Here is a 71784-nt window from a genome sequence, read left to right on the forward strand (position 1 = left end):
AAGTGGTCTCCAAACACTAGCAGACTTAACAAGGGAAGGCAAACTTAGCCCAGTTAGCGACCTGGTTAATAAGGTAGGAATCCCATACAGAGAAATCTTCAACGCCCTGAAGATTCGTAACTTCTTTGCTCATCATGACCCACGTAAGGTGACCATAAATAAACCAATCCTAACTTTCTTGAATAACACACATCAGAAAAAGAGAGGGATTACACTATTTTACAACTTACTTAACAACAAAAAGGAGATGGTTAAACTTCCATATATGATCAAGTGGGAGGAAGATCTCAATATCTCTCTGTCCTTAGCTCAATGGAAAAAAGCGCTAGAGGCAACGCACTCCTCGTTTAGATGCGTGGCACACCAAGAGGCTATAGTAAAATCTCAAATGAGATGGTATTTTACCCCCTCACGATTACATAGAATATTCCCCTCCTCCCCTCCAGGATGCTGGAGACTATGTGGACAAAGAGGCACGCTAGTACACACTTTGTGGCTCTGCCCTAAAATCAGATCTCTGTGGAAGGAATCATTAGCTATAATCTCTAAACTTGGAGTCTCAGAAAATCTAGATTCCCCGGAAAAAACCCTGCTACTTGTAGATATAAACAAACTCCCCTTTAATGTGCGAACTATAGTGGCTCATGTGCTAATGGCCACCAAATTAGTTCTGACCAGACACTGGAAGGAATCCCCCTGCCCGCCCATCAGAGAAGTCATTGAACAGGTAAACACGAATTATGCCTACGAGAAAGCTCTCTCCCTTCAATATAACTCCTATGCAACTTTTACCAAACAGTGGGGTGTCTGGGCAACCTCAAAATTTTTCCATGAATAGGAGATGGAGTATGTACTTATACTTTTTGAATCCATGGGCAAAGTTACTTCAACTGTTTTAATTTGTGAAGTTTTATTGTTTACTCCCTTTAATACGGGTTTGGTTCCCTGAGAAGCCCAGGATAACAGGTATTTATAGAATGATAACAGATAAACAAGATGATCAGGACAATCCGCAACAGTAAGCAAATCTTACTTGTGTCAGTTGGATCAATATCTACTCTCTCATTAACATCAATGAATGAATTGGGACTTACCATCTCTTTGCAAGGATAATTGTCGATCTAGCCCAAGCTGACAAATAAACATGCTGAAGACTCAACGGGCATCATGAAGGTTAGCTATCTGGAGAACTGATTATTAATCTGTGAAACTATTATATACTATGTGAACTTTCTCTATAACCTGATTGTTGTATGCTTCTCATTGTTAAATAAAAAATTTTAAATAAAAAAAAAAAAAAAAAAAAAAAATGTGTCATAAACCATATAATAAAAATGTATTATATATCCACAAAAATACAAATAAAATGAATATAATGGTAAACTAAAGAGAAAGCTCAAAAATATAAGTGTATATACAGTATAAAAATATTTTCAACATGAAAAATATTAAATAAAAACTAATTTAAGAATACCTATGAAGGAACAAGCAAAAAGAAATTTAATGCATAAGAATAAAAATGTAAAAAAAACCATAAAATTAAAATATGTATATAGAATAAAAAGTATAAATATAACAAACATAATATAAAGTCTACATACAGGCGGTCCCCCACTTAAGAACACCTGACGTACATACGACCCCTAGTTACAAACGGACCTCTGGATGTAACTTACAGTACTTTAGCCCCAGGCTACAATAAACAGCTGTAACAGTTATCACTGGTGTTTACAATGAAGCTTTATTGATAATCCTGGTTCTTCTGACAATCCAAAATTTTTAAATTCAATTGTCAAAGAGACCAAAAAATTTTTGCCTGGGGTTACAATTATAAAATATACAGTTCCGACTTACATACGAATTCGACTTAAGAACAAACCAACAAAACCAATCTTGTACGTAACCCGGGGACTGCCCGTATATCTCTGTTGCAAATCATTTTGACAATGAAAACCTCAGCAATAGCAGCAATGAAGCAAGAACGAGAACAGGAAGCTGAATTTGAGATGAAGCCGGTGATAAGTCAGTGCGTTCCTTATTATGTGACCGGTGGGTGACATCATTTTCTATCTGCAAGAAGAGCAGCTCATCAGAAAATGAGAACTTCAGACTCTACAGACCTCAGAGTGTTCAGCAGCGGGAACCTGTGAGGACCACACTTCTTCTCGCAGGACCACCTCTCATCCTTACCAAATATTCAGAGGAATAATGAAACATCCCAGAGCTGCTGACTACTATTTCATAAGATACGACTAACCATGGGATCTATGGCCCCAGCTTCTCTCAGCAGACAAGTCCTGTCTGTGGTGGTCACGGTATCGCTTGTGATGAGCTTGGTGGACGGTGAGTACATGACGATTCCATCAAACCATCGAGACCTTCCATAATGACCGTCATGCAGATGTTGATGTTGAGTTAGTGTCATGTAGCTGGGCTGAAGTTCCAATTCGATATCATGTCCTGGGGTATCAATGTGTTATCAAGGGCTATTTAATGTTAAAAGAGGTAAATCTACAAGACGAGAAGCGTTGCCCATCAATGTCCTCGAAAGTTGTGTATGAGACTCTGAAGTTTTAATGGTGTTTGTAATGCCGGATAACTATTCACACTGCCGTTGCCCTCCCGTACTGTACCATAGCGGGCAACGGCAGTGCACGGGGAGAGGAGGAGGAGGTGAGCGCAGCTCACCCCCGCCCCTCCCCATAGCAACCTATGGCGCACGGCGCCATATTACGGGAAATGATAGGACAGATCCTATCTTTTTCCCAGGTACGGAACGGTAAGGTGCCGCACACTGCTCCCGTAGGGTGCCGTGCGCCCATTGCTGCCTATGGGGGACGTATATTGGCCGTATATATGTTGGCCGTATATATACGTCCCCCATACATTAGTGTGAATGTAGCCTTTGGCTAGAAAAGGTTGGACCTATGGATGGGTCAGAGTTCCTGGATGTGGAGAGGTCATTGGGACCTACTAGCAATGGTTTATGTCTTGAGGGACTTCACATAACCCTCCAAAGATCAGGAACTGCTCAGATTCCTGGCTGGGTCAGAGTTCCTGGATGTGGAGAGGTCACTGGGACCTACTAGCAGTGGTTTTTATCTTTGGATGGGCTTCACAGAAGATCAGGAACTGCTCATATTCCTGGCTGGGTCACAGTCCTAGCACCCTGGTTGTAGTTATTAGGAGCTAGTGTCGCTGGCTTTGGTTGGTGATCTTTAAGTGGTATTGTTGCTGTTTTCTGACTCTCTGTAGACCATGAACATTGAGGGTTCCTGGGTGAAATGTTCTAGGACCATAGCTTTGAGGACTGGCATCTAGCTGTGCTGCCTGTGGATGGTGACCTTGGATGGTGGGGGAATCTCAGGACCATGCTAACCCATTGACCAGGCAAAGCCACACGTTATGATCAGATTAACATGACAAGACTCTGAGTATGACTCGGCCATCACGGAGCAAGGCGTTGGTCAATCTCTTACGACTTAGACTTCACATTGTCCATAATGTAAGAGCAAATGTACGAGGAATAGTTTATTCTTCACCTGTTATTTTGGACACTCCCAGAAAGCAGAAACGCAAAATATTAAAGGATTATTTCATCTGTAGAAAAGTAGGACATCCCCACCACTGAGATCCCCAGGAGATGGTGGCTTTACTGATGACTTTACTGATACCTCAACGTCTACTGGAGTCTCCCTTAAAGTCTACTGGGTGGATAGTGAGAATTGTTCGTTCTGTGGCCCATACACTTTCACTGGACAACGTAGAAGAGAGACCCCAATCTATTTCTGCCCCTTTGACCATTCCAGGTGGTCAGGACCACATCGGGCTCCTCCAGCTCCGCACGGCACATTGGGGCTCATTTTCTAAGGGTCCGAATCGCTCACTTTCAAAGGGTTTCTGGACGATTTCCGGTTTGCGCTGAATTGCCCCCCCCCCTGGGATTTTGGCGCATGTGATCGGATTTTGGCGCATCGGCACTGGCTTTCACACGACAGAAATGGGGGGGGGGGTCCGTCGGACAACACGACGGATTTGGAAGAAAACGCGGAATTTGTGTCGCAATATCAAGCACTTACTTGCACCGGGACGCAAAAGGCGAACTCCGGCGGACCTCGGTGCAGCAGCGACACATGCAGGATATCGGGCGCACGGACCTGAGCGAATCCCGGCAGACCCGAATCCCTGACAACGCGCCGCGGGATCGCGACTGGACCGGGTAAGTAAATGAGCCCCATTGTGATACAGAAGTCTGAATGTATTTATGTTAATAATCCAACCACAGACAAAACACGTCAGCCACAGCCTCATGTGGTCACCGGGACAATATACAGCACAATGGACAGAATTTTTAATATACTTTTTAAAAATATTTTGGTAGAACATCCTTTTATACAATGAGCTTTAAAGCAGAGACACATTGGACCACATATATTAATAGTGAGACAAACTGCACCACACAAACACAAGCAGTTTGTACATGGATTTATGTGCCACGTACGGCCACTTTAATAAATGTGGCCCATTGTTATTATTTGGGTATCATGCTTGATATCTGGTAGAAAGTATCTCCAGCTTCTGAATAAATTATTATTTCTCTATTTTCCCTCCAATGGAGAATTGTTCTGAGGTTAATGTTGCTCCTGCTGCTCTAAAACCAGGGGCGGTATTCTACTTCAAACAACAGGTTCTCTTATTAGTTGTGAAAACATACACTTAGTAAACATACAACACCAGAATCACTGTAGCCAATAGTCCCGGTGCCAGCCCCACTGTAGCCAATAGTCCCGGTGCCAGCCCCACTATAGCCAACAATCCCAGCTCCTGCCCCATGGTAAAAAAACAGCACCGGTCCTATTGCTGCCTGCAGAGGCATTCTACCTGCTTAGCATCTCCTGCTCTGTAACATGCTGCCTGCAGAGGGGATACTGCCTGCTAAGCATCTCCTGCTCTGTAACATGCTGCCTTCAGAGGGGATACTGCCTGCTTAGCATGTCCTGCTCTGTAACATGCTGCCTTCAGAGGGATAGTGCCTGCTAAGCATCTCCTGCTCTGTAACATGCTGCCTTCAGAGGGATACTGTCTGCTAAGCATCTCCTGCTCTGTAACATGCTGCCTGCAGAGGGGATTCTGCCTGCTAAGCATCTCCTGCTCTGTAACATGCTGCCTTCAGAGGGATACTGCCTGCTAAGCATCTCCTGCTCTGTAACATGCTGCCTTCAGAGGGATACTGCCTGCTAAGCATCTCCTGCTCTGTAACATGCTGCCTGCAGAGGGGATACTGCCTGCTAAGCATCTCCTGCTCTGTAACATGCTGCCTGCAGAGGGGATACTGCCTGCTAAGCATCTCCTGCTCTGTAACATGCTGCCTTCAGAGAGATACTGCCTGCTAAGCATCTCCTGCTCTGTAACATGCTGCCTGCAGAGGGGATTCTGCCTGCTAAGCATCTCCTGCTCTGTAACATGCTGCCTTCAGAGGGATACTGCCTGCTAAGCATCTCCTGCTCTGTAACATGCTGCCTTCAGAGGGATACTGCCTGCTAAGCATCTCCTGCTCTGTAACATGCTGCCTGCAGAGGGGATACTGCCTGCTAAGCATCTCCTGCTCCGTAACATGCTGCCTGCAGAGGGGATACTGCCTGCTAAGCATCTCCTGCTCTGTAACATGCTGCCTGCAGAGGGGATACTGCCTGCTAAGCATCTCCTTCTCTGTAACATGCTGCCTGTAGAGGGGATACTGCCTGCTAAGCATCTCCTGCTCTGTAACATGCTGCCTTCAGAGAGATACTGCCTGCTAAGCATCTCCTGCTCTGTAACATGCTGCCTGTAGAGGGGATACTGCCTGCTAAGCATCTCCTGCTCTGTAACATGCTGCATGCAGAGGGGATACTGCCTGCTAAGCATCTCCTGCTCTGTAACATGCTGCCTGCAGAGGGGATACTGCCTGCTAAGCATCTCCTGCTCTGTAACATGCTGCCTTCAGAGGGATACTGCCTGCTAAGCATCTCCTGCTCTGTAACATGCTGCCTGCAGAGGGGATACTACCTGCTAAGCATCTCCTGCTCTGTAACATGCTGCCTGCAGAGGGGATACTACCTGCTAAGCATCTCCTGCTCTGTAACATGCTGCCTGCAGAGGGGATACTGCCTGTTAAGCATCTCCTGCTCTGTAACATGCTGCCTGCAGAGGGGATACTGCCTGCTAAGCATCTCCTGCTCTGTAACATGCTGCATGCAGAGGGGATACTGCCTGCTAAGCATCTCCTGCTCTGTAACATGCTGCCTGCAGAGGGGATACTACCTGCTAAACATCTCCTGCTCTGTAACATGCTGCCTTCAGAGAGATACTGCCTGCTAAGCATCTCCTGCTCTGTAACATGCTGCCTGCAGAGGGATACTATCTGCTAAACATCTCCTGCTCTGTAACATGCTGCCTGCAGAGGGGATACTACCTGCTAAACATCTCCTGCTCTGTAACATGCTGCCTGCAGAGAGGATACTGCCTGCTAAGCATCTCCTGCTCTGTAACATGCTGCCTTCAGAGAGATACTGCCTGCTAAGCATCTCCTGCTCTGTAACATGCTGCCTGTAGAGGGGATACTGCCTGCTAAGCATCTCCTGCTCTGTAACATGCTGCATGCAGAGGGGATACTGCCTGCTAAGCATCTCCTGCTCTGTAACATGCTGCATGCAGAGGGGATACTGCCTGCTAAGCATCTCCTGCTCTGTAACATGCTGCCTGCAGAGGGGATACTGCCTGCTAAGCATCTCCTGCTCTGTAACATGCTGCCTTCAGAGGGATACTGCCTGCTAAGCATCTCCTGCTCTGTAACATGCTGCCTGCAGAGGGGATACTACCTGCTAAGCATCTCCTGCTCTGTAACATGCTGCCTGCAGAGGGGATACTATCTGCTAAGCATCTCCTGCTCTGTAACATGCTGCATGCAGAGGGGATACTGCCTGCTAAGCATCTCCTGCTCTGTAACATGCTGCCTGCAGAGGGGATACTGCCTGCTAAGCATCTCCTGCTCTATAACATGCTGCCTGCAGAGGGGATACTGCCTGCTAAGCATCTCCTGCTCTGTAACATGCTGCCTGCAGAGGGGATACTACCTGCTAAACATCTCCTGCTCTGTAACATGCTGCCTTCAGAGAGATACTGCCTGCTAAGCATCTCCTGCTCTGTAACATGCTGCCTGCAGAGGGATACTATCTGCTAAACATCTCCTGCTCTGTAACATGCTGCCTGCAGAGGGAATAATGCCTGCTAAACATCTCCTGCTCTGTAACATGCTGCCTGCAGAGGGGATACTGCCTGCTAAGCATCTCCTGCTCCGTAACATGCTGCCTTCAGAGGGATACTGCCTGCTAAGCATCTCCTGCTCTGTAACATGCTGCCTGCAGAGGGGATACTGCCTGCTAAGCATCTCCTGCTCTGTAACATGCTGCCTTCAGAGGGATACTGCCTGCTAAGCATCTCCTGCTCTGTAACATGCTGCCTGCAGAGGGGATACTACCTGCTAAGCATCTCCTGCTCTGTAACATGCTGCCTTCAGAGGGATACTGCCTGCTAAGCATCTCCTGCTCTGTAACATGCTGCCTGCAGAGGGGATACTGCCTGCTAAGCATCTCCTGCTCTGTAACATGCTGCCTGCAGAGGGGATACTGCCTGCTAAGCATCTCCTGCTCTGTAACATGCTGCCTGCAGAGGGGATACTGCCTGCTAAGCATCTCCTGCTCTGTAACATGCTGCCTGCAGAGGGGATACTGCCTGCTAAGCATCTCCTGCTCTGTAACATGCTGCCTGCAGAGGGGATACTGCCTGCTAAGCATCTCCTGCTCTGTAACATGCTGCCTTCAGAGGGATACTGCCTGCTAAGCATCTCCTGCTCTGTAACATGCTGCCTGCAGAGGAGATACTGCCTGCTAAGCATCTCCTGCTCTGTAACATGCTGCCTTCAGAGGGGATACTACCTGCTAAGCATCTCCTGCTCCGTAACATGCTGCCTGCAGAGGGGATACTGCCTGCTAAGCATCTCCTGCTCTGTAACATGCTGCCTTCAGAGGGATAGTGCCTGCTAAGCATCTCCTGCTCTGTAACATGCTGCCTTCAGAGGGATACTGCCTGCTAAGCATCTCCTGCTCTGTAACATGCTGCCTGCAGAGAGGATACTGCCTGCTAAGCATCTCCTGCTCTGTAACATGCTGCCTGCAGAGGGGATACTGCCTGCTAAGCATCTCCTGCTCTGTAACATGCTGCCTGCAGAGGGGATACTGCCTGCTAAGCATCTCCTGCTCTGTAACATGCTGCCTTCAGAGGGATACTGCCTGCTAAGCATCTCCTGCTCTGTAACATGCTGCCTGCAGAGGGGATACTGCCTGCTAAGCATCTCCTGCTCTGTAACATGCTGCCTTCAGAGGGGATACTGCCTGCTAAGCATCTCCTGCTCTGTAACATGCTGCCTGCAGAGGGGATACTGCCTGCTAAGCATCTCCTGCTCTGTAACATGCTGCCTGCAGAGGGGATACTGCCTGCTAAGCATCTCCTGCTCTGTAACATGCTGCCTGCAGAGGGGATACTGCCTGCTAAGCATCTCCTGCTCTGTAACATGCTGCCTGCAGAGGGGATACTGCCTGCTAAGCATCTCCTGCTCTGTAACATGCTGCCTGCAGAGGGGATACTGCCTGCTAAGCATCTCCTGCTCTGTAACATGCTGCCTGCAGAGGGGATACTGCCTGCTAAGCATCTCCTGCTCTGTAACATGCTGCCTGCAGAGGGGATACTGCCTGCTAAGCATCTCCTGCTCTGTAACATGCTGCCTGCAGAGGGGATACTGCCTGCTAAGCATCTCCTGCTCTGTAACATGCTGCCTTCAGAGGGATACTGCCTGCTAAGCATCTCCTGCTCTGTAACATGCTGCCTGCAGAGGAGATACTGCCTGCTAAGCATCTCCTGCTCTGTAACATGCTGCCTTCAGAGGGGATACTACCTGCTAAGCATCTCCTGCTCCGTAACATGCTGCCTGCAGAGGGGATACTGCCTGCTAAGCATCTCCTGCTCTGTAACATGCTGCCTTCAGAGGGATAGTGCCTGCTAAGCATCTCCTGCTCTGTAACATGCTGCCTTCAGAGGGATACTGCCTGCTAAGCATCTCCTGCTCTGTAACATGCTGCCTGCAGAGAGGATACTGCCTGCTAAGCATCTCCTGCTCTGTAACATGCTGCCTGCAGAGGGGATACTGCCTGCTAAGCATCTCCTGCTCTGTAACATGCTGCCTGCAGAGGGGATACTGCCTGCTAAGCATCTCCTGCTCTGTAACATGCTGCCTTCAGAGGGATACTGCCTGCTAAGCATCTCCTGCTCTGTAACATGCTGCCTGCAGAGGGGATACTGCCTGCTAAGCATCTCCTGCTCTGTAACATGCTGCCTTCAGAGGGGATACTGCCTGCTAAGCATCTCCTGCTCTGTAACATGCTGCCTGCAGAGGGGATACTGCCTGCTAAGCATCTCCTGCTCTGTAACATGCTGCCTGCAGAGGGGATACTGCCTGCTAAGCATCTCCTGCTCTGTAACATGCTGCCTGCAGAGGGGATACTGCCTGCTAAGCATCTCCTGCTCTGTAACATGCTGCCTTGAAAAAGGACTCTATGTACAATATGCTTTATTTATTAATGCCGCTCTGGCGCAGAGGTTCAGTTCTCTTGATGTATCCGGCGGATGGCGGCGCAGTGTTTTATTTCTATGCCAGGTTGCGTAGCCAATGGCTTTTCATGTGCCCCCACCCCCGGCCACCGGCCCCTTTTCCTGCCCCTCCATGCCCCGCTTGTTGTAGAAGCGTCAGAAAAGTTTCAGGTAAAAGTGAGAGTTCCCATGAAATAAAGACAGAGAGCTAAAAGTCGTTATATCAGACTTCAGGATCGTTGTATACATCAGAACGGCATTTTGAGACATATCTAAATAAATGACGGTAAATTTGTATTAAAGGGGTCGTCCACTTTCAGCAAATAATTGATATGGTTTGTGTACGGAAAAGTTATAAAATTTTCCAATATACTTTCTGTATCAATTCCTCACAGTTTTCAAGATCTCTGCTAGCTGTCCTGCTAAAGAAAGATTCTGGGGGTCATTTACTAAGGGCCCGATTCGCGTTTTCCCGATGTGTTACCCGCATATTTCCAATTTGCGCCAATTTTCCCTGAATTGCCCCGGGATTTTGGCGCACGCGATCGGATTGTGGCGCATCGGCGCCGGCATGCGCGCGACGGAAATCGGGTGGCGTGGCCGAACGAAAACCCGACGGATTCGGAAAAACCGAAGGTGGAGCTTGCACTTACCTTCACTCAGCCCGGCTCGGTGTATTCCAGAGCATTCCAGGGAACTTTAGCGCAGCAGCGCCACCTGGTGGACGTTGGAGGAACTACCTTATTAAATCCCGTCCGGACCCGAATCCAGCGCAGAGAACGCGCCGCTGGATCGCGAATGGATCGGGTAAGTAAATCTGCCCCATTGTGTTTGCTCCAAGTGGATAGAAATCTGTGATGTGATGTGATGGACACGCCGGTGCACAATCCGTTATTATCACAAAGAGTAATCAGAGCCGTGTGATACTAACAGCTCATGTACCTGCGTGACCATGGAGAGATTTCTATCCACTGGAAGTAAACAATGAAGCTTTCTATAGCAGGACAGCAAGCAGAGATCTTGAAAACGGTGAAGAATTGATACAGAAAGTATATTGGAACATTGTATAACTTTTCCATACACAAACCATATATAAAATATCCACATAACATGGCCACAACCTGCAATGGGCTTCTTCAAGTCTTTGCTTTTCAAAGGCGGCTCACGAGCTACAAAAGTCTGGCCACATCTCACACCCTCTTTGAAGACAAGTGGGCTAAGAAATTTAAGTGAGAGGTGTCTGGAAAGGGTTGCGGGTGGGCAAGGAGCTCCTCCAATGAAGTTTTGTGCAGTCATCAAACCTTCATTTATAGTTGACCAATCCTTAGAACACAAAAAACTGTCTAAATATTGATAAAAAAATAAAATAAATGTAAATTAACTTATGGCTTCACGTGTAGACATTGAGCACTGGTGGAATTACACATGAGGAGCATTTGCAGCTCTACCAGTGATGAGAGCAATGGAGGACGCTGTGGTTGGAAAGTTTCCCACCTAAAACACCCAAGAATAACAAATGTGGGTCAAATGTGATGTTCTCAGCGTAAGGGAAGCTACAATAGAGTCCTACATATAACCAATTTACACCTCTTCGTTTATTTTACTCTTATTTACTGACCATCATAGGTGCAGCTCATTGCCGAGCTTTGCTGTGTAGACTGGAGTGGGGGGAGCAGAGTCATCTCATTATCAAATGTGGTTACTGATGAGAAGGATAGCTCCATCCATACGGCTGGTGGCCTACATAAGGCAGGATAGGGAATATACCTTTGCATAACCCCATTGTTGGGTCAGTTACCCACTAATTATCACTAATTATCAGATAAGGTACTATAGGTGACTTCACTGTGCATGACTGTGCGTGCATGCGGGCAGAAAACAAAGAGCTGTGTGTCGTTATTTGTAGTCCTCCTGACATCGGTGATGCTCTACCCACCTGTGTCAACTGAAAGAGACTGGCCCTGGCATTACCGTGCCGTGAATGTGCCCAATCGAAGACTATGGGGTCGTGAGCTAAACCCGCAGTTTGTGAGATAACTATCTGCCTCTGCACACGTTCATGAGCGAGAGGCCCTTCTCCTCAGTCTCTTGGGAAGTACTCAATTACTTACTTGTGGTCTGTCTCATTTTCCAGGGATGTTTGAAAAAATGAAAATCCAATAAATGGGACCAAGATTTATTTATTTTTTTAACATGACACACTTTCACGGGTGTTCATGTGATCCACGTCTTGGATCGCAGACACACCCATGCCCCTCTCTGCTGCAGCGCCCTTCCCGCTCCTCACTTACCACTCCATGCTCCTGCTTCCGGGTCTGCTGGTCCGTGCGCACGTCGGCTCTCGAAGATTTAAAGGGCTAGCTCACCGCTGATTGGCGCTGGTCACTTTTGGGTTTTCCATTAAGACCGGCGGCTCCCATCAACCCCTGCCGGATCTTTGAGCTACCGGCCTTAGAGAAAGCTTCCTTTGCGTCTTCTCTGTGTTCCTTATTCTCCTGCGTTTATCTCCTGTTGTGACCCCTGATCTGACCCTGACGTTGCTCCAGCCGTGATCTTCTGCTCCGTTCCTTACTCTGTACCTCTGCCGTCTGCACTGAACTTCTGCCTGCTCCTTAACCACGAGATTGCCTGCTGTTCCTGTGCCTTGACCTTGGCTGCCACCGCGGGCTAGTCGCGCCTGTGGAACGACCTGGTGGTACCACGCCGTAGCAAGACCATCCTGCTTTGCGGCAGGCTCTGGTGAAGACCGGGTGCCACTTAGATTCCGGTCCCAGGTGACCCCCGACACCCCGAGCCCGGACACACACAAATACTAAAACATGGCTGACTTCATAACGTCAATGTGGTCCATAAGAATATAGTTGGATTTGCTCAATTAATGTAAGAACAGCCTTAGACAATGCGTTCTGTTACCAGGAGTATTGAGAGAATTAGAGGGCAGTAAGCCAATGGGTGTCTAAGCACTTGGCAGGTAAGGGGCACCACATACAATAAAATGGTGTCTCCCCCTTTCCCAAACTTGATTGGGAGAAAACACGTTGATGGGTTGTATCCCAATTGTTTACACATTTGATGCATAAGCTAAAGCTCTCAATGGGGGTCATTTACTAAAGGCCCGATTCACGTTTTCCCGACGTGTTACCTGAATATTTCCGATTTGCGCCGATTTTCCCTGAATTGCTCTGGGATTTTGGCGCACGTGATCGGTTTGTGGCGCATTGGCGCTGGCATGCACGCAACGGAAATTGGGGGGCGTGGTCGAACGATAACCCGACGGATTCGGAAAAACCGACGCATTTTTAAAAAAAATTGGTCGCACGGGCCATACTCACATGCACCACGATGAAGACGATGAACTAAGGGGCACCTCGTGGACATCGGGCGCAGCAGCGCCACCTGGTGGACATCGGGCACAGGACCTTCATGAATCGCCGGAAGACCCGAACGCTCGTCGAAGAAGCCGCAGCTGGAACGCGAATGGACCGGGTAAGTAAATGTGCCCCAGTGTGTCTATTAAAAATTTTAACCAGGGTTACACAGACTGCAGACTCTAGAGACAGCGGAGCCAACATCTATACATTAGGAGAAGCCTCACAGACCAAAAATGTATTATTTTATTATAATGCTATATTTGACTACATAATATTTACTCAAGATTAAAAATTACATCTCTTACATCATCTGTTTCTATGATTTTTCTGTTGCATACTGGTTATGGCGCCCCCTGCTGTTCTTTTAATTCTACTCAGAATGTCCATCTAACACATCCAAAGCTGGCGGTCACACATGCTCAGTAGCTCAGACTTGGATCATCTTCTATGTGGGGAGCAGCTGGAATAATTGGCATCTCTTATCAACTCTGTTACTTATAATGTTTTTGGTTTGTCCCCAGGAGTTGATTCATCGTGTAGACCTACAATAAAAGCAAAGCAGAATTACACTGGATCATTAGGGCAGCCTCTCACGCTGAAGTGTATAATGCAGTTCTGTGACCCTGGATTACCCAATATTAGCTTGTGTAAAATAACGGGAGACAGATGTGATCCCGTGACAAGCAGAGAAGGGATCAACATTAGTATGGAAGGGGATGAAAAATCTAATGCTGTCTATGTTTTGATTTTCAACCCTCTACAAATGAACGATACTGGATATTACCAATGTAAAGCCATCCATGATAAGCAGCGGATAACGGGCAACACAATGAAGATTTCTCTTAGTGGTGAGTGTCTTATCTTCATTTTATAAAGATCACAATAGGATTTTCAAAATAGAATGCTCACAATAGATTGTACGCAATATAATGTATTAAATAGAATGCTAACAATAGAATGTACACAATAGAATTGTCACGGCCACACCCACGATCCTTGTTGTGGATCGCGGGCACACCCATGCCCCTCTATGTGGTGCGGCTCCCCAGACTTACCTTTCCACGAGCCTGCTTCCTCACTGACTAGGCCACGCGCGTCCCCGGTCCCTAGGGTGCATGCGCGCTGGCTCTCTACGATTTAAATGGCCAGCTTCCTCCTGATTGGCGCTGGCATTTCTGGCTCTGCTATATAATCCGGCGGCTCCCAGCATTCCCCACTGGATCTTCAAGCCATTTCCTCTCAAGTGAAAACCCTTCCACGTTCCGGTGTTCCTGAGCATTTCCAGTGTTCCTCTGTGTTCCTGTATTTCCATTGTTCCTCTGTGTTCCTGTTCTGTGTGCCTGCTCCCGTGTTCCTACTGTGAGTTCCAGGGTTTTCTCCAGCACTGCACTCCCGCTGTCATCCCGGGCACGGACTGTATTCTGCATCCACTAACTTGGCTGCCACCTGTGGAACAATCAGGAGCCACTTAGACTCCGGTCCCAGGTGTCGGCTAGTACAATCTCCCGCAGTGGTCCAGATGGTCCACAGACTCTGATTGACAGTCTCTTCTGACAAGAATGTACACAATAAAATTCTCAAAAAGGAAGGCTCATAATATTATATACACAATAGAATGCACACAATACAATGTACACAATAATATCTTCAAAATAGAATGCTCACACATAATAGATAATCATAATAGTATATACAGATGGTCCCTTACTTAAGGACACCCGACTTACAGATGACCCTTAGTTACAGACGGACCCCTGTGCCCACTGTGACCTCTGGTGAAGTATCTGGATGTTACTATAGTCCCAGACTGCAATGATCAGCTGTAAGGTGTCTGGAATGAAGCTTTATTGATAATCCTTGGTCCCATTACAGCAAAAAATTTTGAAACTCCAATTGTCATCGGGGCAAAAATATTTTTTGTTTTGATATACAATAATAAAATATACAGTTTCTACTTACATACAAATTCGACTTAAGAACTGCCTGTACACAATAGAATGTACACAATAAAATGCTCAACAAAAAATGCTCATAATAGTAACACACAATAGAATGCTCACAATAGAATGTACACAATAGAATGTACACAATAAAATGCTTATAATAGTATACACACAATAGAATGCTCACAATAGTAGACACACAATATTATACAGAGAATAGAATGCTCACAATAGTAGACACACAATATTATACAGAGAATAGAATGCTCACAATAGTAGACACACAATATTATACAGAGAATAGAATGCTCACAATAGTAGACACACAATATTATACAGAGAATAGAATGCTCACAATAGTAGACACACAATATTATACAGAGAATAGAATGCTCACAATAGTAGACACACAATATTATACAGAGAATAGAATGCTCACAATAGTAGACACACAATATTATACAGAGAATAGAATGCTCACAATAGTAGACACACAATATTATACAGAGAATAGAATGCTCACAATAGTAGACACACAATATTATACAGAGAATAGAATGCTCACAATAGTAGACACACAATATTATACAGAGAATAGAATGCTCACAATAGTAGACACACAATATTATACAGAGAATAGAATGCTCACAATAGTAGACACACAATATTATACAGAGAATAGAATGCTCACAATAGTAGACACACAATATTATACAGAGAATAGAATGCTCACAATAGTAGACACACAATATTATACAGAGAATAGAATGCTCACAATAGTAGACACACAATATTATACAGAGAATAGAATGCTCACAATAGTAGACACACAATATTATACAGAGAATAGAATGCTCACAATAGTAGACACACAATATTATACAGAGAATAGAATGCTCACAATAGTAGACACACAATATTATACAGAGAATAGAATGCTCACAATAGTATACACACAATATTATACAGAGAATAGAATGCTCACAATAGTATACACACAATATTATACAGAGAATAGAATGCTCACAATAGTAGACACACAATATTATACAGAGAATAGAATGCTCACAATAGTAGACACACAATATTATACAGAGAATAGAATGCTCACAATAGTATACACACAATATTATACAGAGAATAGAATGCTCACAATAGTAGACACACAATATTATACAGAGAATAGAATGCTCACAATAGTAGACACACAATATTATACAGAGAATAGAATGCTCATAATAGTAGACACACAATATTATACAGAGAATAGAATGCTCACAATAGTAGACGCACAATATTATACAGAGAATAGAATGCTCACAATAGTAGACGCACAATATTATACAGAGAATAGAATGCTCACAATAGTAGACGCACAATATTATACAGAGAATAGAATGCTCACAATAGTATACGCACAATATTATACAGAGAATAGAATGCTCACAATAGTATACGCACAATATTATACAGAGAATAGAATGCTCACAATAGTATACGCACAATATTATACAGAGAATAGAATGCTCACAATAGTAGACGCACAATATTATACAGAGAATAGAATGCTCACAATAGTAGACACACAATATTATACAGAGAATAGAATGCTCACAATAGTAGACACACAATATTATACAGAGAATAGAATGCTCACAATAGTAGACACACAATATTATACAGAGAATAGAATGCTCACAATAGTAGACACACAATATTATACAGAGAATAGAATGCTCACAATAGTAGACACACAATATTATACAGAGAATAGAATGCTCACAATAGTAGACACACAATATTATACAGAGAATAGAATGTTCACAATAGTAGACACACAATATTATACAGAGAATAGAATGCTCACAATAGTAGACACACAATATTATACAGAGAATAGAATGCTCACAATAGTAGACACACAATATTATACAGAGAATAGAATGCTCACAATAGTAGACACACAATATTATACAGAGAATAGAATGCTCACAATAGTAGACACACAATATTATACAGAGAATAGAATGCTCACAATAGTAGACACACAATATTATACAGAGAATAGAATGCTCACAATAGTAGACACACAATATTATACAGAGAATAGAATGCTCACAATAGTATACACACAATATTATACAGAGAATAGAATGCTCACAATAGTAGACACACAATATTATACAGAGAATAGAATGCTCACAATAGTAGACACACAATATTATACAGAGAATAGAATGCTCACAATAGTAGACACACAATATTATACAGAGAATAGAATGCTCACAATAGTAGACACACAATATTATACAGAGAATAGAATGCTCACAATAGTATACACACAATATTATACAGAGAATAGAATGTTCACAATAGTAGACACACAATATTATACAGAGAATAGAATGCTCACAATAGTAGACACACAATATTATACAGAGAATAGAATGCTCACAATAGTAGACACACAATATTATACAGAGAATAGAATGCTCACAATAGTAGACACACAATATTATACAGAGAATAGAATGCTCACAATAGTAGACACACAATATTATACAGAGAATAGAATGCTCACAATAGTAGACACACAATATTATACAGAGAATAGAATGCTCACAATAGTATACACACAATATTATACAGAGAATAGAATGTTCACAATAGTAGACACACAATATTATACAGAGAATAGAATGCTCACAATAGTAGACACACAATATTATACAGAGAATAGAATGCTCACAATAGTAGACACACAATATTATACAGAGAATAGAATGCTCACAATAGTAGACACACAATATTATACAGAGAATAGAATGCTCACAATAGTAGACACACAATATTATACAGAGAATAGAATGCTCACAATAGTAGACACACAATATTATACAGAGAATAGAATGCTCACAATAGTAGACACACAATATTATACAGAGAATAGAATGCTCACAATAGTAGACACACAATATTATACAGAGAATAGAATGCTCACAATAGTAGACACACAATATTATACAGAGAATAGAATGCTCACAATAGTAGACACACAATATTATACAGAGAATAGAATGCTCACAATAGTATACACACAATATTATACAGAGAATAGAATGCTCACAATAGTAGACACACAATATTATACAGAGAATAGAATGCTCACAATAGTAGACACACAATAAAATGCTCTCAATAGAATGTTTTTATATTTTCTAAAGATATATAATTTTATTCCATTGAATGTGCAGCTTATTGTTACAGAACTTAGGATACTCATTATACAACAATGGAAATCCACAGTATAAAAACAAATACCATTACCTTTTAAAACAGCACACACTTACTAATTAAATCAATAAGATTTTAAAAATCTCATATTCAATGCTGATTTTAAAATGTTAAAGCATATAAATGTTGCAAACAGATTATGGGAGCAGATTTCCATTACAGGCAGTCCCTGGGTTACGTACAAGATAGGGTCCATATGTTTGTTCTTAAGTTGAATTTGTATGTAAGTCGAAACTGTATATTTTATAATTGTAGATCCAGACAAATTTTTTTTTTTTGGCCCAATGGCAATTGGAGTTTCAAAATTTTTTGCTGTAATGGAACCAAGAATTATCAATAAAGCTGCATTACAGACACTTTTTTAAGATGATTATTGCAATCTGGGACTATAGCAAAGCATCCAGAGAGCTTCACCAGAGGTCACAGTGGGATGAGAGGTCCGTCTGTAACTAGGGGTCGTCTGTAAGTCGGGTGTCCTTAAGTAGGGGACCGCCTGTAGTTTTATGAAAAAGGTCATAGTAAATTCATAAACACAAGCTGCATCGGCTAAAAACATCCTTCAAAATGTTACACGTAGGACATGTAGATTAGTCGCAGATCATAATGTACTTTTTGGAGTTAATTATTGGTTCACTAGGTGACGGCGATTGCTGTGACATGTTGTAAGATCTTTTACTTTATGCAAAAATGTATGATAATGATACTTGATATTTAGTTGATACAATTAAACCTTTGAACATATTCCCGAATTTCTAAATTTGTAGTTTTTCATATATTTTTCACAATATAAACTCTTGCGTTCCAGGAATACATAAGTAAAGGGGAACCTTTACTCTAAGATAAAAGATTTTTTTTTCTCTAAGATACAGGGGCAGATTTACTTACCCGGTCCATTCGCGATCCAGTGGCGCGTTCTCTGCACTGGATTCGGGTCCGGCCGGGATTCATTAAGGTAGTTCCTCCGCCGTCCACCAGGTGGCGCTGCTGCGCTGAAAAGCATCGGAACGCGCTGGAGTTCACCGGCTCGGGCTGAGTGAAGGTAAGTGCAAGCTCCGCGACAGATTTTTTGTTTTAAATGCGGCGGTTTTTCCAAATCCGTGGGGTTTTCGTTCAGCCACGCCCCCCCCCGATTTCCGTTGCGTGCATGCCGGCGCCGATGTGCCACAATCCGATCGCGTGCGCCAAAATCCCGGGGCAATTCAGGGGAAATCGGCGCAAATCGGAAATATTCGGGTAACACGTCAGGAAAACGCGAATTGGGCCCTTAGTAAATGACCCCCATAGTATTTTTCAGTCTTACAACTTTATTTTAGATTTTGCTACATTTTTATACCAATTTTAAAGCAAAAACTTGCAATATTAATTTTATTAACAATTTTTCTGTTCAAAAAGGAATTGTGAAGCAAAATGTTGCATCTTAAGATGATAACTTTTGTTAAATTTGGAAAAGTTGTGTAGTGTCGCTTTTCAATAGATTCAATAGACTTCAATACAGCCAAAGCCACATTTTTCAAATTACTTGTTTAAACCTTAGGGGGGACATTAATCATAGTCTGTTAGACTGTTTTGAGCGTCTTTTAGCTCTAAAATCTGGCATCTCGTTAATTTGGCGCATTTATGCGCTATTTTCTGACGCACGGCAAAGTCTGGCACTTAGTGGTTTTGAGCCCCTGCGCCTTATCTGACATAGTGAGAGCCTCCTATACAGATGTTTGCACGGGATCTATCACAAAAGTGCACCTAAAAAGGCACAAAATAGGCGCAAAAATGCCCCTACTCTGAGCAGCTGCACTTCCAAAAAACTTCCCTTTTCACTACTAAAAACATACATTTTAGGTTCCCAAATGAAAACTTCCCTCAATGCAACATGGAAAATACTTCGGAGCAGTTTTAAAATGTAAAATTTCTCCAGTAACGACTTCATCATTGTCTATGGGATCATCTCTGGGAGTGATTATTGTCTATGGGATCATCTCTGGGAGTGATTATTGTCTTATTGTACAGATCTGAGAATATTATCAGTCTCCATTTCCTACATTATAATAACAAAGGCAAAGACTCATTTCAGCGAGAATTTTTTTTTTTTTCTTACATCTCTGTAACTTTTAGTCCCTGCAGTTACATCACAATGATAGGTTTTTTGAGCAGAGATGACGCCCTGAACGTTCTGTCACATTTTCTCAGTCTCCTTTCATTATTGGTCACAAATGAGATCTAACAATTAGAGACAAATTTGGCGCTAATTTAGGCGCAAATGAATCGGACCTGAGACAATTCCAAAACGCATTTAATAAGGCAGAACCAGATCCATCATAGATCAGGAGCCAAAAAGAAGAGCAAACCAGGCGCAAAAACAGGCGAACATGAGACCCCCTATGATTAATGTCCCCCTAAATCCCTTTGTAAAAAATAAAGAATAACTTACCAAATAAAATGTTACAAATTTTGTAACGAAATGAAGGTAGAATTTATAAACGTTGCGGCTCGTGTTCTTCATAGGCTAAAAAAAGCCTCGAATTTTCCACACAGCTAAAGACTTTCACAATTGTTATACCTTAAATCACCTTTAAAATGAAATCTAGAAAGAACAAAAACAAGAAATTAAAAAAACATCAAGCGTGTGAATACGGATGTGAAATATATTTCTTCCTTGTGGTATCACAGATTTATTATGTCTTGTTTCATTTCCAGGAGAAATTTCAGCTGAAAACATCCCCTTGGTAAACACCACAAATTCAGGTAATTGCTTTTAATTTTGAGAAATATCTGTATTTTTTGTGTCTATTTTTAAAATTTCCACCGGGGAATGTTGTTTTTTAAATTCAAAAAGTAAATAAAGTTTTTACCAAAATTTTACATGTGATTCCCCTCTTTATTTTTTTTTTATTTTTTTTTTTTTAACTTTTATTTATAAATTTTTCAATATACACATTGACAGTTCATTAAAAAAATTAGCACATTATCGACCCCACAACGAGAGGCATACATTGCCTAATTATAAATCTTATTATGATACAGACTGTATAATCACATTGACACCGTGTACGCATATATAAATAACACATTCCAAGCTCCTTATCAAAAAAAGCATACAATGCCTAATTATAAATCTTATTATAATACACACTGTATTATCCCATTGATAGCGTATACGCATTGTGAGACACTGAAGGGGTTAACTGTGGATGGGCGGTATGTTTCCCCTAGGTTTTTCTTCTATGCAAGGCCTTAGTGCTGAGGTGGGTTTGTCCAGCACCTTGGACACAGGTGATGGGTGCAGACTAATGAGGCTGCATAAATTGACTCAGCAGAGTTGAGTTGGTTGTCTCTCTGTGGAAGGAGGCTGAGAGGACACAGCCCTGACCTGTGTGTCTGGAGCAGCCACGTGATCTTTGTTTAGTGTGAGTTAGTGGACTATTTGTATAGTTAGCACCCTGATGGGTAGGTTTTTTTTGTTTGTTTATTCAAATACCTGAATGTAAAGGCTGGTTTATTTTTGCTGCAATAAACGCAGGCGAGACCTGTTTGGACTGTACCCTGGTGTCACTGTCTTGAACTGCATCCCAGCACCCCGCTACCACGGTCTCTACCGGGCCAAATCTTCCACATATGGTGCTTCGGATTGCGGGCAGTTCAAAAAGACATACACTTGGAAGGCTTACTACGACCTGAGTGAAACGGAGGCCCGTAAGTACCCCCAGCTAAAGGCGGAGATTCTGGCTCGTCTTGGGGTCACCATTCAAGTTCGCTCCAGCCGGGTCCACCAGTGGGCTTACTCAGAAAAATTACCCCCACGCTCCCAAATGCATGACCTGATCCATCTTGTCCGGAAGTGGCTACAACCAGAGGACTGCACCCCAGCACAGATGGTAAAGAGAGTGGTCCTCGACAAATTCACCCGTTCTCTGCCCTCTCGGCTCCAGCGGTGGGGTGGGACAGGCCGGTCCCACAAAAGCTGAGGAGCTTGTGTCCCTAGTAGAGAGGTATCGGGCTACGGAGGACCTTCTACTTACCTCTCCGACACGAAGCAGTGCCAGTGACAGGGTCACCAAACCAGCTGGTAAGACTGCTACTGTGGAAAAGGGGAGACATGTCAGGTTGGGAGGGGGTTCATTGGGGGGCGTGAATACCCAGAAACCCAGTGAGGCTCGTGACAGAGGTCATGGCCGTATCCAGTGCTGGCGGTGCCATGAAATGGGCCATATTGCTGCCAACTGTCCACTGTCAGTGGAGCCAATGGACTGCAACCAGACCCGGCGAGTGTCGCTGTTTGCCCGGCCAGTTCTGGCGGCTGAGTCAGTAACGGATGCAGAACCCCAAGTATGCATGGTCACAATCGGTGATCACACAGTGGAAGCCTTGCTAGACTCGGGGAGTCTGGTCACCCTGGTGCGGGGAACTTTGGTTGATCCGGGACTATACAGTGGGCGGAGAGTGGGAGTGTTGTGTATACATGGGGACACTCGCGAATATCCCACTGCTGTCATCAACCTACACACCCCTTGTGGTACTGTTACCCATGAATTGGGGGTGGTGGGGACCCTTTTTCATGAGGCTATTATCGGCAGAGACTTACCGGTGTTTTGGGACCTCTGGAGACGAAGACCCACCTCAGGTGCTGTTGCAGATAATGGACATCAGGTATGTCCGGCCTTGGCCCCTGAACCCTTTGAGGCCGATGTACCCACACCAGCAGTAGGGGTGACCCCATGTGATGAATTCTCTCCCCTAGAGGTCCTAGCTGGTGAGGTCGAGGGCCACGAGGCGGTGGCCGACATGCTGGACCTTGAGATTTCCCGTGAAAATTTTGGGGCTGCACAGCTACAGGACCCTACCTTGGTTAAGGCACGGGAGAATGTTAAGGTGATAAATGGGGTACTCCAAATACCAGGGGCTGATAAAATATACCCCCGAATGGTGATTATTGGGGAACTGTTGTACAGGGTCGACCAGATACGGGGTGAGGAGGTTGAGCAACTGGTAGTACCCCAATCTCACCGTAGGCTGGTGCTAGAGTTGGCACACAAACATGTGCTGGGAGGGCACTTAGGGGCTGAGAAGACCCGAGAGAGGATCCTGCAGCGATTTTTCTGGCCCGGGGTGTGGGAGGAGGTAAACCGGTATTGTAGCTCCTGCCCTGAGTGCCAACTTACTGCCCCGGTCTCCCACTTCAGGAGTCCTTTGGTCCCCCTACCAATCATAGAAGTGCCCTTTGAACGGATTGCAATGGATCTGGTTGGCCCCATAGTCAAATCCTCCAGGGGGCACCAATACATCCTAGTTATCCTGGACTACGCTACGCGGTATCCCGAGGCGATTCCATTAAGGAACACCTCCTCCAAAAATATTGCTAGGGAGCTGTTTCAGGTGTTCTCCCGCACAGGCCTCCCCAAGGAAATCTTGACTGACCAGGGTACCCCATTCATGTCTAGGGTAATGAAGGAGATGTGCAAGTTACTACAGGTAAAACAGCTCCGCACCTCTGTGTATCATCCTCAGACAGATGGCTTGGTCGAGAGGTTTAATAAGACCTTGAAGGGGATGCTTAAGAGGGTGGTCAGCAAAGATGGGAAGGACTGGGATTGTTTGTTACCCTATTTGATGTTTGCCATACGGGAAGTTCCCCAGTCCTCCACGGGTTTCTCACCATTTGAGCTGTTATATGGCCGTTCCCCACGTGGGCTTTTGGATGTAGCCAAGGAGACCTGGGAACAGGAGAGGACTCCCCACCGTAGTGTGATAGAACACGTCTCCCTTATGCAGGACCGCATAGCGGCGGTAATGCCCCTTGTAAAGGAGCACATGACAAGGGCACAAGAGGCCCAGTCTAGGGTCTACAATAGGTCAGCCAGACTCAGGACCTTTAACCCAGGCGACTGAGTGCTAGTTCTGGTGCCCACCGTGGAGAGCAAGTTCCTGGCCAAATGGCAAGGACCATATGAGGTCATGGAGAGAGTGGGGAAGGTAACCTACAGGGTATCTCAGCCGGGGAGGAGGAAACCCGAACAGATATACCACGTGAACCTCCTAAAGCCATGGAGGGAAAGAGAGTCCCTGGTGGCCATGGGAGTAGAGAAGGCGTCTGTCTCCAAGAAGGGAACACCGGAGGTAGGTGTACCCGATGCCAAGGTGCCTGAAGTACGGATCTCGGAGTCCCTCTCCAGGGCCCAGATTCAGGAAGCGAAGGAGTTTGTGCTCCGAAATGTAGATGTGTTCTCTAAGTTACCGGGACGTACTTCAGTCATCAAGCATGACATCATAACCGAACCCCACATCCGGGTACACCAAAAACCCTACCGGGTCCCTGAAGCGCGCCGGCTTGCCATATCCGAAGAAGTCAGGCAGATGTTAGACCTGGGGGTTATCGAGGAATCTAAAAGTGACTGGTCGAGTCCTATTGTGTTGATTCCCAAACCTGATGGTTCCCTACGGTTCTGCAATGATTTTAGGAAGTTGAACGAGGTGTCCAAATTTGACTCCTATCCCATGCCCAGGGTTGACGAGTTGATAGAACGACTTGGACAGGCTAGGTTCTTCTCCACCCTTGACCTGACGAAAGGGTATTGGCAGGTACCCCTGACTGACAGGGCTAAAGAGAAGACCGCTTTTGTTACCCCTGATGGGCTTTTTCAGTACGTGGTACTCCCCTTTGGGCTACATGGGGCTCCCGCCACATTCCAGAGGTTAATGGATCTCGTGCTAAAACCTCACCGGAGTTATGCCTCGGCCTACTTGGATGACATCATAGTCTATAGTAACGACTGGGAGAGTCATCTAGCCAAAGTACAAGCAGTGGTAGACTCCCTGAGGGCAGCAGGGCTGACAGCGAACCCCCAAAAGTGTGCACTGGGTCTGGAAGAGGCCCGTTACCTGGGGTACCGTATTGGGCGAGGGGTCATCAAACCCCAAGTAAATAAAGTAGAGGCGATCCAGCAGTGGCCACGACCTTTGAGCAAGAAGCAAGTGAGGGCTTTTCTGGGCATAGTGGGCTATTATCGCCGATTTATCCCCGATTTTGCGACAATAGCGGCACCCCTGACTGACCTGACTAAGGGTAGCAGGGCGGTGATGGTAAAGTGGAGTGAAGAGGCTGAGGGGGCGTTTCAGCGACTTAAGACGGTTTTGTGCGAGGGACCGGTACTGATCACCCCTGACTTCACCAAGACCTTTATTGTACAGACTGACGCTTCTGACGTGGGCTTGGGGGCTGTCCTGTCCCAAGTAGTGGGGGGTGAGGAACATCCTGTAACATTCCTGAGCCGCAAGCTCACACCTCCTGAAAAGAACTATAGTATAGTTGAGAGGGAGTGCTTAGCGATCAAATGGGCTCTGGAATCCCTGAGGTATTATCTGGTAGGGCGGCAGTTTACACTAGTGACTGATCACTCTCCCCTAACCTGGATGAGTCAGGCCAAGGAGAGGAACGCCAGGGTCACAAGGTGGTTCCTAATGCTCCAGAATTTTAAATTCACGGTGGAACATCGAGCAGGAAAGCTGCATGGGAATGCCGATGCCCTATCCCGTACCCACTGTCTGATGGCCAAAAGTGTTCGTCCCCACAGGGTCAAACAGAGGGGGACAGTGTGTTGTGAGACACTGAAGGGGTTAACTGTGGATGGGCGGTATGTTTCCCCTAGGTTTTTCTTCTATGCAAGGCCTTAGTGCTGAGGTGGGTTTGTCCAGCACCTTGGACACAGGTGATGGGTGCAGACTAATGAGGCTGCATAAATTGACTCAGCAGAGTTGAGTTGGTTGTCTCTCTGTGGAAGGAGGCTGAGAGGACACAGCCCTGACCTGTGTGTCTGGAGCAGCCACGTGATCTTTGTTTAGTGTGAGTTAGTGGACTATTTGTATAGTTAGCACCCTGACGGGTAGGTTTTTTTTGTTTGTTTATTCAAATACCTGAATGTAAAGGCTGGTTTATTTTTGCTGCAATAAACGCAGGCGAGACCTGTTTGGACTGTATCCTGGTGTCACTGTCTTGAACTGCATCCCAGCACCCCGCTACCACGGTCTCTACCGGGCCAAATCTTCCACAGCATATATAAATAACACGTTACAAGCTCCCTAACAAAGAGGCATACAATGCCTGCTTATAAACCTTGTTACGGTGTATACTACCCAATCCCATTACCAACATATACACATATACACTTATAATTTAGTCATCCAAACTAACTTACAGGTACATATTCTGCTTTTAACTTATTGCGTATCTTCTCTTTACTTACTTGGTCGGGGGGTTATTAGAGGGTATAAGTGAGATAATAAATTGGCAAACATTTTTATAGGGATTCCTCAGGACAAAAATTTTGTAACACCGTATTTGGGACTCCTGTGATGTAGATGTAAGGCCTTGGCTGATGGTTTGGAAGTGTCATGGCTACACATAAAGACAGTAGCCTTATATCTTATGAGCTCCATGTTCCTCACAGGTCACTTTATTGTGGAGATAGAAGAAAAAAGTCCAGCACAAAAAGTTGGCCTCAGGGACCACGACCGCATTGTCGCAGTGAATGGGGACTCAGAGAGAGACTTGTCAAAGATTGGGTTAAGGTCCTGTTGGGTCCAAATGGGCTCGGCAAGAGTCAGAGCCAGTTAGGTTTAAGATATCTATTGTGATATTGTTCACAGAGTTGGTGATAGTAACAAAAAAAATTGAATTGATCCAAGATAAGAGAACTTTAAGCTGAACCCAAACCCGTATCTGCACCAAAATTGTGAGAGCCCAGTAATATTGTTTTTATAAATATTAATTCAATTAATTTCATTTTGTTTTTAAAAATTCTGTTTATTTTTTATTTTTTCCAGGAAACTCAACAAATGTGAACAATAAATTACAGAATTTTAAATTGCTATTGTACATCATGTCATCCCTGGGAGGGGCTTGTGTTTTCATTATCATCATCTCCTTGTTAGTCTACTGCCAAAGGCAATTAGGAGGTAAGATTTGTTTGGCATTTGGATTTTTACTGTCAGTGTATCTTATACCCTAAGGCAGTGGTGGTGAACCTATGGCACGGGTGCCAGAGGCGGCACTCAGAGCCCTTTTTGTGGGCACTCGGGCCATCGCCCCAGCGCACCAGACAGGACTCAAAGAATCTTTCTGCAGTTCCAAGCAACATAAAAGATGTTGCTTTCAGTCATATATTAAAGTGATACTTTGCTACTTGGGACTGTAGGAAGAGGGAGAATGTGTAGACAGCGCCAAATTATCTTTGGAGGACCTCCTGCTGGCCCCACGATTCTCTGTGTACAGAGGGACACTGGAAAGAAGCTAAAATGATGCAGATTTCCCATCTTGTCCTCAGGAGGCCAATATGAACTAACGTTGTTGAGGAACAGGGAGCAATAAGTTACTGCTCTAATTTTTGGTTGGCACCACACAATAAATAAGGGGGTTTTGGGTTGCAGTTTGGGCACTCGGCCGCTAAAAGGTTCGCCATCACTGCCCTAAGGGTTGGTGGGTCATTGTCAGGATTGTACTGGCACAACAGATTATCAGAAGATTTTCAAGTAGACTTGGTCTGTAAAGCAATAAAGTCCATCAATAACAACCTATTTTGATGGCTGCCATGGTCTCTTTCCTATGGGTGGAAAAATTCTGAATCATTTTCTCTTGTGGGACCAAGGAATCCTAGTCCAACCCTAGTCCAACCCTAGTCATAGTTGTCACAGGTGTCCCTGCGATCCACGTCTCGGATCACAGGCACACCCATGCCCCTCTTTGTGGCGGCATCCCGGTCTCGCCTCATTCACCTCTCGGTGTTCCTGCTCCCATCCTGACTGGCCAGCACACGCGTTCCTGGGTCCCTAGGGCATGTACACCGGCACAGGGCCAGCGCTGGCCACTTCCGAGTTTCCTTAAAAGCCGGCTTCTCCCAGTAACCCCTCCCGGATCTTTTAGTGTTTGCCAATGAGAAAGCTTCCCTTGTGTATCTTCCATATTCTGATCTCTCTTTGTGACCCCGGACATGACCCTAACTTCGTACCTTTGCTGTCAGCCCTGACGTCCTGCTCTGTTCCCGATTTTGCATCCTTGCCGCTTGAATTGACCGTCTGCCTGTCCCTGACCACGAAACTGCCCGCTGATTCTAATTCTGATTCTTCGACCTTGGCTACCATCACAGGCAAGTCGCACCTGTGGAACGACCTGGTGGCACCACGCCACAGCAAGACCATGGTGCCACTGTTATACTCCAAGTTCTAGACATTTCCCACCAGAGTACCAGTGAGTTCTTCAGTGAGATCAGACTTTAACCAAATATTAGGCCCCAGATGTCTAACAGAAGAAAACCCATATTGGTAATATTTATGACTGTATTAAAATAACCATGAAGCTTACAGTCAAAAAACTTTTTAAAAAATTACAAAAAAATGCCCTTTTCTCAATTTGTTTTATAGGAAAACATAAGTCATTACCTCAAGAGCCTGCACCTACTGAAGAGGTGAGTAATGCTACTGCTCAGGATTTAGTCATGTTTTCATGTGAACCAAAATTTTACCTGAAAAAAAATTATATTTTTTTTAACAGCTTCAATTTGTAGCTGTTACGGGAAGTCAGGGTGGCAGGCCAACAACAAAGGACACAGTGTCAACTATGGAAATTGTTGAGGTTACATATGACAACGCCCATCAGGGTTACAAGTCCACCACACAGAGTGCTTCTGATCCAGATGAAGAGGACTCCATAGTCTATGCTGATCTAAACCACAACGCCAACAAGACAAGTTACCAAGTGGACGATGTCTGTGAGGTTGAATATGCCACGGTGCAACTGAACGAGTCCAAAAAACGTGATCTATAAAAGAGAGATGATCCTACCTGTTTTATGTACTACAGACGCTGTAACATCTATTCTATCTTCTGACCAGACCTGAAAACTTAAGCTATAGATAGTCCACCATTAATGACCATCCATAGTACTGTTCTACCAGAACCTATAGACTTGAGAACAATGCTGTAGGATGGTAACTTCAAAACAGAATTTCTTCATGTACATCAGGGCTTCCTTTGGCCTACACCACCATAGGACCAACTGAACTTCTGCAGTTATCCATGGCTACGACACATTCCTGGTTAAAAAAAAACCAAAAAAACAAAAAAATACAGACACCACCGAATGAGTGTTGATTGACAAATACGGATTATTGTCTCTCAAACCTTCTAGAACCTTTTGAGGCTGAAATGTCAGGACAAAAGCTTCTCGAGTCATGTTCTAGTCTGGCTTGGAACTTTCTACTTGGGGCTGTTTGGAGCCTCTAACGACTCTGAATATCTAAAATATTACCAATTTTGAAGACCACATCTCTATTGCTTTTAACAAAGGTCTCCAAAATGATTAAGAGGTCAAGTCACAATTTTCTGGTTGTTGCACAATATTTGCTATTGGCGATGGTTGCTGATGGTTGTAGCCTGGTTTACATCTACTCCTTAAAACCCGGGAGTATGTATGTATTTTCATGGTGAGGAGGTATACATCGCTGTCAGAAATCTCTAGTGGCTATTTGTCTACCTTCAAAATGAAATGATCAAATCATTACTTAGATGGGCCCCTCTTCTCAAAGTGGGTGGGTTTGTTTTAGTTGACAAATATCATCTTAAAATTGTTCATCCTACCTTAGAGTGGAATTTTCCAGATATATACTTTTGCAAAAAATGAGTTTCAGAAGCCAATGAAGGCTTTCACCTTCTGTAGAAAGATGTCCGCACATGATCAAGGAGTCTAGTGGTTTGGCCCAAAACCTGCTTCCAATGGATGGGTCTCGAAGAGTCATGATGCTCTAATGTGGTGCCTTCAAGGATTTTAGCTTTGACTCTTGGGGGTTCTGTGATTTCCTCTGGTCTTCTGTATATTTAAGGTGCATCATGGGTCTGCATAAGTCCAGAACTGCACATGGTCCCAGATTCCTTTCGTGATTTATACTGTTGATCTTATTGTTGAACAGGTCTTGCATTTGCATTGTTTTTGTGAATCTTTTTACGACCATGCAGAGGTGGATATGGCATTTTGAGGGACTCAAACTTATGTCTTTGGGCCCCCTCTAAGTGCTAAACTCCACCACTTGGTGTGACATGGTACAGCCCGGTGCCACTCTTCTCCTCTCTCTCTAAGCTGGAGGGCAAGAAACTAGACCGAGAGGAAGAGGATATTACCACTGTTCCGCCACATGAATGGGTGGACACGGAGGATACAGGTCTTCATCCTGCTGCTTCTTGGTTCCCTGAAGCGGCTGCTATTTTAGTTACCGATCCGGTGAACTTGAACACCCCCCACTGTGTAGGGCCCCCCTGGTCTCTGGGGCAATATGCAGTAGCATGGGATGCGTTATGCTGCTTATTATCACTCATATGATGTATACATTATATAAAGTATATATATTTTATTGTCTGACTGTTATATCCTGAGAGTATAGCCTACAACATGTGATATCTGTATATACATAAAGATAGAATTATTCCTATATCTGCAGCAAAGACTTTGAGACACTGAATGATTGTAATTTAAAATGTATTCAAGAAATCTATTGTAAATTATAGACCTATCCATTAAAAGATATTGAGGATAATATGGTGAATTTTTCGTAAGCTTCTAATCGTAAAGGATTGTCCTCCATATTTATGGTGCAACGTGAGGTTGGGACTTCTTGGGGACTAATGAAGATGTTTCATTGGAAATATCCAACCCATGTTGATGCCAATAGTTTTAGGATTTCCCCAATTGTACAATCCACCCTCCTAATAACAAGTGTTGCCAAGTGTTGACGCATCTACGAGGGTAACTGGGCCCAAAAGCCAAAGGAGGATGAGGAAGATACCTGTACAGGCAGTCCCCGGGTTACGTATAAGATTGGTTCCATAGGTTTGTTCTTATGTTGAATTTGTATGTAAGTCACAACTGTATTTTTTTTTTTTTTGCCCCAGTGACAATTGGGGTTTAAAATTTTTTTTGCCGTAATGGGACCAAGGATTATCAATAAAGCTTCATTACAGACACCTTACAGCTGATCATTGCAGTCTGGGACTATAGTAACATCCAGAGAGGTCACCAGAGGTCACAGTGGACAGAGGGGTCCGTCTTTAACTAGGGGTCATCTGTAAGTCGGGTGTCCTTTAAGTAGGGGACCTCCTGTATTATAAATGAGCCCATTACAGAGTTTACATTGAGGCCCAGGGGTTTCAAGTTACTTCCTGCCATCTACTGAACCCAAAAGACAGAACTAGAGAATAAAAGACATTAACACCTAGGTCAGGGCCGGCGCCGGCATACCTGGGTAAGTGCTTGGGCCCAGAGCTGCTGGGGGGGGGGGCACATAAGGCTGTACATAAAGAATCCATGCGGTTGAGGGGGCTGTATCTAGGGAACCCATAGGGATTGAGTGGAGCTTATATAAAATAACCATGAGGGGGGTGGTTTGCATAATAGACTAGGGTAAATCTTAGGGAATAGGATGCAGTGGGGCCCACTGATGCTCTGTCGCCCAGGGGCCTACTGAATCCTGGAGCCGAACCCTGACCTAGGTGTCTACTTATGTCACTGTCACAGTATAGTCCAAGGATTGTGCCGAACCAAATTTGGGCCAGCAACAACATAAGTAGTAGATTTCAGCTTCATCATATAGCTAATGCCTTGTTGCAATGGTTGGGGTTAAAAACCCCTCAGATGCCGTGGTCATCTAAATGGATGGATAGAGGGATGAGACCCGTAGTCTGGTCAAAAAATTCTTGAATCCTGATCTCATACAGGGAGAAATGTATATTATGTGGGAATGATCAAAATCATCACAATCATTAAAAGGTCACAAAATTCATCTCTGTAATATAAATGTCACAAATTTCACTCTTTTTCTCCGTTTTCTCTGAGATGTGTCATAACTTTGATGAGAAGTTCTCAGGGTTTGGGGAGATTTCTATAATAACATTGTAATGTTGTTCCACTGAGATGATGAATAATGTAAAACCCAAAACTTACCCTGCACCAGCTCCCGTTTCCAGCACTGCTTTGGTACATCCAGTTTTTGGGTCTGTTTCTGGCCAGAAGTTCTTGAAGGGGGGGGGGGGGTGTCACTGGAACCTCTTCAATTAATGACCAGGGGCAACCTAACAAAAGCCCAAAACCCATTGAGTGAAGGCTGTCAGGACTCGGGGTCAGTGACCCCCTGGACCACCGCGGAGGTGGTACTAGCCGACACCTGGGCCTGGAATGTAAGTGGCACCTGGTCTTCACCAGAGCCCCCCACAAAGAGGGTTGGTCTTGCTGCGATGGGGTGCCACCAGGTCATTCCACAGGTGTGACCAGGCCCGCGGTGGCAGCCAAGGTAGAGGTGCAGAATCAGAGTCCAGGCTCGTGGTCAGGCACAGGCAGGCAGTCAGGGCAGGCTGCTATTTGGCCCCATCAGGGATTTTCCCGGGATTCCTCCAAAAACCCCTTTAACAATGGCTTACGACTTTCACCACATGAAGAAATCTGCCAATCGATCTTGGTCCATTGAAATTCACTCTTGGTGAAAACAGTAGTCCAACAAATTGACTCTTCTAGATTAGGATTTTTTGCTTAAAATCGGAGGTTCCTTAGATGCCTACAAGCAGCTGTGTATTCAGTGGGGAAATGTGATCCTAACATTGGGACCATATGGACAGAAGTTACGTGGCCAAACATGGAGGAAGCGAGAGAGACCAAAAACAGAAGTATAGAAGGACGTTTTTACTTCTCCAGCTCTCTGCCACCTACAAGTCGGCACAACAAGGATGAACCGACGGTGTAAACATCATGATTCATAGTAGACGAGACCTGAAGACTCTTCCATGTGGGCGTCTTGTGGTAGCGACCTTATCTTCTAGACTTTCTCTTGCCGCCCACTGCGCGCATGGAAATTCCTTTGATGTATTAGGGCAAGAAAGTGCAAGTGTTCAGGTCACATCTTCATAGTTTCACTCCTGTAATACATCCAGATCTTTAATGAACTACACATACGGCGGCCATATACCATAGACAGCTGTCAGTCAGTTCATTCTGACTCCGATGAGTATCTGATGAGCATGGGCAGGTGGGAAGGAATATATGAGAAGAAGGAGATATACTGCAGTCTGGCTCCTCTCTCATGGATGTATCTCCTACAGCAAATATAAATATCAAAGTAGAGAGTCAGCTCACCTGAGGGCTTGACAGTGTGATACTGAGAGTCCGAGCACGGATAAACTTTGTTCAAAGTCCAGCAACATATATACATAGGGATTCCAGCTCAAGGACAAAACCAGGTAAAAGTAAAAAAGTCAATTCTTCTTTATTGTAACATCTAAATATTTCACACAAATTGCAGTAACAGAGGGAAACGCACGGCCACAGCTTCACAGTCTACGGTCTACTCGTTTCGGAAAACATCCTTATAAATAAGGATGTTTTCCAAAACGCGTAGACCGTGAAGCTGTGGCCGTGCTGCAATTTGTGTGAAATATTCGGATGTTACAATAAAGCAGAATCAACTAAATTCTTACATACAGTTGTGTGTAAAGAATTGGTTTTGTCCTTGAGCTGGAATCCCTCTGTATATATTTCCTACAGCAGCAACACTTTTTCATTTGTGTAGCTGGCTGGGGGCTTGTTTTTTGCTTGATGAGTTGTAATTTATAATGGTGTCAAATTATTGACATATAAGTGTTTAAAAAGAGCACATACTTACCTTGCTTTGGCTAACATGTTGCTCTGGCATGCTTCCAACCAGAAGTTTTTTGGGGGACCTGTTTCATCCAACGAGCGGCATCCACAAACTGGAGGAGAACAAACAAAGTGAAGTCCTTTGGAAGATGGAAGCCAAATTCTGGGGTCATAGGAGGGCGCTCGTTGGCTGAAGTTCTGTAAACCCAAAGTACCAGAACAATAGAGGAACTGAGTAGTTTTAAGTATACAATTCTTTGTATTTACCACCCTAGCTCCAGAGTTTATTAATCGTTAATGGGGTATAACAAAAACATTTATTTTTAATTTCAAATTTCTGTGTATACACCATAAATAACATGTTCTAATTATGCTCCAGTTCTGATGCATTGATTCCTAATTTTTTTAATTATTTTTTTTTTCCGAATATTTTTTGTGTGAATAGTATACAGTAAAAACAAAACAAAAAATAAAACAAAAAATAAAACAGTTTTTGCACAGCTATATTTTATTGTTCCATTGTTTGAGATTAGGGCTTGTTTTTTTACTGGATGACCTGTATTTCTTTTGGTTGTATTTTGAGATTTTGCCTTTTTGGGAGGACTTGGATGATCAAAATCCTCATTTCTAGCTTTGATTGATTCCCCCACCATTATGTGCAAAATACATACTGTAGATGATGCATTACCAAACATGTTATGTTATTTATTATATAGCCTAGGAATATGGAAATATTTTAACATTTTAGTTTTATTTAATATTTTAAAAAAAATTTAAACATTTTTTAAAGTTAAACTCACGCTATAAGTATCAGCATTTGCCGCTGGCTACTCCTGAGATTGCAGGGGCTCAGCTTTAATTATACTCAACTTTTTTTGTATTGTAAAACATTTTTAAATTTTATGTTAAAAAAAAATTTCCTAAACTTTCCCTCTGCTGATTCTGCAATGCAATCAAATTTTAGGCGAAACAAAGAATAGATACAATCTTGCGAAAAAAAAAAGAAACCTGAAATGTTAACCTGTCCCACTGATCTATCTATATCGTTGACTTTATACTGGCACAGGAAGCCAACAAGCGACTAGCCGCCTCCCACAGGAAGTGCTGGTGACTGGTACAGTAGGTAGTCTCTATGGTGCCTACAGCAGGTCCTAAGCTACTTGCACCCAAGGATATGATCATAGGTGCTGCCTATTTAGAATACAGCATGTACCCGCTTCCCTGTACACCTACCCCTCATGTTAGGAACCTAGGTCACCTATCCCATTACCAATGATGCCGGTGTAGTATCCTTCACACTTTACAACCAACATTTTTGACCTCTTTTGTATTTTTTCATTATTTCAGACAGAAATATGTAGAATATTGGCAGAGAGGGAGGAAAGTGTGAATGTACAGCGGTAAGTACAATCCTATAGACACTACATGACCCTATATGTGCACTATACGGCCGAAATGTATATAGGAGAGGGTAAAAACTGAAAATTGTAATAATAAAAGCTTACATAAGGTGACAATGTAAGGAAATGTTTGCACGTAAATGAAACTTTCTGAACCTCGTTGACTTCCTGTTACCTGAGCACCGAGCATAGAACAAAGACTAGCAGATAAGATATGTGCTGCACCACCTCGGCATCATGCCCGACCACAACAAGGCACCTCATGGGATCAAATTTCACACCCACCATGACATTGGGCTATATTTCTCCGAATAAGTCCCACTCCCTGTATCATCTGCTTTCTGCTTTATTGTACATGTATCAGACGTTGATCTTCTACTCCAGTCACATTTAGAGCTGCAGTCACAATTCTTCTAGTTTCTGTCAATCTTCAGGGTCGTAGAGGTCGTGTCTCACTATTACTACTATGTATTATTTTCTGCCGTATTGCATTTTTGTGACTTCATCTAGTGTAGACTAGATTTTCGACAGATTGTAAGGTTTGGTCAAAAGAATTTTATATGCTGCTTTGGTTATTACTGGAGCAAAAACAGTATCCACACAGCTACTCGTACTTCTAGTATTTAAATACCACCTTGACCAACGCCAACAATTTACATCCTTTAATTGGCATCGTTCCACTGATTTTGGCGTATGTGGAATTTGCTTTCTTCTCACCCTTGATGAATGGACTCGATTGTTGGGTTTCGTCCGTCTGTCCCGGACTTATTGCCAGATTGGCCCCCCCCCCTGGCAATGAGCCATGGCTTTGATTGGCCAGGGCTAGTTGCTAGGTTAATTTTCCAGGCTGGCTATTCGGAAACCAAAATCCGATATGTTAGGGTTTGGTGGCCAAACCTGAACTCCAAACCTGAACACAGAACCCCAACACGACCATGGGGTCTGCTCATGTCTAGTCACCACCATTCACTATTTTAGGCTCTCTACTGGTAGAAGGGTTGAGCCTGTCCCTGCTCCAGTCCACAACCTCCCACCTCCCAGTAGAGAGTCTGTTTAGCATAGTTTCAGTACCAAATATTCTATGGGCTGCAGCAGGGAGCCCGGCTCCATCCATCTGTCGGTAAGGAGACGAAAATATTGACTTTGCTCTGGAACGGTGATGACTACAGAGAAGATTCGAAGTGCGACAGAATCAGTGGGGTAACATCTAACAAAAGATGTGAAGATTCGGTGGTTAAAGCCCGCCTTGGAGATTTATTATGGGAGGCTAAAACTCTAATGCAGGCTGCAGCTGGGACCCACAATGTAGGTTCAATAGGGCTCATTTACTAAGGGTCCGAATCGTGCACTTTTGTCGGGTTTCCCGAATTTTTCAGTTTTGCACCGAATTCCGCAGGGATTTTGGCGGAATCGTGCCGGCTCTCACACGACAGAAATCGGGGGGCGTGGCCGTCGGACAACGACGGATTCGGAAGAAAATTGTAATTTAAAAAAAACCAGGAAGAAGAAGGTGAACTCCGGAGGACCTCAGTGCAGCAGCGACACATGCAGGATATCGGACGCACGACCTTAGTGAATCCTCGTTGGAATCCTCGTTGGAGAACGCGCCGCAGGATCGCGACAAGGCTAGGTAAGTAAATGTGTCCCAATGTGTCCTTACAATATCTGTTCCGTAGGATCACTAGGAGGGTCAGACAGGGCTACCAGAGGATCCACCGGTGGGTCTATGCTCCAAGACTCAAAAAATGGGTATCATAAGACAAACTAAAGGGTCAAATCACCCCCCAGTATTATGTACTCACAGGACACATCATCCTTTACCTCTAATGCTGTAGGGAACTTGCACATTAACCCGTAATAACTAGACCCTAGTGGTGACTGCTCCAAATGGGGCAATACTGTTTGTCATTGGGGTATTTATCAAACAGGAGTAATCATAGGAGGTGAAGAGGGAACGTAGTACCAGAGTCCTGGACCCTCAGCGCTCAGGGCCGTAACGGCCCAATATGCAATAAAACTCTACGCCACATAAGATATAGAATTTTTATTAAAAAAATAAACTAAAGGTACAAAATAAAATGTACAATGACACATAAATATCGTCTTGTAGAAAGCAGAGGGACCCAAAAAACCACAAAGAGGAAACAAGGTCCAAAGCTCTGACCATGTGCCAAGTGTAAACCGGACGCACACCTGGTCCCACCTCCATACAGTAAGTGTAGGTGCCGCCGGCTGAGAAGTGGAGCAGTGACTCACACTCACCTACCCTGATACGCACCGGCACATTGCAAAACCCCTGAGCGGATATCAAGCAACAAAATGAGGAAACCAGATCAAAAAACATGTCAAAAAAGTTTCTTCTCGGTGCCACAATCACAAAAGTTTTCTATAGAAAAGTGATTTTACAATCGTTATCATCTTATCAGGGCGGCTCATAGGACGATGGACTCCCCCGGTGTGACTGTACATTGTAGGATGTGACACAATGTACACACTTCCCTTTATTAAAATTGATTTTAAGAAAACCTCTGTAGGTTTGTTCTTAAGTTGAACTTGTATGTAAGTCGGAACTGTATATTTTATAATTGTAACCCCCAGCCTGAATTTTTTTGGACTCTGTCACACTTGGATTTTAAAAATGTTGGATTGTCATAAGAACCAGGAGTAACAATAAATCTTCATTGCAGACGCCTGTGATAACTGTTACAGCTGATTATTGTAGCCTAAGGATAAAGTACAATAATTACCAACATCCAGAGGTCCATTTGTAACTAGGAGTCATCTGTAAGTTGGATTTTCTTAAGTAGGGGACTGCCTGTATACATAGGCACAGCACAGTACTACTACTCCTATCCTGTATATATGGGCACAGTATAGTACTACTACTCCTATCCTGTATATATGAGCACAGCACAGTACTACTACTCCTATCCTGTATATATGGACACAGCACAGTACTACTACTCCTATCCTGTATATATGGGCACAGTATAGTACTACTACTCCTATCCTGTATATATGGGCACAGCACAGTACTACTACTCCTATCCTGTATATATGGACACAGCACAGTACTACTACTCCTATCCTGTATATATGGGCACAGCACAGTACTACTACTCCTATCCTGTATATATGGGCACAGCACAGTACTAGTACTCCTATCCTGTATATATGGGCACAGCACAGTACTACTACTCCTATCCTGTATATATGGGCACAGCACAGTACTACTACTCCTATCCTGTATATATGAGCACAGCACATTACTACTACTCCTATCCTGTATATATGGACACAGCACAGTACTACTACTCCTATCCTGTATATATGGGCACAGCACAGTACTACTACTCCTATCCTGTATATATGGGCACAGCACAGTACTACTACTCCTATCCTGTATATATGGACACAGCATAGTACTACTACTCCTATCCTGTATATATGGGCACAGCACAGTACTACTACTCCTATCCTGTATATATGAGCACAGCACATTACTACTACTCCTATCCTGTATATATGGACACAGCACAGCACTACTACTCCTATCCTGTATATATGGACACAGCACAGCACTACTACTCCTATCCTGTATATATGGGCACAGCACAGTACTACTACTCCTATCCTGTATATATGGACACAGCACAGCACTACTACTCCTATCCTGTATATATGGACACAGCACAGCACTACTACTCCACAGGACCTCTTGTTATTCACCGCGAGAACAGCCTTGTATACACAATGGGGCACATTAAGAACAGTGCAGGGTGCGTACTATGTGCAGTGTGTACTATGTGCAGGGTGTACTATGTGCAGGGTGTACTATGTGCAGGGTGTGTACTATGTGCAGTGTGTACTATGTGCAGCATGTACTATGTGCAGGGTGTACTATGTGCAGGGTGTTCTATGTGCAGTGTGCACAATGTGTAGTGTGTGTACTATGTGCAGTGTGTTCTATGCGCAGGGTGTTTATTATGTGCAGTGTATACTATGTGCAAGGTGTACTATGTGCAGGGTGTACTATGTGCGGTGCGTACTATGTGCTGTGTGTACTATGTGCAGGGTGTACTATGTGCAGGGTGTACTATGTGCAGGGTGTGTACTATGTGCAGTGTGTACTATGTGCAGCATGTACTATGTGCAGGGTGTACTATGTGCAGGGTGTTCTATGTGCAGTGTGCACAATGTGTAGTGTGTGTACTATGTGCAGTGTGTTCTATGCGCAGGGTGTTTATTATGTGCAGTGTATACTATGTGCAAGGTGTACTATGTGCAGCGTGTACTATGTGCAGTATGTGTACAATGTTGAGCGTGTAGTATGTGCAGCGTGTACTATGTGCAGGGTGTACTATGTGCACTGTATACTATGTGCAGGGTGTACTTTATGCAGCGTGTAGTATGTGCAGCGTGTACTATGCAAAGCGTGCACTATGTACTGTGTACTATGTGCAGTGTGTATCATGTGCAGTGTCCTGTGTACTACATGAAGGGTGTACTATGTGTAGTGTGTACTATGTGCAGTGTCCTGTGTACTATGTGTAGTGTGTGTACTATGTGCAGTGTCCTGTGTACTATGTGCATTGTGTACTATGTGCAGTGTGCACTATGTGGAGTGTGCACTATGTGGAGTGTGTACTATGTGCAGTGTGTACTATGTGCAGGATGTACTATCTGCAGGGTGTACTATCTGCAGGGTGTTCTATGTGTAGTGTGCACAATGTGTAGTGTGTACTATGTGCAGCGTGTACTATGTGCAGTGTTTTTTGTACTATGTGCAGGGTGTACCATCTGCAGGGTGTACTATGTGCAGTGTGTACTATGTGCAGTGTGTACTATGTGCAGGGTGTACTATGTGCAGGGTGTACTACGTGCAAGGTGTGTACTATGTGCAGGGTGTGTACTATGTGCAGTGTGTACTATGTGCAGGGTGTACTATGTGCAGGGTGTACTATGTGCAGGGTGTACTATGTGCGGTGTGTACTATGTGCAGTGTGTACTATGTGCAGGGTGTACTATGTGGGGTGTGTACTATGTGCAGTGTGTACTATGTGCAGTGTGTACTATGTGCAGGGTGTACTATGTGCAGGGTGTGTACTATGTGCAGGGTGTACTATGTGCAGGGTGTACTATGTGCAGTGTGTACTATGTGCAGGGTGTACTATGTGCAGTGTGTACTATGTGCGGTGTGTACTATGTGCGGTGTGTACTATGTGCAGGGTGTACTATGTGCAGGGTGTACTATGTGCGGTGTGTTCTATGTGCAGTATGTACTATGTGCAGTGTGTACTATGTGCAGGGTGTACTATGTGCAGGGTGTACTATGTGCAGAGTGTGTACTATGTGCAGGGTGTGTACTATGTGCAGTGTGTACTATGTGCAGGGTGTACTATGTGCAGGGTGTACTATGTGCAGTGTGTACTATGTGCAGGGTGTACTATGTGCGGTGTGTACTATGTGCAGTGTGTACTATGTGCAGGGTGTACTATGTGCAGTGTGTACTATGTGCAGTGTGTACTATGTGCAGGGTGTACTATGTGCAGGGTGTGTACTATGTGCAGGGTGTGTACTATGTGCAGTGTGTACTATGTGCAGGCTGTACTATGTGCAGGGTGTACTATGTGCAGGGTGTACTATGTGCAGGGTGTACTATGTGCAGGGTGTGTACTATGTGCAGTGTGTACTATGTGCAGTGTGTACTATGTGCAGGGTGTACTATGTGCAGTGTGCACTATGTGCAGGGTGTGTACTATGTGCAGTGTGTACTATGTGCAGGCTGTACTATGTGCAGGGTGTACTATATGCAGGGTGTACTATGTGCAGTGCCCTGTGCAGTCTGCAGGGGGCGCCAGATTCATGTAGTGGGATTGGAGCAGTTTACAGCAGTTCTTCGAAATCTTATGTACAAGTAATAGAAGCAGCCATGAATCTCAGGAGGATAGTCTGCTGTGCATTTGGCTCCTACATACAGATGTCCAGGGATAGAGTAGATCCATCTAATGGTCACTGGATGGATGATAGTGGAGTCGGCGGCTACTACTCCACTTATCCTCAGAGTATAACAGCAAGTTTACCGTATGAGTAAGTCTTTTGGTGCCGAAGGGTTAATTGGATGTATCTAAGCAATTGATCCTGTAAAGAGATTGTACAGGAATCTTGCAGCTGGGGAAGAGGAAGCCAAAGTGCACCTACCCTTGTGTTCCTACCTGGCTTTAGCTTCCCATTCCCCCCCACCCCCTTTATAATACCTCACTGTGCCCCCTCCTTATCACCCCCCCCCCCTTTATAATACCTTACTGTGCCCCCTCCTTATCACCCCCCCCCTCAGAGGACACAGATGAAGATTATATTAGGACATGCCTCTGAGTACTGGAGCAGGGAGCACTGCTGGGCATGGATATAATCAAGGGGGAATATTCGGAACCCAGGATATGGTGGGGATTTCCTTTAAAGGGGGGCACAGTGGAGGAGGAGTCACATTCATCCCCAAAAAATATTTTGTAAATTTTATCAATAACTTACATAAAATGTTGCCGTTATAAAATACAAGACATCCTGCAAAAAACAAGCCCTTAAGCAGAAAGCTTGAGAGTAACAGAAAAAACGGTAACAAAGTATCAGTAATAAAAGTGTCAATAATGGATCTGCACATTCAGATGGGGCCGGACCCCCGCAGTTATATCTAGTGCCCCTCCCTGCATGTACATGATGTAGAGATGTCCTCTGCCATCTAGTGGCCACATCTGGTGCTACATGTGTAATCATTTTTATGGTCGGATGGTATAGATTGCTATAGGTTTGTTGTTCCTCGCTGACTCCTTGCTGAGCTTGTGATTACATAAAGTAAATAATCTGAAACTCAGACTCAGTGAGAGAAATCACAGCTATTACAACTGTTAGAAAGTTTTATGCAGATTAATTATATATGTGAAGTTAGAATAGTGTAGCGTATTTAAAATGTGATGGTACATAATGTCCTATCTGCAAGCAGCATGTTATAGAGCAGGAGGAGCTGAGCAGACTGTACATAGTGTCCTATCAGCAGGCAGCATGTTATAGAGCAGGAGGAGCTGAGCAGATTGTACATAGTGTCCTATCTGCCTGCAGAATGTTATAGAGCAGGAGGAGCTGAGCAGACTGTACATAGTATCCTATCTGCAGGCAGCATGTTATAGAGCAGGGGGAGCTGAGCAGATTGTACATAGTGTCCTATCTGCAGGCAACATGTTATAGAGCAGGGGGAGCTGAGCAGATTGTACATAGTGTCCTATCTGCCTGCAGAATGTTATAGAGCAGGAGGAGCTGAGCAGACTGTACATAGTGTCCTATCTGCAGGCAGCATGTTATAGAGCAGGGGGAGCTGAGCAGATTGTACATAGTGTCCTATCTACAGGCAACATGTTATAGAGCAGGGGGAGCTGAGCAGATTGTACATAGTGTCCTATCTGCCTGCAGAATGTTATAGAGCAGGAGGAGCTGAGCAGACTGTACATAGTGTCCTATCTGCAGGCAGCATGTTATAGAGCAGGGGGAGCTGAGCAGATTGTACATAGTGTCCTATCTGCAGGCAGCATGTTATAGAGCAGGAGGAGCTGAGCAGATTGTACATAATGGGGCACATTTACTTACCCGGCCCATTCGCGATCCAGCGGCGCGTTCTCTGCACAGGATTCGGGTCCAGCTGGGATTTAAGATGGTAGTTCCTCCGCCGTCCACCAGGTGGCGCTGCAGCGCCGAAAATAATCTTAACGCCCCGGAATGCACCATCCCATAGAAGGTGAAGGTGAGCGCTCCCCAAGCGACACATTTTCGGTTTTTAAATGCGGCGGTTTTTCCGAATACGTCGGGTTTTCGTTCGGCCACGCCCCCCCGATTTCTGTCGCGCGCATGCCGGCCCCGATGCGCCACAATCCGATCGCGTGCGCCAAAAACCCGGGGCAATTCATGTACAAGCGGCGCAAATCGGAAATATTCGGGTAACACGTCGGGAAAACGCGAATCGGGCCCTTAGTAAATGACCCCCAATGTCCTCTCTGCAGGCAGCATGTTATAGAGCAGGAGGAGCTGAGCAGATTGTACATATTGTCCTATCTGCGGGTAGCATGTTATAGAGCAGGAGGAGATGAGCATATTGTACAAAGTGTTCTATCTGCAGGCAGCATGTTATAGAGCAGGAGTAGCTGAGCATATTATTCATAGTGTCCTATGAGCAGGCAGCATGTTATAGAGCAGACAGAGCTGAGCAGATTGTACATAGTGTGATATCAGTAAGCAGCATGTTATAGAGCAGGAGTAGCTGAGCAGATTGTACATAGTGTCCTATCTGCAGGCAGCATGTTATAGAGCAGGAGGAGCTGAGCAGATTTTACATAGTGTACTATCTGCAGGCAGCATGTTATAGAGCTGGAGGAGCTGAGCAGATTGTGCATAGTGTCCTATCTGCAGGTAGCATGTTATAAAGCAGGAGGAGCCTAGCAGATTGTACATACTGACCTATCTGCAGGCAGCATGTTATAGAGCAGGAGGAGCTGAGCAGATTGTACATAGTGACCTATCTGCAGGCAGCATGTTATAGAGCAGGAGGAGCTGAGCAGATTTTACATAGTGTCCTATCTGCAGGCAACATGTTATAGAGCAGGAGGAGCTGAGCAGATTGTACATAGTGTCCTATCTGCAGGCAGCATGTTACAGAACAGGAGGAGCTGAGCATATTGTACATTGTGTGCTATCTGCAGGCAGCATGTTACAGAGCAGGAGGAGCTGAGCAGATTGTACATAGTGTCCTATCTGCAGGCAGCATGTTATAGGGCAGGAGGAGCTGAGCAGATTGTACATAGGGTCCTATCTGCAGGCAGCATGTTATAGAGCAGGAGGAGCTGAGCAGATTTTACATAGTGTCCTATCTGCAGGCAGCATGTTATAGAGCAGGGGGAGCTGAGCAGAGTATACATAGTGTCCTATCTGCAGGCAACATGTTATAGAGCAGGAGGAGCTGAGCAGATTCTACATAGTGTCCTATCTGCAGGCAGCATGGTATAGAGCAGGAGGAGCTGAGCATATTGTACATTGTGTGCTATCTGCAGGCAGCATGTTACAGAGCAGGAGTAGCTGAGCAGATTGTACATAGTGTCCTATCTGAAAGCAGCATGTTACAGAGCAGGAGAAGCTGAGAAGATTGTATATAGTGTCCCCACATCCTTTGTAATGCTGCACTATTGAATGGAGCATCACTAGGGGTTAAACAACTAGTGCTCATTGAGGTAACCAATCCCTGGGGACTTTTACTTTTGTCCTGTATAAATCACTTTCTAGTTTCTTATTATGAAGATACAATCACTTGTGCATTCAGTGTCTGATAATATCGTGTCGCTTTCTTGGAAGAAATATCTCAAAATAATTCACCAGTTGAAGTGAATGTCTGCACTACATATAACTACCACTAGGCGGTGGCATTGTAGTCAGTACAGCTATATTAACCCTTTCTTACAACATTCAGGGAGCAGATATTCCAGATGCCCTTGAAATGCAATTTAAAATGAATTTTGATCTTGTGAACATGGATGTAAGATCCAGGATTAGGTAGAACCTCTTCTTAAAAGCAATCAGTGCTTCTGACAGCTCCTATTGTGACCCCTGTATTTCCCCCTTATATTGTGGCCCCTGTCATCTCTCCCTCATATTGTGGCCCATCAACTCCTCCTCATACTGCGTCCTCTCATCTATAGTAAATAGCCAGCCTGCCCTCAGTAGTATACAGCCAGCCAGCCCCCAGTAGTATATAGCCAGCTAGCCCTCATGTAGTATACAGCCAGCCCCATGTAGTATACAGCCAGCCAGCCCCCGTGTAGTATATAGCCAGCCAGCCCCCAGTAGTATATAGTCAGCTAGCCCTCATGTAGTATACAGCCAGCCAGCCCCATGTAGTAAACAGCCAGCCAGCCCCCAGTAGTATATAGCCAGCTAGCCCTCATGTAGTATACAGCCAGCCCCCAGTAGTATATAGCCAGCTAGCCCTCATGTAGTATACAGCCTGCCAGCCCCCTGTAGTATACAGCCAGCCCCCAGTAGTATACAGCCAGCCAGCCCCCATGTAGTATACAGCCAGCTAGCCCCCATGTAGTATACAGCCAGCCCCCTGTAGTATACAGCCAGCCATCCCCCAGTAGCAAACAGCCAGCCAGCCCCCAGTAGTATACAGCCAGCCAGCCCCCTGTAGTATACAGCCAGCCATCCCCCAGTAGCAAACAGCCAGCCCCCTGTAGTATACAGCCAGCCAGCCCCCAGTAGTGTACAGCTATCCAGCCCCCATGTAGTATACAACCAGCCAGCCCCCATGTAGTATACAGCCAGCCACCAGTAGTATACCACCAGCCTCCATGTAGTATTCAGCCAGACAGCCCCTATGTAGTATACAGCCTGCCTGCCCCCTGTGGTATACAGCCTGCCTGCCCCCTGTAGTATTCAGCCAGCCTGTTCCCATGTAGTATATAGCCTGCCTGCCCCCTGTAGTATTCAGCCAGCCAGCCCCCTGTAGTATATAGCCTGCCAGCCGCCTGTAGTATACAGTCAGCCAGCCCCCTGGAGTATACAGCCTGCCATCCCCCAGTAGTATACAGCCAGCCAGCCACCAGTAGTATACAGCCAGCCTCCATGTAGTATTCAGCCAGACAGCCCCCTGTAGTATACAGCCTGCCGGCCCCCAGTAGTGTACAGCCAGCCCCCTGTAGTATATAGCCTGCCATCCCCCAGTAGTATACAGCCAGCCAGCCCCCTGTAGTATATAGCCTGCCATCCCCCAGTAGTATACAGCCAGCCAGCCCCCTGTAGTATATAGCCTGCCATCCCCCAGTAGTATACAGCCAGCCAGCCACCAGTAGTATATAGCCAGCCTCCATGTAGTATTCAGCCAGACAGCCCCTATGTAGTATACAGCCTGCCTGCCCCCTGTGGTATACAGCCTGCCTGCCCCCTGTGGTATATAGCCATCCTGCCCCCTGTGGTATATAGCCAGCCTGCCCCCTGTGGTATACAGCCTGCCTGCCCCCTGTGGTATACAGCCTGCCTGCCCCCTGTGGTATATAGCCTGCCTGCCCCCTGTGGTATATAGCCATCCTGCCCCCTGTGGTATATAGCCAGCCTGCCCCCTGTGGTATATAGCCTGCCTGCCCCCTGTGGTATATAGCCTGCCTGCCCCCTGTGGTATATAGCCATCCTGCCCCCTGTGGTATATAGCCTGCCTGCCCCCTGTTGTATATAGCCTGCCTGCCCCCTGTGGTATATAGCCATCCTGCCCCCTGTGGTATATAGCCATCCTGCCCCCTGTGGTATATAGCCTGCCTGCCCCCTGTGGTATATAGCCTGCCTGCCCCCTGTGGTATATAGCCTGCCTGCCCCCTGTGGTATATAGCCATCCTGCCCCCTGTGGTATATAGCCTGCCTGCCCCCTGTGGTATATAGCCAGCCTGTATAAGAAAAATAATACATCAGAACAATAACCTCTGATCATGACATTCATTCCTTATTATTTTGGGTCGGACACTAGAGGGGCCGCGTATTTCAATGTTAGTCGTGTTCAAAAATGTCTCTTGTCTATTTCTTATTATGAATATTTTTACATTTCTATTTTTGTAGCATTAAAGAAAATCATTTGGAGATAGAAGTATCTGAATGTATTACATGGAGAAGTTTCCCTCCTTCCTCCTCCCCTGGGAGCGGTGATCTCAGAGAACATGGATGTGTTACAGTTACATGATGGCTTCCTCCTCGCTCTCTCACGCTCCGAATATTTCTAGTGTCAATTATGATAAAAGTCTGACAGCTCCGGAGCCACCGCTGGGTTACTGGGGGGGTGGGGGGGTGGGGGGAGGGGGGAGGTCATCGGACAAGAGGTCTCAGACTCAATTAGGAAATTTTTTCCAAGCTGATTGTGTAGAAGACATTTGCTATTAATGCCTTTGCAGGAGTGCAGAGACTCACAGCCATTGATGCTCCACTGGGGGATTGTGGGAAATATGCAAATACTTTTTCCAGGATGGGACAAGGAAAACATTGCCTCTTAGCTACTTTATAAGGCAGCTCCCTCATCTACAACATTGGGGGTCATTTACTAAGGGCCCGAATCGCGTTTTTATGGTGGGTTACCCGTATTTTTCCGTTTTGCGCTGATATTCCCTGAATTGCCCCTGGTTTTTGGTGCACGCGATCGGATTGTGGCGCATTGGCGCCGGCGTGCACGCAACGGAAATGGGGGGGGGGGCGTGGCCGTAAGAAAACTTGACGGATTCGGAAAAACTGCCGCGTTTAAAAAATAAAAAAGTGATGCTTGACACGCGCTTACCTGCACCCAGCGTAGGACAGTGAACTTCAGTGCATTCTGAGGAACTTCAGCGCAGCAGCGACACCTGGTGGACGTCAGAGGAACTGCCTTTATGAATCGCCGGAAGACCCGAATCCTCCACATAGAATGCACCGCTGGATCGCGAATGGACCGGGTAACTAGATCTGCCCCACTGTCTATAAACCTGAGGTTGTTTTTCTATTCATTCATAGGAGCAGATAAATTACTATAATACATTCTGACTATAATCTATGTAAGACACCCAAAAGACCCTACTGACCCTCACTGGGTTACATCCGGTTCCATCATGGAGGAAATATAGCACTGCATACTGTCCAATCCATCCTGTCGTAGTAAACAGTATATTCATAGGTAATCAGGGTCGGCTCCAGGTATCAGTAGGCCCCTGGGCGACAGAGCCTTAGTGGGCCCCATTGCAGTGAACTTACACGGCAGCATAAAAAATTCTGAAACTAAAACAGTCTCCTGTTCCCTAAAATATTCCCTAACTTATCATCCCAAACATGGTTATTTAATATACAGCCCCTCATGGTTATATTATATAAGCTCTATCACACCCTATGAAATCAGTAGATACCGTCCTCTCTCTCCCCATGGATTCCTTATATACAGCCTTATGTGGCCCCCCCAGCAGCTCTGGGCCCTGGGACCTGCTCCCGTATGCCCAGTGCTGGTGCCAGCCCTGTAGTTAATACAGAGAACAGACGTTTACTGATACATTGTAACAACCAGTCTCGGAAGAAAATTCCTTGGCTCCGTCCCAGAGGAGATAATTCGGAGGTCTTCCCTCTACCTATAATGTACATGTGTCCATCCATTAATGATTACATTGTTATATTGTGGAATGGCGGATACACAACGGATGGGGCTGTCTTCTTCCTGCTCCATAGATAATCTAGTGGAACGTTGGCACCACTGCAGGTGCCACAGCCACCGGATGTTTCCATCCACGTAAGTTTCGTGATCTTTATTTTATTATTTTCCTGTTATTAAATCTTGTGGTACCCCCCCCCCCCCCCCCACTATTTTGGCCCTTGCTAGTACAAGTAAGAGGCACGTAAGACAAAAACTGAATTTCATTGTAACCCCCAATTTTTTAAGCTGGTGATTTGGAGCGTCCGTAAATTTTTCAAAAATAAAATGTCATTAAAATGGTTAAAACGACTTTTGGAGATTTTTTATTTGTTTTTCTACTCAAAAGTTTTATATTCAGTCGTAAACTTCTGTGCCCTTTATTCAGTCGCACAATCTTGAGCTCTGAAATAATGTTTTTCTTTCCTTTATGGATATTTTAGAGACTTTCCCTCGTATTTTTTTCCATGGTCTCTTCTCCACCCTAATCCTCTGGCCTCAGACTGTGACACATGCCGGGTGCTTTGTTAGGTGATATCCGGACAGTGTTTGGATAAATGTCTTTAATCTTGGTTTTGATAAGACGTGACATGATTTATCCATGAATAAGATGTTAATTAATGTGTTTTCCCTTTTAGACTTTTCCCTTTTAGATACAGACTCTAAGTTGAACAGTGTGGTGTGAGGGGTATATATGATATATGTGAGGACACGGTGTGGTCAGTTGTGGTGTGTATGATATATGTGCGTGATACATAAGAAATACACTCACTGTCCACTTTATTATGTCCACCATGCTAGTAACGGGTTGGACCCCCTTTTGCCTTCAGAACTGCCTCAATTCTTCGTGGCATAGATACAACAAGGTGCTGGAAGCTCCTCAGAGATTTTGCTCCATATTGACATGATGGCATCACACAGTTGCCGCAGATTTGTCGGCTGCACATCCATGATGCGAATCTCCCGTTCCACCACATCCCAAAGATGCTCTATTGGATTGAGATCTGGTGACTGTGGAGGCCATTTGTGTCCAGTGACCTCATTGTCATGTTCAAGAAACCAGTCTGAGATGCTTCCAGCTTTATGACATGGCGCATTATCCTGCTGAAAGTAGCCATCAGATGTTGGGTACATTGTGCTCATAAAGGGATGGACATGGTCAGCAACAACACCATGACACCACCACCACCAGCCTGACCCGCTGATACAAGGCAGGATGGATCCATGACACCACCACCACCAGCCTGAGCCGCTGATACAAGGCAGGATGGATCCATGACACCACCACCACCAGCCTGAGCCGCTGATACAAGGCAGGATGGATCCATGCTTTCATGTTGTTGTACCAAATTCTGACCCTACCATCCGAATGTCGCAGCAGAAATCGAGACTCATCAGACCAGGCAACGTTTTTCCAATCTTCTACTGTCCAATTTCGAGGAGCTTGTGCAAATTGTAGCCTCAGTTTCCTGTTCTTAGCTGAAAGGAGTGGCACCCGGTGTGGTCTTCTGCTGCTGTAGCCCATCTGCCTCAGTTGGACGTACTGTGCATTCAGAGATGCTCTTCTGCCTACCTTGGTTGTAACGGATGGCGATTCTATTAGCTCGAACCAGTCTGCCCATTCTCCTCTGACCTCTGGCATCAACAAGGCATTTCCGCCCACAGAACTGCCGCTCACTGGATGCTTTTTCTTTTTCTGACCATTCTCTGTAAACCCTAGAGATGGTTGTGCGTGAAAATCCCAGTAGATCAGCAGTTTCTGAAATACTCAGACCAGCCCTTCTGGCACCAACAACCATGCCACGTTCAAAGGCCACAAATCACCTTTCTTCCCCATACTGATTATCGGTTTGAACTGCAGGAGATTGTCTTGACCATGTCTACATGCCTAAATGCACTGAGTTGCCGCCATGTGATTGGCTGATTAGAAATTAAGTGTTAACGAGCAGTTGGACAGGTGTACCTAATAAAGTGGCCGGTGAGTGTATATGGGGTGCACAAAGTAGTCTATTGTGTTGTATGAGGCATTTTCAGTTGTATAGTAAGGGTTATGTATTATTCAGGAGCACAGTGTGGGGCTTACTGCAAGTGAAAATGTTTTCTTTTAGTGGCGCAATTGTCACTTGCGAAAAGTCCACCAAAAAATTACCATGGTGCACCAGGCTAGTACGGAGGAGAAGGCAGCTGTGATTGATTTATACAGTAAACAGTGTATGTGTCTGCCTAATGGTAGCCCTTAAATTCAGTACAATTGATATATTTATGTGTGGAGGTTTATTTACTACTTTTATATCTTCATGTGTGTGGTATATTTATTTCTGTTATATATTTATGTGTTGATATATTCATTGCCGGTATATTCTCTGCAGGTATGTATTTACTTGTGCATGATATTTACTGCAGGTATGTATTTACTTGTGCATGATATTTACTGCAGGTATGTATTTACTTGTGCATGATATTTACTGCAGGTATGTATTTACTTGTGCATGATATTTACTGCAGGTATGTATTTTGCCCTCAGGAAGCAGAAATGTTGGGTACACAGCTGTATTAGACATTTATGGAGTATGAACTACTTCATAAATGGAGGGAGGACCAAAGGGTAGTTAGATCCCTGTATACATGGTACCTGTGTTATAACTTTGCATTGAGGCCCAGGTGCTTCCTGTAGCACTTCTGTATATGAGCGGCCACCATCCAGGCTGCTGCATCATGTAAACCGCATTAAATCTAATTTCCCAAACTGTCAAGTAAAACAATAGAAGTGAATGACTTAAAGGAAATGTCCACATCTTATACCAGGCGATGTTATTTCTGGATCAGGAAGTCAGTGCCTATCACTACAACGACTTTCCACACTATATAAACAATCATAAAACATATCCCTGGCCCCGCCCTAATCATCTCAGGGGTTCTGTACATTTCATTTTATCTTTACAGGAGAAACATTTTTATCTTCCTAAACTTCTTTGTGTTCTTCTCCATTAGCAGAATTATCAGGAATGTTCAGAAACCTCTGAATGGTGACCGGCCTATAGGGATGTACATTACTAATAGGACAGACTCCCCCCTCCCCCTGTGGTCCCTGGAAAAATCTGTGTGACTGGTCATTGCCTCATAACTCGGCCAGACCCCCCTCTTTACTAGCATTTATGATGCTCCCTTTCCTGCTGCCCCCACTTTATAGTGTCCCCTTTCTGTAGACCCCTACTTATAGTGTCCCCTCTCTGTAGCCCCTCCTTATAGTGTCCCCTTTCTGTAGACCCCTACTTATAGTGTCCCCTTTCTGTATTCCCCTCCTTATAGTGTCCCCTTTCTGTAGCCCCCTCCTTACAGTGTTCCCTTTCTGTAGCCCCCTCCTTATAGTGTTCCCTTTCTATAGCCCCCTCCTTATAGTGTCCCCTCTCTGTAGCCCCCTCCTTATAGTCGCATTTCTGTATTCCCCTCCTTATGGTGTCCCCTTTCTGTAGCCCCCTCCTTATAGTGTTCCCTTTCTGTAGCCCCCTCCTTATAGTGTCCCCTCTCTGTAGCCCCCTCCTTATAGTGTCCCCTTTCTGTAGCCCCCTCCTTATAGTGTCGCCTTTCTGTATCCCCCTCCTTATAGTGTCCCCTTTCTGTAGCCCCCTCCTTATAGTGTCCCCTTTCTGTATTCCCCTCCTTATAGTGTCCCCTCTCTGTAGACCCCTACTTATAGTGTCCCCTTTCTGTAGACCCCTACTTATAGTGTCCCCTTTCTGTATTCCCCTCCTTATAGTGTCACCTTTCTGTAGCCCCCTCCTTAAAGTGTCCCCTCTCTGTAGCCCCCTCCTTATAGTGTCCCCTTTCTGTAGCCCCCTCCTTATAGTGTCCCCTCTCTGTAGCCCCCTCCTTATAGTGTCCCCTCTCTGTAGCCCCCTCCTTATAGTGTCCCCTTTCTTTAGCCCCCTCCTTATAGTGTCCCCTCTCTAGATCCCCCTCATTATAGTGTCCCCTCTCTGTATCCCCCTCCTTATAGTGTGCCCTTTCTGTAGCCCCCTCCTTATAGTGTCCCCTCTCTGTATCCCCCTCCTTATAGTGTGCCCTTTCTGTAGCCCCCTCCTTATAGTGTCCCCTCTCTGTATCCCCCTCCTTATAGTGTCCCCTCTCTGTATCCCCCTCCTTATAGTGTGCCCTTTCTGTAGCCCCCTCCTTATAGTGTCCCCTCTCTGTATTCCCCTCCTTATAGTGTCCCCTCTCTGTATTCCCCTCCTTATAGTGTCCCCTTTCTGTAGCCCCCTCCTTATAGTGTCCCCTTTCTGTAGTCCCTCCTTACAGTGTTCCCTTTCTGTAGCCCCCTCCTTATAGTGCCCCTCTCTGTAGCCCCCTCCTTATAGTGTCCCCTCTCTGTATCCCCCTCCTTATAGTGTCCCCTTTCTGTATCCCCCTCCTTATAGTGTCCCCTCTCTGTATCCCCCTCTTCATAGTCTCCCTTCTCTGTAGCCCCCTCCTTATAGTGTCCCCTCTCTGTATCCCCCTCCTTATAGTGTCCCCTTTCTGTATCCCCCTCCTTATAGTGTCCCCTTTCTGTAGCCCCCTCCTTATAGTGTCCCCTTTCTGTAGTCCCTCCTTACAGTGTTCCCTTTCTGTATCCCCAACCTTATAGTGCCCCCTATCTGTATCCTCCTCCTTATAGTGTCCACTCTCTGTAGCCCCCTCCTTATAGTGTCCCTTCTGTGTAGCCCCCTCCTTATAGTGTCCCCTCTCTGTAGCCGCTCCCTATAGTGTTCCCTTTCTGTATCCCCCTCCTTATAGTGTCCCCTTTCTGTAGTCCCCTCATTATAGTGTCCCCTTTCTGTAGTCCCTCCTTACAGTGTTCCCTTTCTGTATTCCCCTCCTTATAGTTTCCCCTCTCTGTAGCCCCCTCCTTATAGTGTCCCCTTTCTGTATTCCCCTCCTTACAGTGTTCCCTTTCTGTATTCCCCTCCTTATAGTGTGCCCTTTCTGTAGCCCCCTCCTTATATTGTCCCCTCTCTGTATCCCCCTCCTTATAGTGTCCCCTTTCTGTAGCCCCCTCCTTATAGTGTCCCCTCTCTGTAGCCCCCTCCTTATAGTCTCCCCTTTCTGTATCCCCCTCCTTATAGTGTCCCCTTTCTGTAGTCCCCTCATTATAGTGTCCCCTTTCTGTAGCCCCCTCCTTAGTGTCCCCTTTCTGTATTCCCCTCCTTATAGTGTTCCCTTTCTGTATCCCCCTCCTTATAGTGTCCCCTCTCTGTAGCCCCCTCCTTATAGTGTCCCCTTTCTGTATTCCCCTCCTTACAGTGTTCCCTTTCTGTAGCCCCCTCCTTATAGTGTCCCCTCTCTGTAGCCCCCTCCTTATAGTGTCCCCTTTCTGTAGCCCCCTCCTTATAGTGTCCCCTCTCTGTAGCCCCCTCCTTATAGTGTCCCCTTTCTGTAGCCCCCTCCTTATAGTGTCGCCTTTCTGTATCCCCCTCCTTATAGTGTCCCCTTTCTGTAGCCCCCTCCTTATAGTGTCCCCTTTCTGTATTCCCCTCCTAATAGTGCCCCCTTTCTGTAGACCCCTACTTATAGTGTCCCCTTTCTGTATTCCCCTCCTTATAGTGTCACCTTTCTGTAGCCCCCTCCTTAAAGTGTCCCCTCTCTGTAGCCCCCTCCTTATAGTGTCCCCTTTCTGTAGCCCCCTCCTTATAGTGTCCCCTCTCTGTAGCCCCCTCCTTATAGTGTCCCCTCTCTGTAGCCCCCTCCTTATAGTGTCCCCTTTCTTTAGCCCCCTCCTTATAGTGTCCCCTCTCTAGATCCCCCTCATTATAGTGTCCCCTCTCTGTATCCCCCTCCTTATAGTGTGCCCTTTCTGTAGCCCCCTCCTTATAGTGTCCCCTCTCTGTATCCCCCTCCTTATAGTGTGCCCTTTCTGTAGCCCCCTCCTTATAGTGTCCCCTCTCTGTATCCCCCTCCTTATAGTGTCCCCTCTCTGTATCCCCCTCCTTATAGTGTGCCCTTTCTGTAGCCCCCTCCTTATAGTGTCCCCTCTCTGTATTCCCCTCCTTATAGTGTCCCCTCTCTGTTTTCCCCTCCTTATAGTGTCCCCTTTCTGTAGCCCCCTCCTTATAGTGTCCCCTTTCTGTAGTCCCTCCTTACAGTGTTCCCTTTCTGTAGCCCCCTCCTTACAGTGCACCTCTCTGTAGCCCCCTCCTTATAGTGTCCCCTCTCTGTATCCCCCTCCTTATAGTGTCCCCTTTCTGTATTCCCCTCCTTACAGTGTTCCCTTTCTGTAGCCCCCTCCTTATAGTGTCCCCTCTCTGTAGCCCCCTCCTTATAGTGTCCCCTTTCTGTAGCCCCCTCCTTATAGTGTCCCCTCTCTGTAGCCCCCTCCTTATAGTGTCCCCTTTCTGTAGCCCCCTCCTTATAGTGTCGCCTTTCTGTATCCCCCTCCTTATAGTGTCCCCTTTCTGTAGCCCCCTCCTTATAGTGTCCCCTTTCTGTATTCCCCTCCTAATAGTGTCCCCTTTCTGTAGACCCCTACTTATAGTGTCCCCTTTCTGTATTCCCCTCCTTATAGTGTCACCTTTCTGTAGCCCCCTCCTTAAAGTGTCCCCTCTCTGTAGCCCCCTCCTTATAGTGTCCCCTTTCTGTAGCCCCCTCCTTATAGTGTCCCCTCTCTGTAGCCCCCTCCTTATAGTGTCCCCTCTCTGTAGCCCCCTCCTTATAGTGTCCCCTTTCTTTAGCCCCCTCCTTATAGTGTCCCCTCTCTAGATCCCCCTCATTATAGTGTCCCCTCTCTGTATCCCCCTCCTTATAGTGTGCCCTTTCTGTAGCCCCCTCCTTATAGTGTCCCCTCTCTGTATCCCCCTCCTTATAGTGTGCCCTTTCTGTAGCCCCCTCCTTATAGTGTCCCCTCTCTGTATCCCCCTCCTTATAGTGTCCCCTCTCTGTATCCCCCTCCTTATAGTGTGCCCTTTCTGTACCCCCCTCCTTATAGTGTCCCCTCTCTGTATCCCCCTCCTTATAGTGTCCCCTCTCTGTATCCCCCTCCTTATAGTGTGCCCTTTCTGTAGCCCCCTCCTTATAGTGTCCCCTCTCTGTATTCCCCTCCTTATAGTGTCCCCTCTCTGTATTCCCCTCCTTATAGTGTCTCCTTTCTGTAGCCCCCTCCTTATAGTGTCCCCTTTCTGTAGTCCCTCCTTACAGTGTTCCCTTTCTGTAGCCCCCTCCTTATAGTGCCCCTCTCTGTAGCCCCCTCCTTATAGTGTCCCCTCTCTGTATCCCCCTCCTTATAGTGTCCCCTTTCTGTATCCCCCTCCTTATAGTGTCCCCTCTCTGTATTCCCCTCTTCATAGTCTCCCTTCTCTGTAGCCCCCTCCTTATAGTGTCCCCTCTCTGTAGCTCCCTCCTTACAGTGTTCCCTTTCTGTAGCCCCCTCCTTATAGTGTCCCCTCTCTGTATCCCCCTCCTTATAGTGTCCCCTTTCTGTATCCCCCTCCTTATAGTGTCCCCTTTCTGTAGCCCCCTCCTTATAGTGTCCCCTTTCTGTAGTCCCTCCTTACAGTGTTCCCTTTCTGTATCCCCAACCTTATAGTGCCCCCTCTCTGTATCCTCCTCCTTATAGTGTCCCCTCTCTGTAGCCCCCTCCTTATAGTGTCCCCTTTCTGTAGCCCCCTCCTTATAGTGTCCCCTTTCTGTAGCCCCCTCCTTATAGTGTCCCCTTTCTGTAGTCCCTCCTTACAGTGTTCCCTTTCTGTATCCCCAACCTTATAGTGCCCCCTCTCTGTATCCTCCTCCTTATAGTGTCCCCTCTCTGTATTCCCCTCCTTATAGTGTCCCCTTTCTGTAGCACCCTCCTTATAGTGTCCCCTCTCTGTAGCCCCCTCCTTATAGTGTCCCCTCTCTGTAGCCGCTCCCTATAGTGTTCCCTTTCTGTATCCCCCTCCTTATAGTGTCCCCTTTCTGTAGTCCCCTCATTATAGTGTCCCCTTTCTGTAGTCCCTCCTTACAGTGTTCCCTTTCTGTATTCCCCTCCTTATAGTTTCCCCTCTCTGTAGCCCCCTCCTTATAGTGTCCCCTTTCTGTATTCCCCTCCTTACAGTGTTCCCTTTCTGTACTCCCCTCCTTACAGTGTTCCCTTTCTGTATTCCCCTCCTTATAGTGTGCCCTTTCTTTAGCCCCCTCCTTATATTGTCCCCTCTCTGTATCCCCCTCCTTATAGTGTCCCCTTTCTGTAGCCCCCTCCTTATAGTGTCCCCTCTCTGTAGCCCCCTCCTTATAGTGTCCCCTTTCTGTATCCCCCTCCTTATAGTGTCCCCTTTCTGTAGTCCCCTCATTATAGTGTCCCCTTTCTGTAGCCCCCTCCTTAGTGTCCCCTTTCTGTATTCCCCTCCTTATAGTGTTCCCTTTCTGTATCCCCCTCCTTATAGTGTCCCCTCTCTGTAGCCCCCTCCTTATAGTGTCCCCTTTCTGTATTCCCCTCCTTACAGTGTTCCCTTTCTGTAGCCCCCTCCTTATAGTGTCCCCTCTCTGTAGCCCCCTCCTTATAGTGTCCCCTTTCTGTAGCCCCCTCCTTATAGTGTCCCCTTCCTGTAGCCCCCTCCTTATAGTGTCCCCTTTCTGTAGCCCCCTCCTTATAGTGTCCCCTCTCTGTAGCCCCCTCCTTATAGTGTCCCCTTTCTGTAGCCCCCTCCTTATAGTGTCCCCTTCCTGTAGCCCCCCCCTTATAGTGTCCCCTTTCTGTAGCCCCCTCCTTATAGTGTCCCCTTTCTGTAGCCCCCTCCTTATAGTGTCCCCTCTCTGTAGCCCCCTCCTTATAGTGTCCCCTTTCTGTAGCCCCCTCCTTATTGTGTCCCCTTCCTGTAGCCCCCTCCTTATAGTGTCCCCTTTCTGTAGCCCCCTCCTTAGTGTCCCCTTTCTGTAGCCCCCTCCTTAGTTTGCCCTTTCTGTAGCCCCCTCCTTATAGTGTGCCCTTTCTGTAGCCCCCTCCTTATAGTGTCCCCTCTCTGTAGCCCCCTCCTTATAGTCTCCTTTCTGTATTCCCCTCCGTATAGTGTCCCCTTTCTGTATTCCCCTCCGTATAGTGTCCCCTTTCTGTAGCCCCCTCCTTATAGTGTCCCCTCTCTGTAGCCCCCTCCTTATAGTGTTTCCTTTCTGTATCCCCCTCCTTATAGTGTCCCCTTTCTGTATCCCCCTCCTTATAGTGTCCCCTTTCTGTATCCTCCTCCTTATAGTGTCCCCTCTCTGTAGTCCCCTCCTTATAGTGTTCACTTTCTGTATCCCCCTCCTTATAGTGTCCCCTTTCTGTATCCCCCTCCTTATAGTGTCCCCTTTCTGTATCCTCCTCCTTATAGTGTCCCCTCTGTATCCCCCTCCTTATAGTGTCCCTTCTCTGTAGCCCCCTCCTTATAGTGTCCCTTCTCTGTAGCCCCCTCCTTATAGTGTCCCCTCTCTGTAGCCCCCTCCTTATAGTGTCCCCTCTCTGTAGCCCCCTCCTTATAGTGTCCCCTTTCTGTATTCCCCTCCTTATAGTGTACCCTTTCTGTATTCCCCTCCTTATAGTGTCCCCTCTCTGTATCCCCCTCCTTATAGTGTCCCCTTTCTGTATCCCCCTCCTTATAGTGTCCCCTTTCTGTAGCCCCCTACTTATAGTGTCCCCTCTCTGTATCCTCCTCCTTATAGTGTCCCCTCTCTGTAGCCCCCTCCTTATAGTGTCCCCTCTCTGTAGCCCCCTCCTTATAGTGTCCCCTCTCTGTATTCCCCTCCTTACAGTGTTCCCTTTCTGTATTCCCCTCCTTACAGTGTTCCCTTTCTGTATTCCCCTCCTTATAGTGTGCCCTTTCTGTAGCCCCCTCCTTATATTGTCCCCTCTCTGTATCCCCCTCCTTATAGTGTCCCCTTTCTGTAGCCCCCTCCTTATAGTGTCCCCTCTCTGTAGCCCCCTCCTTATAGTGTCCCCTTTCTGTATTCCCCTCCTTATAGTGTCCCCTCTCTGTATCCTCCTCCTTATAGTGTCCCCTTTCTGTATCCCCCTCCTTATAGTGTCCCCTTTCTGTAGTCCCCTCATTATAGTGTCCCCTTTCTGTAGCCCCCTTCTTAGTGTCCCCTTTCTGTATTCCCCTCCTTATAGTCTCCTTTCTGTAGCCCCCTCCTTATAGAGTCCCCTTTCTGTAGCCCCCTCCTTATAGTGTCCCCTCTCTGTAGCCCCCTCCTTATAGTGTCCCCTCTCTGTAGCCCCCTCCTTATAGTGTCCCCTCTCTGTATCCCCCTCCTTATAGTGTCCCCTCTCTGTAGCCCCCTCCTTATAGTGTCCCCTCTCTGTATCCCCCTCCTTATAGTGTCCCCTCTCTGTAGCCCCCTCCTTATAGTGTCCTCTCTCTGTATCCCCCTCCTTATAGTGTCCCCTCTCTGCAGCCCCCTCCTTATAGTGTCCTCTCTCTGTATCCCCTCCTTATAGTGTTCCCTTTCTGTATCCCCCTCCTTATAGTGTCCCCTCTCTGTAGCCCCCTCCTTATAGTGTCCCCTTTCTGTATTCCCCTCCTTACAGTGTTCCCTTTCTGTAGCCCCCTCCTTATAGTGTCCCCTCTCTGTAGCCCCCTCCTTATAGTGTCCCCTTTCTGTAGCCCCCTCCTTATAGTGTCCCCTTCCTGTAGCCCCCTCCTTATAGTGCCCCTTTCTGTAGCCCCCTCCTTATAGTGTCCCCTCTCTGTAGCCCCCTCCTTATAGTGTCCCCTTTCTGTAGCCCCCTCCTTATAGTGTCCCCTTCCTGTAGCCCCCTCCTTATAGTGTCCCCTTTCTGTAGCCCCCTCCTTAGTGTCCCCTTTCTGTAGCCCCCTCCTTAGTGTGCCCTTTCTGTAGCCCCCTCCTTATAGTGTGCCATTTCTGTAGCCCCCTCCTTCTAGTGTCCCCTCTCTGTAGCCCCCTCCTTATAGTGTCCCCTCTCTGTAGCCCCCTCCTTATAGTGTCCCTTCTCTGTAGCCCCCTCCTTATAGTGTCCCCTCTCTGTATCCCCCTCCTTATAGTCTCCTTTCTGTATTCCCCTCCGTATAGTGTCCCCTTTCTGTAGCCCCCTCCTTATAGTGTCCCCTCTCTGTAGCCCCCTCCTTATAGTGTTTCCTTTCTGTATCCCCCTCCTTATAGTGTCCCCTTTCTGTATCCCCCTCCTTATAGTGTCCCCTTTCTGTATCCTCCTCCTTATAGTGTCCCCTCTCTGTAGCCCCCTCCTTAAAGTCTCCCTTCTCTGTAGCCCCCTCCTTATAGTGTCCCCTCTCTGTATCCCCCTCCTTATAGTGTCCCTTCTCTGTAGCCCCCTCCTTATAGTGTCCCTTCTCTGTAGCCCCCTCCTTATAGTGTCCCCTCCCTGTAGCCCCCTCCTTATAGTGTCCCCTCTCTGTAGCCCCCTCCTTATAGTGTCCCCTTTCTGTATTCCCCTCCTTATAGTGTCCCCTTTCTGTAGCCCCCTCCTTATAGTGTCCCCTTTCTGTAGCCCCCTCCTTATAGTGTCCCCTTTCTGTATTCCCCTCCTTATAGTGTCCCCTCTCTGTATCCCCCTCCTTATAGTGTCCCCTTTCTGTATCCCCCTCCTTATAGTGTCCCCTTTCTTTAGCCCCCTCCTTATAGTGTCCCCTCTCTGTATCCTGCTCCTTATAGTGTCCCCTCTCTGTAGCCCCCTCCTTATAGTGTCCCCTCTCTGTAGCCCCCTCCTTATAGTGTCCCCTTTCTGTATCCCCCTCCTTATAGTGTCCCCTTTCTGTATCCCCCTCCTTATAGTGTCCCCTTTCTGTAGCCCCCTCCTTATAGTGTCCCCTTTCTTTAGCCCCCTCCTTATAGTGTCCCCTCTCTGTATCCTGCTCCTTATAGTGTCCCCTCTCTGTAGCCCCCTCCTTATAGTGTCCCCTCTCTGTAGCCCCCTCCTTATAGTGTCCCCTTTCTGTATCCCCCTCCTTATAGTGTCCCCTTTCTGTATCCCCCTCCTTATAGTGTCCCCTTTCTGTAGCCCCCTCCTTATAGTGTCCCCTTTCTGTATTCCCCTCCTTACAGTGTTCCCTTCCTGTAGCCCCCTCCTTATAGTGTCCCCTTTCTGTAGTCCCCTCCTTATAGTGTCCCCTTTCTGTATTCCCCTCCTTATAGTGTCCCCTCTCTGTATCCCCCTCCTTATAGTGTCCCCTCTCTGTAGCCCCCTCCTTATAGTCTCCCTTCTCTGTAGCCCCCTCCTTATAGTGTCCCTTCTCTGTACCCCATTCCTTATAGTGTCCCTTCTCTGTAGCCCCCTCCTTATAGTGTCCCCTTTCTGTAGCCCCCTCCTTATAGTGTGCTCTTTCTGTATTCCCCTCCTTATAGTGTCCCCTCTCTGTAGCCCCCTCCTTATAGTGTCCCCTTTCTGTAGCCCCCTCCTTATAGTGTCCCCTTTCTGTAGCCCCCTCCTTATAGTGTCCCCTCTTTGTATCCCCCTCCTTATAGTGTCCCCTTTCTGTAGCCCCCTCCTTATAGTGTCCCCTCTCTGTAGCCCCCTCCTTATAATGTCCCCTCTCTGTAGCCCCCTCCTTATAGTGTCCCCTTTCTGTATTTCCCTCCTTATAGTGTCCCCTCTCTGTAGCCCCCTCCTTATAGTGTCCCCTTTCTGTATTCCCCTCCTTATAGTGTCCCCTCTCTGTAGCTCCCTCCTTATAGTCTCCTTTCTGTATTCCCCTTCTTATAGTGCCCCCTCTCTGTAGCCCCCTCCTTATAGTGTCCCCTCTCTGTATCCCCCTCCTTATAGTGTCCCCTCTCTGTATCCCCCTCCTTAGAGTGTTCCCTTTCTGTATCCCCCTCCTTATAGTGTCCCCTCTCTGTAGCCCCCTCCTTATAGTGCCCCCTCTCTGTAGCCCCCTCCTTATAGTGCCCCCTCTCTGTAGCCCCCTCCTTATAGTGTCCCCTCTCTGTAGCCCCCTCCTTATAGTGTCCCCTCTCTGTATCCCCCTCCTTATAGTGTCCCCTCTCTGTATCCCCCTCCTCATAGTCTCCCTTCTCTGTAGCCCCCTCCTTATAGTGTCCCCTCTCTTTAGCCCCTACTTATAGTGTCCCCTTTCTGTATCCCCCTCCTTATAGTGTCCCCTTTCTGTATTCTCCTCCTTATATTGTCCACTCTCTGTAGCCCCCTCTTTATAGTGTCCCCTTTCTGTATTCCCCTCCTTATATTGTCCCCTCTCTGTAGCCCCCTCTTTATAGTGTCCCCTTTCTCTAGCCCCCTCCTTATAGTCTCCTTTCTGTAGCCCCCTCCTTATAGTGTCCCCTTTCTGTAGCCCCCTCCTTATAGTCTCCTTTCTGTAGCCCCCTCCTTATAGTCTCCTTTCTGTAGCCCCCTCCTTATAGTGTCCCCTTTCTGTAGCCCCCTCCTTATAGTGTCCCCTTTCTGTAGCCCCCTCCTTATAGTGTCCCCTCTCTGTAGCGCCCTCCTTATAGTGTCCCCTCTCTGTAGCCCCCTCCTTATAGTGTCCCCTTTCTGTAGCCCCCTCCTTATAGTGTCCCCTCTCTGTAGCCCCCTCCTTATAGTGTCCCCTTTCTGTATCCCCCTCCTTATAGTGTCCCCTTTCTGTAGTCCCCTCATTATAGTGTCCCCTTTCTGTAGCCCCCTCCTTAGTGTCCCCTTTCTGTATTCCCCTCCTTATAGTGTTCCCTTTCTGTATCCCCCTCCTTATAGTGTCTCCTCTCTGTAGCCCCCTCCTTATAGTCTCCCTTCTTTGTAGCCCTCTCCTTATAGTGTCCCCTTTCTGTATTCCCCTCCTTACAGTGTTCCCTTTCTGTAGCCCCCTCCTTATAGTGTCCCCTCTCTGTAGCCCCCTCCTTATAGTGTCCCCTTTCTGTAGCCCCCTCCTTATAGTGTCCCCTTCCTGTAGCCCCCTCCTTATAGTGTCCCCTTTCTGTAGCCCCCTCCTTATAGTGTCCCCTCTCTGTAGCCCCCTCCTTATAGTGTCCCCTTTCTGTAGCCCCCTCCTTATAGTGTCCCCTTCCTGTAGCCCCCTCCTTATAGTGTCCCCTTTCTGTAGCCCCCTCCTTAGTGTCCCCTTTCTGTAGCCCCCTCCTTAGTGTGCCCTTTCTGTAGCCCCCTCCTTATAGTGTGCCCTTTCTGTAGCCCCCTCCTTATAGTGTCCCCTCTCTGTAGCCCCCTCCTTATAGTGTCCCCTCTCTGTAGCCCCCTCCTTATAGTGTCCCCTCTCTGTATCCCCCTCCTTATAGTCTCCTTTCTGTATTCCCCTCCGTATAGTGTCCCCTTTCTGTAGCCCCCTCCTTATAGTGTCCCCTCTCTGTAGCCCCCTCCTTATAGTGTTTCCTTTCTGTATCCCCTTCCTTATAGTGTCCCCTTTCTGTATCCCCCTCCTTATAGTGTCACCTTTCTGTATCCTCCTCCTTATAGTGTCCCCTCTCTGTAGCCCCCTCCTTAAAGTCTCCATTCTCTGTAGCCCCCTCCTTATAGTGTCCCCTCTCTGTATCCCCCTCCTTATAGTGTCCCTTCTCTGTAGCCCCCTCCTTATAGTGTCCCTTCTCTGTAGCCCCCTCCTTATAGTGTCCCCTCTCTGTAGCCCCCTCCTTATAGTGTCCCCTCTCTGTAGCCCCCTCCTTATAGTGTCCCCTTTCTGTATTCCCCTCCTTATAGTGTCCCCTTTCTGTAGCCCCCTCCTTATAGTGTCCCCTTTCTGTAGCCCCCTCCTTATAGTGTCCCCTTTCTGTATTCCCCTCCTTATAGTGTCCCCTCTCTGCATCCCCCTCCTTATAGTGTCCCCTTTCTGTATCCTCCTCCTTATAGTGTCCCCTTTCTGTAGCCCCCTCCTTATAGTGTCCCCTCTCTGTATCCTCCTCCTTATAGTGTCCCCTCTCTGTAGCCCCCTCCTTATAGTGTCCCCTCTCTGTAGCCCCCTCCTTATAGTGTCCCCTCTCTGTATTCCCCTCCTTACAGTGTTCCCTTTCTGTATTCCCCTCCTTATAGTGTGCCCTTTCTGTAGCCCCCTCCTTATATTGTCCCCTCTCTGTATCCCCCTCCTTATAGTGTCCCCTTTCTGTAGCCCCCTCCTTATAGTGTCCCCTCTCTGTAGCCCCCTCCTTATAGTGTCCCCTTTCTGTATCCCCCTCCTTATAGTGTCCCCTTTCTGTAGTCCCCTCATTATAGTGTCCCCTTTCTGTAGCCCCCTCCTTAGTGTCCCCTTTCTGTATTCCCCTCCTTATAGTGTTCCCTTTCTGTATCCCCCTCCTTATAGTGTCCCCTCTCTGTAGCCCCCTCCTTATAGTGTCCCCTTTCTGTATTCCCCTCCTTACAGTGTTCCCTTCCTGTAGCCCCCTCCTTATAGTGTCCCCTCTCTGTAGCCCCCTCCTTATAGTGTCCCCTTTCTGTAGCCCCCTCTTTATAGTGTCCCCTTCCTGTAGCCCCCTCCTTATAGTGTCCCCTTTCTGTAGCCCCCTCCTTATAGTGTCCCCTCTCTGTAGCCCCCTCCTTATAGTGTCCCCTTTCTGTAGCCCCCTCCTTATAGTGTCCCCTTCCTGTAGCCCCCTCCTTATAGTGTCCCCTTTCTGTAGCCCCCTCCTTAGTGTCCCCTTTCTGTAGCCCCCTCCTTAGTGTGCCCTTTCTGTAGCCCCCTCCTTATAGTGTGCCCTTTCTGTAGCCCCCTCCTTCTAGTGTCCCCTCTCTGTAGCCCCCTCCTTATAGTGTCCCCTCTCTGTAGCCCCCTCCTTATAGTGTCCCCTCTCTGTATCCCCCTCCTTATAGTCTCCTTTCTGTATTCCCCTCTGTATAGTGTCCCCTTTCTGTAGCCCCCTCCTTATAGTGTCCCCTCTCTGTAGCCCCCTCCTTATAGTGTTTCCTTTCTGTATCCCCCTCCTTATAGTGTCCCCTTTCTGTATCCCCCTCCTTATAGTGTCCCCTTTCTGTATCCTCCTCCTTATAGTGTCCCCTCTCTGTAGCCCCCTCCTTAAAGTCTCCCTTCTCTGTAGCCCCCTCCTTATAGTGTCCCCTCTCTGTATCCCCCTCCTTATAGTGTCCCTTCTCTGTAGCCCCCTCCTTATAGTGTCCCTTCTCTGTAGCCCCCTCCTTATAGTGTCCCCTCCCTGTAGCCCCCTCCTTATAGTGTCCCCTCTCTGTAGCCCCCTCCTTATAGTGTCCCCTTTCTGTATTCCCCTCCTTATAGTGTCCCCTTTCTGTAGCTCCCTCCTTATAGTGTCCCCTTTCTGTAGCCCCCTCCTTATAGTGTCCCCTTTCTGTATTCCCCTCCTTATAGTGTCCCCTCTCTGTATCCCCCTCCTTATAGTGTCCCCTTTCTGTATCCCCCTCCTTATAGTGTCCCCTTTCTGTAGCCCCCTCCTTATAGTGTCCCTTCTCTGTATCCTCCTCCTTATAGTGTCCCCTCTCTGTAGCCCCCTCCTTATAGTGTCCCCTCTCTGTAGCCCCCTCCTTATAGTGTCCCCTTTCTGTATCCCCCTCCTTATAGTGTCCCCTTTCTGTATCCCCCTCCTTATAGTGTCCCCTTTCTGTAGCCCCCTCCTTATAGTGTCCCCTTTCTGTATTCCCTTCCTTATAGTGTCCTCTCTCTGTATCCCCCTCCTTATAGTGTCCCCTCTCTGCAGCCCCCTCCTTATAGTGTCCCCTTTCTGTAGCCCCCTCCTTATAGTGTCCCCTTTCTGTAGTCCCCTCCTTATAGTGTCCCCTTTCTGTATTCCCCTCCTTATAGTGTCCCCTCTCTGTATCCCCCTCCTTATAGTGTCCCCTCTCTGTAGCCCCCTCCTTATAGTCTCCCTTCTCTGTAGCCCCCTCCTTATAGTGTCCCCTCTCTGTACCCCATTCCTTATAGTGTCCCTTCTCTGTAGCCCCCTCCTTATAGTGTCCCCTTTCTGTAGCCCCCTCCTTATAGTGTGCTCTTTCTGTATTCCCCTCCTTATAGTGTCCCCTCTCTGTAGCCCCCTCCTTATAGTGTCCCCTTTCTGTAGCCCCCTCCTTATAGTGTCCCCTCTCTGTAGCCCCCTCCTTATAGTGTCCCCTTTCTGTATTCCCCTCCTTATAGTGTCCCCTCTCTGTAGCCCCCTCCTTATAGTGTCCCCTTTCTGTATTCCCCTCCTTATAGTGTCCCCTCTCTGTAGCCCCCTCCATATAGTGTCCCCTTTCTGTATTCCCCTCCTTATAGTGTCCCCTCTCTGTAGCTCCCTCCTTATAGTCTCCTTTCTGTATTCCCCTCCTTATAGTGCCCCCTCTCTGTAGCCCCCTCCTTATAGTGTCCCCTCTCTGTATCCCCCTCCTTATAGTGTCCCCTCTCTGTATCCCCCTCCTTAGAGTGTTCCCTTTCTGTAGCCCCCTCCTTATAGTGTCCCCTCTCTGTAGCCCCCTCCTTATAGTGCCCCCTCTCTGTAGCCCCCTCCTTATAGTGCCCCCTCTCTGTAGCCCCCTCCTTATAGTGTCCCCTCTCTGTAGCCCCCTCCTTATAGTGTCCCCTCTCTGTATCCCCCTCCTTATAGTGTCCCCTCTCTGTATCCCCCTCCTCATAGTCTCCCTTCTCTGTAGCCCCCTCCTTATAGTGTCCCCTCTCTTTAGCCCCTACTTATAGTGTCCCCTTTCTGTATCCCCCTCCTTATAGTGTCCCCTTTCTGTATTCCCCTCCTTATATTGTCCCCTCTCTGTAGCCCCCTATTTATAGTGTCCCCTTTCTGTATTCCCCTCCTTATATTGTCCCCTCTCTGTAGCCCCCTCTTTATAGTGTCCCCTTTCTCTAGTTCCCTCCTTATAGTCTCCTTTCTGTAGCCCCCTCCTTATAGTGTCCCCTTTCTGTAGCCCCCTCCTTATAGTCTCCTTTCTGTAGCCCCCTCCTTATAGTGTCCCCTTTCTGTAGCCCCCTCCTTATAGTCTCCTTTCTGTAGCCCCCTCCTTATAGTGTCCCCTTTCTGTAGTCCCCTCCTTATAGTGTCCCCTTTCTGTAGCCCCCTCCTTATAGTGTCCCCTTCCTGTAGCCCCCTCCTTATAGTGTCCCCTTTCTGTAGCCCCCTCCTTATAGTGTCCCCTCTCTGTAGCCCCCTCCTTATAGTGTCCCCTTTCTGTAGCCCCCTCCTTATAGTGTCCCCTTCCTGTAGCCCCCTCCTTATAGTGTCCCCTTTCTGTAGCCCCCTCCTTAGTGTCCCCTTTCTGTAGCCCCCTCCTTAGTGTGCCCTTTCTGTAGCCCCCTCCTTATAGTGTGCCCTTTCTGTAGCCCCCTCCTTATAGTGTCCCCTCTCTGTAGCCCCCTCCTTATAGTGTCCCCTCTCTGTAGCCCCCTCCTTATAGTGTCCCCTCTCTGTATCCCCCTCCTTATAGTCTCCTTTCTGTATTCCCCTCCGTATAGTGTCCCCTTTCTGTAGCCCCCTCCTTATAGTGTCCCCTCTCTGTAGCCCCCTCCTTATAGTGTTTCCTTTCTGTATCCCCTTCCTTATAGTGTCCCCTTTCTGTATCCCCCTCCTTATAGTGTCCCCTTTCTGTATCCTCCTCCTTATAGTGTCCCCTCTCTGTAGCCCCCTCCTTAAAGTCTCCCTTCTCTGTAGCCCCCTCCTTATAGTGTCCCCTCTCTGTATCCCCCTCCTTATAGTGTCCCTTCTCTGTAGCCCCCTCCTTATAGTGTCCCTTCTCTGTAGCCCCCTCCTTATAGTGTCCCCTCTCTGTAGCCCCCTCCTTATAGTGTCCCCTCTCTGTAGCCCCCTCCTTATAGTGTCCCCTTTCTGTATTCCCCTCCTTATAGTGTCCCCTTTCTGTAGCCCCCTCCTTATAGTGTCCCCTTTCTGTAGCCCCCTCCTTATAGTGTCCCCTTTCTGTATTCCCCTCCTTATAGTGTCCCCTCTCTGTATCCCCCTCCTTATAGTGTCCCCTTTCTGTATCCCCCTCCTTATCGTGTCCCCTTTCTGTAGCCCCCTCCTTATAGTGTCCCCTCTCTGTATCCTCCTCCTTATAGTGTCCCCTCTCTGTAGCCCCCTCCTTATAGTGTCCCCTCTCTGTAGCCCCCTCCTTATAGTGTCCCCTCTCTGTATTCCCCTCCTTACAGTGTTCCCTTTCTGTATCCCCCTCCTTATAGTGTCCCCTCTCTGTATTCCCCTCCTTACAGTGTTCCCTTTCTGTATTCCCCTCCTTATAGTGTGCCCTTTCTGTAGCCCCCTCCTTATATTGTCCCCTCTCTGTATCCCCCTCCTTATAGTGTCCCCTTTCTGTAGCCACCTCCTTATAGTGTCCCCTCTCTGTAGCCCCCTCCTTATAGTGTCCCCTTTCTGTATCCCCCTCCTTATAGTGTCCCCTTTCTGTAGTCCCCTCATTATAGTGTCCCCTTTCTGTAGCCCCCTCCTTAGTGTCCCCTTTCTGTATTCCCCTCCTTATAGTGTTCCCTTTCTGTATCCCCCTCCTTATAGTGTCCCCTCTCTGTAGCCCCCTCCTTATAGTGTCCCCTTTCTGTATTCCCCTCCTTACAGTGTTCCCTTCCTGTAGCCCCCTCCTTATAGTGTCCCCTCTCTGTAGCCCCCTCCTTATAGTGTCCCCTTTCTGTAGCCCCCTCCTTATAGTGTCCCCTTCCTGTAGCCCCCTCCTTATAGTGTCCCCTTTCTGTAGCCCCCTCCTTATAGTGTCTCCTCTCTGTAGCCCCCTCCTTCTAGTGTCCCCTTTCTGTAGCCCCCTCCTTATAGTGTCCCCTCTCTGTAGCCCCCTCCTTATAGTGTCCCCTCTCTGTATCCCCCTCCTTATAGTCTCCTTTCTGTATTCCCCTCCGTATAGTGTCCCCTTTCTGTAGCCCCCTCCTTATAGTGTCCCCTCTCTGTAGCCCCCTCCTTATAGTGTTTCCTTTCTGTATCCCCCTCCTTATAGTGTCCCCTTTCTGTATCCCCCTCCTTATAGTGTCCCCTTTCTGTATCCTCCTCCTTATAGTGTCCCCTCTCTGTAGCCCCCTCCTTAAAGTCTCCCTTCTCTGTAGCCCCCTCCTTATAGTGTCCCCTCTCTGTATCCCCCTCCTTATAGTGTCCCTTCTCTGTAGCCCCCTCCTTATAGTGTCCCTTCTCTGTAGCCCCCTCCTTATAGTGTCCCCTCCCTGTAGCCCCCTCCTTATAGTGTCCCCTCTCTGTAGCCCCCTCCTTATAGTGTCCCCTTTCTGTATTCCCCTCCTTATAGTGTCCCCTTTCTGTAGCCCCCTCCTTATAGTGTCCCCTTTCTGTAGCCCCCTCCTTATAGTGTCCCCTTTCTGTATTCCCCTCCTTATAGTGTCCCCTCTCTGTATCCCCCTCCTTATAGTGTCCCCTTTCTGTATCCCCCTCCTTATAGTGTCCCCTTTCTGTAGCCCCCTCCTTATAGTGTCCCCTCTCTGTATCCTCCTCCTTATAGTGTCCCCTCTCTGTAGCCCCCTCCTTATAGTGTCCCCACTCTGTAGCCCCCTCCTTATAGTGTCCCCTTTCTGTATCCCCCTCCTTATAGTGTCCCCTTTCTGTATCCCCCTCCTTATAGTGTCCCCTTTCTGTAGCCCCCTCCTTATAGTGTCCCCTTTCTGTATTCCCTTCCTTATAGTGTCCTCTCTCTGTATCCCCCTCCTTATAGTGTCCCCTCTCTGCAGCCCCCTCCTTATAGTGTCCCCTTTCTGTAGCCCCCTCCTTATAGTGTCCCCTTTCTGTAGTCCCCTCCTTATAGTGTCCCCTTTCTGTATTCCCCTCCTTATAGTGTCCCCTCTCTGTATCCCCCTCCTTATAGTGTCCCCTCTCTGTAGCCCCCTCCTTATAGTCTCCCTTCTCTGTAGCCCACTCCTTATAGTGTCCCCTCTCTGTACCCCATTCCTTATAGTCTCCCTTCTCTGTAGCCCCCTCCTTATAGTGTCCCCTTTCTGTAGCCCCCTCCTTATAGTGTGCTCTTTCTGTATTCCCCTCCTTATAGTGTCCCCTCTCTGTAGCCCCCTCCTTATAGTGTCCCCTTTCTGTAGCCCCCTCCTTATAGTGTCCCCTCTCTGTAGCCCCCTCCTTATAGTGTCCCCTTTCTGTAGCCCCCTCCTTATAGTGTCCCCTTCCTGTAGCCCCCTCCTTATAGTGTCCCCTTTCTGTAGCCCCCTCCTTAGTGTCCCCTTTCTGTAGCCCCCTCCTTAGTGTGCCCTTTCTGTAGCCCCCTCCTTATAGTGTGCCCTTTCTGTAGCCCCCTCCTTCTAGTGTCCCCTCTCTGTAGCCCCCTCCTTATAGTGTCCCCTCTCTGTAGCCCCCTCCTTATAGTGTCCCCTCTCTGTATCCCCCTCCTTATAGTCTCCTTTCTGTATTCCCCTCCGTATAGTGTCCCCTTTCTGTAGCCCCCTCCTTATAGTGTCCCCTCTCTGTAGCCCCCTCCTTATAGTGTTTCCTTTCTGTATCCCCCTCCTTATAGTGTCCCCTTTCTGTATCCCCCTCCTTATAGTGTCCCCTTTCTGTATCCTCCTCCTTATAGTGTCCCCTCTCTGTAGCCCCCTCCTTAAAGTCTCCCTTCTCTGTAGCCCCCTCCTTATAGTGTCCCCTCTCTGTATCCCCCTCCTTATAGTGTCCCTTCTCTGTAGCCCCCTCCTTATAGTGTCCCTTCTCTGTAGCCCCCTCCTTATAGTGTCCCCTCCCTGTAGCCCCCTCCTTATAGTGTCCCCTCTCTGTAGCCCCCTCCTTATAGTGTCCCCTTTCTGTATTCCCCTCCTTATATTGTCCCCTCTCTGTAGCCCCCTCTTTATAGTGTCCCCTTTCTGTATTCCCCTCCTTATATTGTCCCCTCTCTGTAGCCCCCTCTTTATAGTGTCCCCTTTCTCTAGCCCCCTCCTTATAGTCTCCTTTCTGTAGCCCCCTCCTTATAGTGTCCCCTTTCTGTAGCCCCCTCCTTATAGTCTCCTTTCTGTAGCCCCCTCCTTATAGTGTCCCCTTTCTGTAGCCCCCTCCTTATAGTCTCCTTTCTGTAGCCCCCTCCTTATAGTGTCCCCTTTCTGTAGTCCCCTCCTTATAGTGTCCCCTTTCTGTAGCCCCCTCCTTATAGTGTCCCCTTCCTGTAGCCCCCTCCTTATAGTGTCCCCTTTCTGTAGCCCCCTCCTTATAGTGTCCCCTCTCTGTAGCCCCCTCCTTATAGTGTCCCCTTTCTGTAGCCCCCTCCTTATAGTGTCCCCTTCCTGTAGCCCCCTCCTTATAGTGTCCCCTTTCTGTAGCCCCCTCCTTAGTGTCCCCTTTCTGTAGCCCCCTCCTTAGTGTGCCCTTTCTGTAGCCCCCTCCTTATAGTGTGCCCTTTCTGTAGCCCCCTCCTTATAGTGTCCCCTCTCTGTAGCCCCCTCCTTATAGTGTCCCCTCTCTGTAGCCCCCTCCTTATAGTCTCCTTTCTGTATTCCCCTCCGTATAGTGTCCCCTTTCTGTAGCCCCCTCCTTATAGTGTCCCCTCTCTGTAGCCCCCTCCTTATAGTGTTTCCTTTCTGTATCCCCTTCCTTATAGTGTCCCCTTTCTGTATCCCCCTCCTTATAGTGTCCCCTTTCTGTATCCTCCTCCTTATAGTGTCCCCTCTCTGTAGCCCCCTCCTTAAAGTCTCCCTTCTCTGTAGCCCCCTCCTTATAGTGTCCCCTCTCTGTATCCCCCTCCTTATAGTGTCCCTTCTCTGTAGCCCCCTCCTTATAGTGTCCCTTCTCTGTAGCCCCCTCCTTATAGTGTCCCCTCTCTGTAGCCCCCTCCTTATAGTGTCCCCTCTCTGTAGCCCCCTCCTTATAGTGTCCCCTTTCTGTATTCCCCTCCTTATAGTGTCCCCTTTCTGTAGCCCCCTCCTTATAGTGTCCCCTTTCTGTAGCCCCCTCCTTATAGTGTCCCCTTTCTGTATTCCCCTCCTTATAGTGTCCCCTCTCTGTATCCCCCTCCTTATAGTGTCCCCTTTCTGTATCCCCCTCCTTATAGTGTCCCCTTTCTGTAGCCCCCTCCTTATAGTGTCCCCTCTCTGTATCCTCCTCCTTATAGTGTCCCCTCTCTGTAGCCCCCTCCTTATAGTGTCCCCTCTCTGTAGCCCCCTCCTTATAGTGTCCCCTCTCTGTATTCCCCTCCTTACAGTGTTCCCTTTCTGTATCCCCCTCCTTATAGTGTCCCCTCTCTGTATTCCCCTCCTTACAGTGTTCCCTTTCTGTATTCCCCTCCTTATAGTGTGCCCTTTCTGTAGCCCCCTCCTTATATTGTCCCCTCTCTGTATCCCCCTCCTTATAGTGTCCCCTTTCTGTAGCCACCTCCTTATAGTGTCCCCTCTCTTTAGCCCCCTCCTTATAGTGTCCCCTTTCTGTATCCCCCTCCTTATAGTGT

At 46.9% G+C, this 71784-nt stretch overlaps 1 protein-coding gene across 2 annotated transcripts; it reads left to right on the forward strand.

Annotated features, from left to right (window-relative positions):
• Positions 1 to 2021: 2021 nt before the first annotated feature.
• BTLA (B and T lymphocyte associated) lies at positions 2022 to 47173 on the forward strand. Of its 2 annotated transcripts, XM_072133238.1 has the most exons (7): positions 2022 to 2343; positions 13574 to 13900; positions 20981 to 21028; positions 27101 to 27232; positions 28694 to 28737; positions 35292 to 35344; positions 46985 to 47173. In XM_072133238.1, the coding sequence occupies exons 1-7, from the start codon at positions 2259 to 2261 to the stop codon at positions 47103 to 47105; spliced, it is 810 nt and encodes a 269-aa protein (XP_071989339.1). In that variant the 5' UTR covers positions 2022 to 2258; the 3' UTR covers positions 47106 to 47173. The 2 variants fall into 2 exon arrangements, with proteins under 2 accessions (XP_071989339.1, XP_071989338.1); XM_072133237.1 differs by lacking the exons at positions 35292 to 35344; positions 46985 to 47173 and adding an exon at positions 28824 to 29440.
• The last annotated feature ends 24611 nt before the right edge of the window (positions 47174 to 71784 follow it).

This window comes from Engystomops pustulosus, chromosome 2 (assembly GCF_040894005.1).
Source record: "Engystomops pustulosus chromosome 2, aEngPut4.maternal, whole genome shotgun sequence".
In the NCBI taxonomy this organism is placed as follows: domain Eukaryota; kingdom Metazoa; phylum Chordata; class Amphibia; order Anura; family Leptodactylidae; genus Engystomops; species Engystomops pustulosus.

Excerpts from the sequence above, each read along its gene's own strand:
- BTLA (XM_072133237.1), top strand. The coding sequence starts at position 2,259 with ATGGGATCTATGGCCCCAGCTTCTCTCAGCAGACAAGTCCTGTCTGTG. Across the intron at positions 21,029-27,100 it reads GGTAAACACCACAAATTCAG|GAAACTCAACAAATGTGAAC; the intron begins GTAATTGCTTTT and ends TATTTTTTCCAG. Across the intron at positions 27,233-28,693 it reads CTGCCAAAGGCAATTAGGAG|GAAAACATAAGTCATTACCT; the intron begins GTAAGATTTGTT and ends TTTGTTTTATAG.